Source organism: Bacillus rossius, chromosome 1, assembly GCF_032445375.1.
Source record: "Bacillus rossius redtenbacheri isolate Brsri chromosome 1, Brsri_v3, whole genome shotgun sequence".
NCBI classification, from domain to species: domain Eukaryota; kingdom Metazoa; phylum Arthropoda; class Insecta; order Phasmatodea; family Bacillidae; genus Bacillus; species Bacillus rossius.
In genome coordinates, this window is record NC_086330.1 from 248,491,314 (window position 1) to 248,563,402 (window position 72,089).

A 72,089-nucleotide genomic window follows, 5' to 3' on the forward strand; every position below is an offset into this window, starting at 1 on the left:
AATAACTAGCGCATTTAATGTCCGGGACTATGTAGTAGCTACATTCCTGGACGTACAAAAAGCCTTCGATCGAGTTTTTCACGCAGGCCTAATCTATAAAATGTATGAAACAGGCTTCCCTGACTGTTACATCAAGTTAATTACGTCATACTTGGCCAACAGGACATTTAGAGTCACCACAGAGGGCTCTAAATCAGACATCAAACCTATTAATGCAGGCGTACCACAAGGCAGCATTTTAGGCCCTGTTTTATTCAATATATACGTGAGCGACATGCCAAAACCAGCACACCGCCTCGTAAAACTAGGCTGCTATGCAGACGACACAGTCATATACAGCCGATCACATAACCTACAATTAGCCACAAATAGGCTACAAACCGCACTCAGCTCCATGCAAGATTGGTGCACAAAATGGCGCATAAAAATAAACACTACAAAGTCAGAAACTGTAATTTTCACGCGTAAAAATCTACCACCACACGATCGCAGGCCTGAATTAAACCTGTTCGGCGACCAAATTCCCCATAAAGACGTTGCTAAATACTTAGGTGTTCAAATGGACCGCAAACTACTATACAGGATTCACATAGATTCGAAGAAGGGACAGGCACATGGCAGAATGTGTGCATTGTACCCAGTAATGAGTAGGCGCCTCGGAGGCACAGTTAAAAACGGACTGCTGCTCTATAACGCCCTCATCCGCCCAATAATTACATATGCAGCCCCTGTGTGGGCTATAGCAGCTAAATCACACCTTGCAAAACTACAGCGAATACAGAACAGATGCATTCGCATCGCCACAGATGCTCCCCGATACTGCCCAGTCGAGGCTCTCCATCGGGAAACGAACACAGAGACATTACATGATTTTTACGTCCGAACCACACAGACATTTTATGACAAATGTGCAACACACGAAAATCCACTTGTTTCATCACTGGGTCAATATGATCCAGATGAAATAATTAAATTTAAGCGACCGAAAATGGTACTTGCGCACCGACCACCGTAGAGCGCTGTGATTGGCCGGACCCTCCGGCCAATCACAGCGCGCGCGCGCCCAGAGTCCGGACCCCGACCAAATGGTTGCGGACTGTTCAGAGAATTCCGTCCAGCGCCGAGTGTGGCTATACTGTAATGGGTGGCCATGCCGCTGGGCACAATACACGAGCCTGCTGGCAGCTCAAACACTTACATCAAGCTCTCACACAGCCCGTACAACACCGTTAGAAATAAAGCGAAGGAGTTGTTGTTAGGGACCCGCGATGAAGGAGTGGGCAATTTCTCTAACCGACCGACTGCCTTTTGCTGGCGACAGGCGATCTGAAGCTATGTCCTCTCCAGAGTGTGTCGCGACACATCAACTTGCGGGTAACACATACAAATTAATTATTCGTAACTTCATAGCGTAGATGTTGCGGCTAGGGTCTTGCAATGACGGATCAGGCAATTTCTCTAACTGCCGATTGCCATCTTGGCGACAGGCGACCTGAAGCTATGTCTGTTCCGGAGTACGACCCAGTGCCAATACTCGCGGTTAATTAATGCAATGAACAACATAGTGCGTACACAACATATTACACTTCTTCCTTATTTTAGGTACGCGAGCTGACTGGCAGCTTGGTGGGAACAACATGTTGCCCCTAAAGACCAGTGCCCACCAAAACAAATGCGGACAAAAGGTCCAAGCTCCCAAATTGCTTAGTAGAATTTTTCTATCTGCCCAACTCTTCTTCCAGGACCATCCTTCTTTTCCTGTACTCAACCTGCCTGCTAATAATGCATGATATTTTTTTGCATCCCGCATGAAAGTGCCCAGGGTTTTCCCTCTGTCTATGGAGGTTTTACTTGGGCCCAACTTATCTAGTAATTAGTCTAGAATTAAGATAGGGGAGTTAGTCATGGCGCCAATTGCTGCCATGGCTGGCCAATCCCCGAACAAAGCACACGATGCATGCCTCCCTTTCTGCATGGCTTAAACCCAGCATGATTAGGCGTAAGGGCTTCGGCCTGGGACGCACCTAGAGTCTTCCCTAACCCAGACCCCTCCCAAACAAAATACACTTAGTTTTAGTTAGGTTAGGAAAACCAAAAAAAATTGTAAGTAGTGGTTGGCTTACATGTTACTTTAGAGTATCAGTGAAATCGGTTCCAGTGAAATTTAGGTTCCTGTGAAATTAAACGGTGAACGGTGAAATCTCTCTCTAGTAATGCTTGTAATCGTAACTGCTTCCTCGCACCGAAAAATGGTGAAATAAAGGGGATAAGTGAAATCACTGCCTCTCGGTGAATGATGAAATTAATTAAATGTTTTTCACAGAAGCCTTTCATTTTGTTTTGAGTTTATTTCGAGTTAAAATTGACAAAACACTACATATTAATTATTTGTTAAATATTTTTAATAATATTGATTCCATAATTATATCCCTGTTCTTTCAGTTCAATAATATAACGAATAGGCTACATCTTAATTGTAAAACATTTATTAGAACTTGAATAAGACCAAAGATTTTAATGGTTTATCTTACAAAATTGATTTAAATTAAAGTAAAATAGCATTGTTAATACAAAGTATTTATAGTTCAAATTGTACAAAAAACAGTACTTTATATATTCATACATTAGCCCATACAAATGGTATTAGACTAACGATTTTTTAACACATTACACATATATTCACAAAGTTTTTATGTTTTCGGTTTCAACTTATGACTGTCGAACTTGTTGACTTTGATGGCTATGATAAAATATTTGCAATTATTTCATTCACTTTTTCTTCTTCGTGGTTGGGTTGATTCTTTTCCTGAGTACTCCACATTTTAGATGATCTTGATATATTTTCATTCTGATTTAAAAACATTAGCATTGCAGCCTTGTTCCCTTTTAATTGATTTCTTCTCTCTGTAATAATTTGACTTGCTTTTGAAAAAACTCGCTCGCAGGGTACTGAGGTAGCCAAGCAGCAAAGATATTTCTGAGCTAACTGTTTCGGATACAGAAATTGCTGTCCTTCAGTTTTCCACCATTCAACTGGATTGCCTTTTCTTTCTAACAGGTTGTCTTCTAGATATCTATCCACTTCTACTATGGCCCTGGAAGTGCTGGTGCCCCTTTTCTTTTTTTTCGACAGAAGTTCATCCAAATTTGAAAACACTGAGAATTCGTCACTGTTTTTCTTTTCAGGCAAACTTTTATCTTGGTCGCTGGATTGTTCGTCTGGCTTTATTTTTGTCATTAGGTACCATACTCACTACTATACTTTTTGTCCTTTCGCCTACGTTTGGATTTCTGAAGCAGAGTGTTTTAAAACGAGGATCAAGGAAGGTAAGTAAAGGTAGAGTCTGACTGTTCTCGAAATTCCCAAAACGTTGCATCACACCCTTTAATAGTGAATCTGCAACAGCACCAACACTTTTTGAAAAGTTTTTCGAAACAAGTTTTTGGCAAACCGATATCAAACCTGTGCTTAATGGTATGACGAGTGAGCCAGTGGAATATTTTTCTCCACTAATATTGTGTGTAACAGTGTAGAATGGTTTCACACACTGATATAGTTCACAGGCCATTTTCCACTCTACCGGCGACAGCATAGGCAGCTCATGATCCAATAATGCAATAGTGGCTTTCAGTGGCTCTTGCAAGAGAATGAACCTAGAGAGCATGATGAAGGTAGAGTTCCACCGCGTTACAACATCTATTGTCAACTTTTTGGAAGTGTCATTGGCATTGTTTTTTCGTTGATAATCTAAAAGTTTTACAGTGGCATTCACACTTCTTTTGAAATGTGCCACTATTTTGCGAACTTTTTCTAGCATCTTGGTAACATCAGCATCAACTGCTAGTGCATCCTTAACAATTAGGTTCAATGCATGTGCATAGCAGCCTAAATGCTTCATTTTCAAACAATCCTTCACTGCCTTACAAATGTTACTAGCGTGATCTGATACAATTATTTCTACTTTTTGTTCTATGTTCCACTTTTTAAATGTCTCAGACAAAATCCTAGCCAAGTTTTCAGCTGTGTGACTAACAGGCATAGCCTCACACGTCAATAGAATGGATTTAAGTTCAATCCTATAATCTATAAAATGAGCTGTCACAGCTACGTAGCTCTCAGTGTTTATTGACGTCCAGCTGTCAGTAGTTATACAGACACTTTGCGCCTGTTCTATTTTATGTCGTGTTTCATTTAAACACGATTCAAACTTTGCTGGAATTATAGATTGTGAAATTGTTTTCCGCATTGGCAAAACATAATTGGGATTTAGGGCTTTAGTGTAAGCTATGAATCCTGCGTCTTCAACAATTGAAAAGGGTTGAAAGTCACTTGTGAACATAGAAGTTAAGGCATCTTCAATAACTTTCTTTTGGCTATTGGGTATCTTTTTGGGCACTCGAATAAATTCAGAAATTTTCTTTTGTGAGGCCTGACCTGATAACTTAGTAAGAGTTATCAAACCTGATGAGGATGCAACATTCGTTGAACATTCTGGCTGTTGAACACTGACATCACTCGGTGTGCTCCTCGGCTTGGATACGGGCAGTGGCTGGGTTGAAGCAATTTTGACAATTTTCTTTGGTGGCTCCACATACTCTTCGTTTTCAGACTCCAACAATGGCTGTAACACAACACAACCATTTTTTAAGCAAAAGTGAAGTATAACTAATGAGTTGTATTGCTAGTAAATTTAAAAAATAAAAATACTTTATACAAAAATTAAAATATTTGATACATAAGAAAAATTACCATATTTATAAGTAAAAAAAAATTAAAAATGCCTTACCTCATTTAGATGCAATACTTTTGAAGGTCTATGTTTATTGTTGGATGCTTGTGTCTCATATGTTTTCTCAAATTTGAAGTGGTTGTTTTAAATGACAACTTGTGTTTACAGATACTGCAAACCGCAACATTTTCTTGGTTAGAATCTTTTGAAAAAAAATCCCAAATAGGGCTTCTTTTCTTACTCATCGTACTCTACAGTCATCCAAATTAAAACACATCAATTACATACTACTACATAATTCACCGAATATTAATTCAATTCGCCACAACAAAGTACTTTTGCTCAGCAGGCAGCACTGTTTCCCGTGCTTCAGAGCTCAAAATTCGCGTGATGTAGGACCTATAAAAGTCGCCGGAATTACCGGTAGCCTGGTAGCAACAAAAGGAACTACATGAACATGGTTCAGCTTCTTCCCACTAGATCGTAGGGGCTGTCCTTACCAGTGAATTCAATATCTTCCGTGATATTCTGCTAGGCTTTCATTCGGTGAACGGTGATCTTTTTTACTGTAATTATTACAAGTATGCAATTCTTATACTCCACATACCTTTTTACTTCAAAATATATACATAAAAAAATGATTGTACTAAGACTGAAAACATCAGAAACTCAATTCAACGATTATGTGGACACTAAAAGCTAGTGGTCGTATTACTGTAGGTAATCAATTTCACCGAATTTCACTTATACTTGTAGAAACTGGTCGCAGGCATACCCGTGAAATTTTGATATCGGTGAAAAAGTAACAGGTATGGATTTCACTGCCCACCACTAGTTGTAAGACAGTGTTTTCTGGTAGAATGTTTGTCAGCTGATTGTTTGTATATTAGGAATGTTTACAATTGCAGTAAAGAAATATGTCGCGAACTTTATCTTGCAACAGTTATAATTAAATTAACCAAAAATTACTTCGACGTCAAACATGCTTTGTAATAGATGTGGGTTGTTACAGCAATTTTCTGTATCTGTTCCAACCTGATACTGATACAGTAATGTACCTAGTTACAAGTATCTGATACTTTTGTATCAGAGCAGTAGTGGTCTCAGGAAGCGACAAAGTACACATCCTCCTTGCCGTCATCACCAGCGTAAAAAGGTATCGGTGTTTGATACATTATTCATCACGCCCGGTAATTCTCTGCCTCTGTTACTCTCATACCCGCCTGATACAACCAGTATCAATCAGTTCAACATTCACTGCAGTTCGTCCTGGCTGTGTATTAATTACCACCATGTACATTGTTGCGGGCTGTCATGCTTTGTAGTAAGTATCTTTATAGTGAAATAAGGAATGGATAAGTGCAGGAAAAAGACTTCATTTGTGTGGAACTTTTATACGGAAAATAATGAGTTTTCTAATTGTAATTTGTGTAAACAAAAACTGAGTTATAAATCATCATCGACTAATCTGAAGAAACATTTCAAACGTAAACATTGATATAGTATGCTCACTAATGTACGTATCTGTTTTTTTATTTTTATTTTTGATAAAATCGTAATCTTTCAATGTATGAAAACACTAGTTACTAATTGTTTTCGAAAAAAAAGTCCATATGTTGATTACATCTGTTATTAGTGTCAACTGAGAATTTATTTGCATTTTCATAGCTGTTATATATTATAAATATTATATCTCATATTAATGTACTTTTTAATATTAAAATTTCATTAGTTTTATTATTGAACGAGACTGTGCACGCACTGCGCACTGAGCGTACTTTGATGTGGGACATTAACCAAACGACTCGTAACAATTTCGCTTTGCGCCTCTCCTTCAACGCCTTCCCCTGCGCTTCCTCCCCTAGATTATTTCCCTTCTTTATCCCTTATTCATCGTTCCTGCTCCCTCCCCTTTCACAAGCTCCGCCCAAGTGACCATCATCTGCGATCGGGTTCTGCGCACATTGGCCGTGGTGTTGTTCCAGGCTAATTCTGAACTGATACTAAAGCACTTGATACTTTTCAAGTGTACTCGTTTGCCGTTCCTGATACAGGCGCGTATCAGTGCCAAAGTATAAGGTTGATACTTTTCGACCCACCTCTAATTGAAACTCATTATTTTGTTAGGTTATATATTAAGCCAAAACTAACGAAGTAATTCTATACAAACAAATAAATACGGATGACATTTTTGTTAGAGAACACTTATTTCTTTCATAAATTTCTTTCATAATCAAATAATATAGACCCTGTTTCGGGAAAATACTTGTCGATTTTCATTTCACTGGTGTAGGTTTCATTTTTGTACGAATTGTTTCGTATCACGTATCCAAATTAATCCGATCCTGATGAAATTAGTTTGTGGTACAGGATGCTTGCTGTTTTAATTTAGTTGTCGAGAGATCCTAGAAATATTAACTGGTGAAATTATTATGATTGTAAAATGTATACGAAAGAAATACATTTTTACAAGACCTGACATAATTTGTTTGTATCGTGATATGTTAGGTATTTTGTGTTATGTACAGGATTTTTCAACATTCTAAATTAAAACAGCAAGTATAATGTAAAACAAGACCAAAATATAAAGGGTCATGCCGATAGGATCAAGGGATAAACTTGGATACGGGAAACAGAATAATTCCAGTGCTGTTTTCGTTTTGCACTTGCGTGGCAGGTAGATAATAAATAGGTAGGTACTGCATTGGGTAAGATTGATTAAAAAAAATTTTTTATCGACATAAACCATAGTTGTATGACTGTATGTCTTAAGAAACCTGAAAATAACTGAGAAAAATTAAAATAAATTCATGTGCAAACACACAGAAAACAAATTAAAAGCAGGTAGGTACTACCTAAAGATTTGTAAGATAGGGAAGGGATAATTGGGTAACATTTATTATCACATTCAATTGTATTTATTGAATTAGAACCACATCTGAAGTCGTATGAATTGCATTTCATTCCCGACATAAGTCCACTGTATTACGAATAAAAATTCACACATACAACTTCCACGAAAACACGCATTTTATAGGTAATAATAACCCTCGTTTTGCAATTTTAAAATTCACTTATTTACACATATTCTTAAGCAGGAACATTTAAGTTTATATACATTGCATACGTTTATGCACTTCTTGATCAATTAAAGTCAAATAATAATACACGACTCGACGAGAATAGAAAAACGTGACTACACTTTCATGCCATGTAATTTTTAATAAAACTTTGACGAATACGACGAAGCATTTTATATTTAGTAATAAATTATTCCATCGCATCCTGCAAATATTCAATAGAATTCCTCAAATAGTCATCATGACTATCAACAACTAACCTCGCCTGATACATCGCCATTTTATTTTCTGTTGCTTAGCCTCCGGTTAAGCAGCTAGCGGCAGGTTCATCCACCCGCTAGGTTAGCCTGAACTTTAACTGGAAGGTAGACGTTAACAGGGAGTCATAAAACCGAAATAAGAGCTAGCCTGCGGTTAAATTTTAGCCAGAAATTTAGCCCGAGGTCATAAAACCGGCCCTCAGTGCTATCACAGCCGACAGCAGACGATCTTGAAAGGTGCCTGTGTGCCTAGCGCGCACAGGCGGTTACAGGTATAGCTGCACAGGTAAAGGTATTGACGACCGACGAACTCAGCGACACCCGAGGTGTTAGAACTAGAGGTGGGTTGTTACAGCAATTTTCGGTATCTGTTCCAACCTGGTACTGATACAGTAATGTACTAGTTACAAGTATCTGATACTTCTGTATCAGTTTTAGCATTGGCGGTCCCAGGACCGTGCGACCGGAAGGAGAATCTGATACATTATTTATCACGCCCGGTAATTCTCTACCTCTGTTACTCTCATGCCCGCCTGATACAGCCAGTATCAATCAGTTCAACATTCACTGCAGTTCGTCCTGGCGGTGTATTATTACCATGTACATTGTTGCGGGCTGTCATGCTGTGTAGTTAGTATCTTTATAGTGAAATAAGGAATGGATAAGTGCAAGAAAAAGACTTCATTTGTGTGGAATTTTTTCACGGAAAATAATGAGTTTGCTAAGTGTAATTTGTGTAAACAAAAACTGAGTTATAATGCAATACTATTTGTTAAATAGTGACTGAACTTGCAAAGTGTTTGTTTTTTTATCGATATTGGCACTGCTATCTGCCTGATGTATCTAACTCAAATGTCTATTGATATAGTATGCTCACTAATGTACCTATCTGTTTATTTTATTTTTAATTTTTGATAAAATCGTAATCTTTTAATGTATGAAAACACTAGTTACTAATTGTTTTCGAAAAAAGAAAGTCCATATGTTGATTACATATGTTATTAGTGTCAACTGAGAATTTATTTGCATTTTCATACCTGTTGGGTGCACAAATATAAATATTATATCTTGTATTAATGTACTTTTTAATATTGAAATTTCATTAGTTTTATTATTCAACGAGATGGTGCACGCACTGCACACTGAGCATACTTTGATGTGGGACAATAAACAAAACGACTCGTAACAATTTCGCTCTGCGCCTCTCCTTCAACGCTTTCCGCTGCGCTTCCTCCCCTACATTCTTTCTCTTTATCCCTTATTCGTCGTGCCGCTCCCTCCCCTTTCACAAGCTCCGCCCAAGTGACTGTCATCTGCGATCAGGTTCTGCGCACACGCACATTGGCCGTGGTGTTGTTCCAGGCGAATTCAAAAACTGATACTAAAGTACTTGATACTTTTCAAGTGTACTCGTTTGCAGTACCTGATACAGGCATGTATCAGTTACAAAATATTAGGTTGATACTTTTCGACCACCTCTAGTTAGAACCCCTGCAGCCTAGCCACGAACCCGGCTAACTAGCTCCGGGGGAGTGGTCAGTGGGTGCAACTGAGCGTTAGGACTGAGTGACCATTGACATCAGCGACATGAACGAAGGCCCTTCAGGCAGTGGAGAGCAGCCAGGCTGGACCACAGTGTCCAACAAGAGGGCAAAGCGTGCCCACAGCGACAGATGTGCGGACAGCAGCGACGAGGAGGGCCCCGTCCCTACTCCCGCCCCCCAAGCGCCTTCAGCGCCAGAGACCAAGGTTCCGAAAGTGAAGCCATTGTTTGTGTTCCTGGATGCAGGGCATCAATATCCGAGGGTCTATCACGCCCTGAAATCAGCTCTGGCAGAGAAGTTTGTCTGCCAGAACCGCGGCCGCGATGAGCTCATGGTCCATACGGCCAATATCACCGAGTACCACCGCGCCATTAAGGCCCTTCAGGCCATCGGCGCTCAACACTCCGTCCTGCTCTAGCGGGAGGAGACGCCCCAGAAGTTCGTGTTGCGTGGCGTGCACCGCCACACGCCCAACGACTTCTTACAGCAGGAATTCGCTGCAGCCAACCTGCCGGTACAAAACTACTGGTTTCTTGAAAACCGGCAGAAACGCGAAAAATGCGACGCGCTCGTCATAGAGGTGCCGCAGACGTACGACACCGAGAAAATCCGCGCCCTGACAGAATTTTCTGGCATGCAGATCCGCGTCGACGACTACCGCCGCCCCTCAGGCCCGAGTCAATTCAGTGTTTGCCAGCGATTCAACCACGTCGGCAAGGGCTGTAGAGCCGCCCCAGTCTGCAGGTGGTGCAGTGGCCCACACCGCGCCCCTGACTGCCCTCTGGCCGGGCAACAGGAACACAAAAAATGTGCTCACTGCCAGGAACAGCACTGCGCCAACTACAAGGGCTGCAGTGCCTACAAAAAGGAAAGCCGCAGGCACCTTCCCCCCCAGGTCCGCAAAGCACACGAACAGAAGTCTCGCCGCGACATCCGCGAGAACAGACGAGCCGCGACACAGCCTGCGCCCCAGCATCAACCCCCACCGGGCTTCTTCGGTCCCCCAGGCCCCCAACCATGGGGTCCCCCGAGGCACCACCCACCCCCGGGCTTCACGCAGTTCACAAAAAACAGGTTCGAGGCACTGACACACCACGGTGTACCCAGCTACAACGAGCTGGACTTCCCTGTCGTCGCCAACAATCCCTGGCAGCGCAGGCCGCGACAAAAGCAGCCAAAGAAAAACTGGACAGGCCACAAGAATGGCAATGGCAAACAACAGCAACAACAACTGACTCCAGCTGCCCCAGCTGCCCCGGCCAAGGAAAAACCCGCCGTGGCCCTGCGATGAGTGACGCCACCAGCAGCTGCCCAGACCATGGTTGTTGACACAGCCCCTGTGTCACCAACTTCCCCACCCACACCCACCACCGACATGCAGGTGCCACTCCTGGAGGATGTCCAATCCTTCCTCCTGAACAATAAGGCCATAAGTGCCAACACACAATTGCGCGGTGCCATCGGCCCACTTTGCCATCTGATGGCAATCTGGCTCGACCCAGAGAAATCCATGGCCGATAAAATCCGTGCAACCATGGATTGCATGTGTGTGCTCGCCGACACCATCCATGGCAGAGATGAATAATGTGGCCCCGGTTCACAACACAAACCTGACCAGTAGTTTTAAGTTAAATTCCCTCCTATTCTGGAATGCATGTGGCATTAAAAATAAATTAACGGAATTAATAAACCACCTGGATAAATATAAAATAAAAATAGCAGCGGTAAGTGAAACGCACTTAAAACCGACTGATAGGCTAACCATTTTAAATTATGTCATCTACAGGCGCGACCGCGATGCAAGAGGCGGCGGAGTCATCCTGGCAGTACACAACAGCATCAGGCACTCTGCCTGCCAGCTCCCCGATTTTCAAAATTTAGAAGCAATAGGTATTAATTTGACTACTAACCGCCAACAAATTAAACTCATTTCAATGTATACGATCCCTGGTAGGTCCCTTAGCATGGCGGATCTGGACGCTCTGTATAGGGCGGCCCCGAGCTTCCTCGCTGTAGGCGACATAAATGCAAAACACATAGAGTGGAACTGCAGGCGCGCTACAGCGAACGGCAGATTACTCTACACTCACCAGCTTAATAAAAACTATCACGTACATGCTCCCTCAGAGCCAACACATGACTGGCAGACTAAATAGCATACCCGATATATTAGATATCGCCCTAAATAAGCGTGTCAACATGGGATTCGAACTCGAGGTTGTACACGACATGTCGTCAGATCATTTCCCTGTTCACTTAATCTTCGATGACGCAACTGTAGATAAAAATCCACCGCGCAAAGTTAGGGATTACAAGAACGCAGATTGGCAACGATTTAAACATTACTTAATGATTAATCTCCCTGACGCGGCCGAAATTAATATTGAAAATTGTGAAAATCTAGATTCTGCGATAACTGAATTAACTGTAAAAATCCAGAAGGGTATCAGCCAGTGCATCCCTGAAAAGGAGGCTAGGTTAGCGTATGACGAACTGCCAGAGTACATTCGCAGCTTGATCGCACAAAAGAATCGACTGCGGCGCGAATACACGCGGCGCCGTATACAACAGACGAAACGCCGAATCAATGAACTCAAAACAGACATATCCGACGAAATTTCACTCTGGCACAGCAGCCAGTGGGAAACAAAAATATCAAAACTCAAGACCCAGGACGGCAGTGCCTGGGCCCTGACTAAACGAATTCTAAACAAAACGGATAAAATACCGCCCCTCCAAACAAACAATGGCGTAGTTTTTCAGCCCCAACACAAGGCACAGGCCTTTGCCGACACACTGGAAACAGCTTTCCAGCCTAATATGCAGCCCTGCGACAGGCAATTCACCGCACAAATTTACCGCGAACTTCGTATTAAATTGCGACAGCCCACAGTCTCCGAGCCCTTGCGAACACAAGCACAGGAAATAAAGCGAGCAATCAGAAAAATGAAGCTGCGCAAAGCTCCCGGAAACGATGGCATACAAGCTGTTGTTCTTAAACAACTCCCAAACGAAACACTTGAATACTTAGCGGAATGCATAAATGCAATGTTTCGATTAAATATTTTCCCCTCTCAGTGGAAAGAAGCACAAGTTATAGTCTTCCACAAGCCGGGTAAAGACAAAAATCTACCACAAAACTACAGACCAATCAGCCTATTAAGCACTGTGTCGAAAGTCGCAGAATGCATTATACTAAATAGTCTCAACAGATACATTTGCGATAACAACATACTGCCTAACGAACAGTTCGGCTTCCGCAGTACTCACTCAACAGTACACCAATTAGTGCGTCTCACAGAAGGGAAAACAAGTGCATTTAACGCACACGATTATGTAGTCGCAACGTTTATAGATGTAGAAAAAGCCTTCGACAGAGTTTTTCATGCGGGGCTGATTTATAAACTCTATCAAACAGGATTCCCAGACTGCTACATCAAGCTAGTCGCGTCCTACCTAGCAGAGAGAACATTCAGAGTATTCACAGAAGGAGCTCTATCAGACATCAAACAAATACGAGCAGGAGTACCACAAGGTAGCATTCTAGGCCCTGTCTTATTTAACATATACGTAAGCGATATGCCACGCCCCACACACCGCCTCGTCAAACTAGGCTGCTACGCAGACGACACGGTGCTGTATAGCAGGTCTCACAACCTCCAGTTAGCCACAGACAGACTACAAGTCGCACTCACCGAGTTCCAACACTGGTGCATGACCTGGCGAATCAAAGTAAATACTGACGTCGTACCGACCATGGCATTTAAGCCCATGCTCCGCACCGCCAGTACCGTATCCCGTTTTCGGAGCGCGCCTCTTGCCCAGCCGGATTGAGTCAGGCGAGCGCCTCGGGCGTGACCCCAATAGACAACAAACCTCATTAACAGTCACCGTGGCCACTGGCCTTAATTAAAATGCCCGTGACTATGATCAAGTCGGAATAAGAGAAGTCCCTCTAAAACAATTCACAGTGGGACAACATGTTAGTAAATTTACAGTCGCCAACTTGATGTCACAATTTAAATAATTAAATACATTAAAACTATTATTAAGCCTTAAGCACCCAATTACCAGGTGCTACATTTTAATTGGGCACCTGGAACATGTTTTAACTGGTAATATAGTAAATTAAATTAATATAAGTTTTTTGACGCCGACTCACAAAGAAGAGAAAGTTTCTCTTCCTTGCGAGGCGGCCATGTCAGTCAGTCTCGAACCACTCCGCGCCGGGAACAGACGTGTGTCCATGGGCAGCACCCAAGTTTTCTTTCTGTGATTATTTTATTCTGTACTAAATATTTAAATTTAAACCTCTTATTAATTCATAGCTGCCCACGTCGACTCGGCGCGTATTTTACGGAACCGGGCCTATCCCGACCGTCTTCTTGTGATACCGCGCTGCAGATTGTATCACTCACGTAAGTGTTTCGCCGAATTTAGGAGCCCGCTCATAGAGCCCCCCCTGCACCCGTTAATGTTCGGCGCTGGCCGTCTCCAGCGAGCATCGACCCGCGTCCCGCGAGACTGCCGCGGTAACCATTAGTGTCGCGTAGTGTTATGTTTTTTCTGTGTTAATTGTGTAACGGCTAGACGTCGTCAAGTGTTGGTGAGAGTGTTTTGTAGCGGGACTAGATTAAAGGTAATTCTCACCAATTGTGTACACTAATTTTCCGGAGTCTCCCGTCCTCCACACGGCCGAGCGGCCTTCACAGTCAAGGGAGAACCATTCAGGGTAGATTCAAGCCGTGTACCTGGCGGGGCACGCGGGGGCAGAGTACCCACGACCCAACACCAATGGCCTAGCAGCCTGCTAGCCTGGCGCCCCTCCGGACAACAAGAGCATCGCGACGCCCGTAGCGCCCGTCAGGTACCCCCCGGGCCTTTCACATAGGTCGGGTAACGACAAATGGCGCCCTTGTGTTGGGCATAACTACAGCCGAAAATCAGACAAAGGGGACAGAAGACGGCCATTTTGGACGCGCGCAGTGGAATTTGGCGCACAGAGGAGCAGCGACAAAGGGACCACCCGGAAGCGCGCGTCACCGCCCGCGCCGACCCTCGCCAAATTTCACTTTCACCCCCACCCCTCCCCTTTGGGCCTTCAGCGAACATCCTCGCCCGCACCCCCCCCCCCCTCATCTACCTTCACAACCTCCCGCTCCCCGCTTTGTGCGGCTGTCCGGGCGCTCTCGGCCGCCGCTACACACGGCTATCCGCATCCACCCTTCGCAGTGGCCAGTCTCGGCTCTCCCTTTTGTGCGGCTGTCCGGGCGCCTCTCGGCCAGTGGCCCGAACCAGCACGCGCGCCAACCCCCCTCATCACTCTTTATTCATCGGGAGTCTGTTTGTAAACAGAGCCACGTGCGCGCACGAAGCGACTGTCAACACCGACGCGCCGCGCGACACAATGGCAGACAGACTCAAGATGAACACCTGTCGAGTCTGCTACTGGCCAAAGGGCAGGGACCTGGTAACGGGGAAAGCGAACCCTCTACAGACATGTAAATGCGCACCGGATTACAACTTGCCGGCAATCAAGGTCGAAGCGCTCATAGAACCGTGGCACAACAGCACGGAGACGGAATTACAGGCGCAAACACCACCGGTGGACCACACACCCCTACCGAGCCGTACCACCCCGGCCATCACCGCCCCCCCCAACCACCCACGCCAGCGACTGGAGCTCGCACCCTGGCCACGCGATGCACGCGCTGGACATCACCGAGGCCAAGTGCGTGTGGCCCGGCCTGGAAGACCTGGCACGAGCTCTGCCGCCCCGCAGAGCGACTCTGCCAGAGTTCGCCGGAGCCCCGCACGAGGACCCAGGGGAATTCCTGACGCAGTGCGAGGTGCCCCTGACCGGGTGCCGGACGCACCAATCGGAGTGGGCAGAGCGGGTCAGCGAGCAGCTGCGAGGGACCGCTCGGAGCTGGTGGAGCATGTGGGGCCTGTTTGCCATGCCATGGGGCGAGTTCACGGACACGTTCCGACACCGGTTCGACACAGGATCGCCCCTCGTCGAGTGTTCCGCCTCATTCTATGGGGCTCGGCAGAAGGACAGCGAGGCAGTGGAGGCGTTCATCGCCACTAAACTCCAATTGTTTCGCCACATCTCGCCCGGCACCCCCCTGTCCGGGGCACTGCCCATCATCACGGGCTTAGTGAGGGACGAGCTGCAGCCCTTCCTGCGTCGCTGCCACACTGGCGGTGTAGCGGAGTACGTGCAGGAAGCATGCGAGACGGAACGCAACTTCCAGAGAGCCTGCAAGCGCGGCCCGACCACGAGCACCCGAGTGGGTGACAGCCAACCAGAAGCCCGGCGGAACGCCGCAGTACAGGACTCACCCTCACACCAACACCGAGGACTACGAGCCATCGAGGGGCCGCCAACTTGGCGAGCGGAGCGACCGCGGGACGCCGGAGCACGGGAGCAAGTCCCCCTGTGTTGCTTGGGATGCCCACGTGGCGAACGTCACTGGCACAGCGAGTGCCCGCGGGGACTCCGGGCGGCGCGACCCGCCACACCGCCGCGCCAGGAGACGCACGTGGTACCACCTCCGCCACAGCGCACCAGCCTGGCCCAGTCGGGAAACGACCCCCGGGGGGACCGGGATTAGAGCCCCCTCCCCCCGCACAGACCATCAACCCCGCACCTGGCGGGGTGCGCGCCCTCCCGACCTTGGGACAGCTGGGCCGCTCGCGGGACAACCTGTTCCGCATCCCGGTGGAGGTGAACGGCCGGCCAGCTGCCGCGCTCGTCGACACCGGAACGAGCGACGTGTTCGTACGCCCCGCGTTCGTGCCCGTAGGTGCGTTGCGTCCGGGCAGCGGCGAGCTGCGCCTGGCTACCACCACACACACCGGGCGGATGCTGTGGCATGCTGAGATCGTGGTGAGTACGCAGGAATTAAACAGTAGTGTGTCCGCAGTAGTCGTGCAAGATTTGTGTGAGGAGGTGGTGCTAGGACTCCCCTGGTTGGTCCAGCAAGATGCGGTCTTGGAGCTAGGGACCCCCCACCACAACCTGGGAAGAGCCGAGAGGTACGTGGTGTACGCGCTAGGACAGACGCCCCCCCGACAAGACGCGGTGCTGACCCTGGCGGACGTGCGCCACGACATCCCCCCCTCCTTCCAGGCTGAGGTAAACAAGGTCCTCGCCGCCCGACCCGAAGTGTTTGCCGTGGACGGAACCTTGAGGCGGACCACCGTCACCGAACACTGCATCCCCACCCTGACTGATGACCCAGTGTTCGACCCGCCCCGCGGCTACGGGTTTCGCGAGCAGCGAATCATCCGGAAGCAGGTGGACGAGATGCTGCATGACGGAGTCATCGTGCCGTCCCACAGCCGGTACAATGCGTGCATTGTGCTGGCCAACAAGAAAGACGGGACAAGCCGATTCTGTGTGGACTTCCGGCCGTTAAATGCCGTGACCGTCAGCGCCCCGCCCCCCCAGATTAGCGTCGAGGCCGCCGTAGCCGGCTTAGGAAGGGCTCAGGTCTTCAGCACCTTGGACCTGAAGTCCGGGTACTGGCAAGTGCCCATACGACGCGGGGACCGGGAGAAGACGGCGTTCACGGTGCCAGACGGACGGAGGTTCCAGTTCAGAGCCATGCCGTTCGGCCTAAAGTGCGCCCCGTCCACCTTCCAGTGCATGATGACCAGTGTGCTGGAGGGCTACATCGGGCAGTTCGCCCTAGCATACCTGGACGACGTCATAGTGTACTCAGACACCTGGGAGGACCACTGCCGCCATCTGGCCTTGGTGATGGAGCGGTTGGCCACAAACCACCTGACAGCCAACCCAGCCAAATGCCATCTCGGAGCCGCCGAGGTCGACTTCCTGGGCCACGTGGTCAACGGGGAGGGGAACCGCCCCCAACTAGGTCACCTCCAGCAGATCGCGACGGCAGAAGACCCACGCACCTGTAAGCAACTGCAGCACTTCATCGGGCTGCTGAACTGGCTCCAGAACTATATTCCGAATTATTCACAAGTCATCATGCCTCTGACGGACCTGTTGTCGCCCCAAGTCCGCTACCACTGGGGCTCGCCCGCCTAGACGGCATTCGAGGCCGTCAAGAGCGCGTTCACCCGGTGCCACACACTGGCCCGCATCGACCCAAAGCGCCCACTCGTCCTCCAGACGGACGCAAGCACTCTGGGAACCGGAGCCGTGCTGTACCAGGTGAACGACCACGGAGAACGGCAGGTGGTGGACTACGCCAGCACGAAGTTCGGCGCGGCGTAGAGGCGATACCACAGCAACGAACAGGAGTGCTTGGTGGTGGTGTGGGCCGTGAAGAAATACCGTCCACACCTGGAGGGCAGGCATTTCACCCTCCGCACCGACAACCGCTGCCACACCTGGCTCCACACCATGCAGGGGAGGAAGGGGAAGCTGATTAGCTGGGCGCTGCTCCTACAGTCGTTCGACTTTACGGTCGAGCACGTGCCAGGCGCGGAAAATCAGCTCCCCGACCTGCTCTCGCGCGTGCCAGATGGCAGACGGGAGGTGCTGGACGAGGAGGAGTGGGACGAAATCCTGCCTCCATCCCACACCAGCACGACTGCCGACGGATACCCTACCTGCACCCGCCTCACGCTCGGCGTAGAAGAGACCGAAGACCCTCCCAGTACCGAGGCCGACCTGGAGCAGCGCGTCCTCACGGCCCAGCGCCGCTCGCCGGATGCCGAACGGCGCCGCGAGAAAGCGCGCGGAGGAGACCACCCCGCCTGGCAGCTCCGGGACGATCGGGTCATGAACAGACCGCCGGGGGAAGAGGACGAGTGGAAGACCTACGTCCCACCCGAAGCGCGCGAGGCAACACTGCGATTCTACCACGATCATGACCTCGCCGGACACCCGGGCTCGGACCAGACCCGGAGAGCCGTCTGCCGGTACTACCACTGGCCGGGGGTGAACCGGGATGTCCGGGTCTACGTCCGGGAGTGTGAGACCTGCCAGCGCCGCAAGGCCCGCCGAGGAGACGGTACACATCAGCAGCCTCGCCAGCCATCAACACCGTTCCAGACGCTCGTGCTGGACGTGATGGGGCCGTACCCCCGCTCGCCGCGGGGTAAGCGCTTCCTGGTGATCGTGACCGACATGTTCACCCGCTGGACAGAAGCCTACCCCTGCGGCAACGCATGGGCGGCCACCATCATCGAAGTCCTGACGCGCGAGTTCCTCACTCGGTTCGGCTACCCGAAGTCCGTCTTGACGGACAACGGCAGCCAGTTCCTGGGGGCCTGGTGGAGAGGGTGGTGCCAAGAGGCACGCATCATCCACCACACCACACCCTCATACCACCCCAGGGCCAATCAACCGAGCGCAGGAATCAGGATCTGAAAACTCAACTACGGCTGCGCCTAGGGGAGGACCACACCCAGTGGGACCGCCACGTAGCCGACGCACTGTTCTGCGTTCGGTGGCGCGTGAACGCGGCCAATGATGGGATGACCCCCGCCGAGATGATCCAGGGGCGTAACCTGCCGCTGCCCGGCGAGCTGGCAACACACGGCGTACCGCACCCAGGAGAGCAACCGGAGGAGCGCGACGATCGACGAGTCCAGGAGCACGACGCAACACGCGCAAGACAAGCCCGCTACAGTCAGGGAATCACGCCCCAGACAGCGCGACCCCCGGCACAACTGCGGGCCGGCGATCGGGTGTACGCCCGAGCGTACCCCCTGTCGGCAGCGCCGCGCAATAACTGCGCCGGACTCGCTCCCCGCTGGGAGGGGCCCTACACCGTGACGCGGCGCCTGGGGGCGACATCCTACATGGTGGACTTGGGCGGCCGCCGCGTGCAGAAGATCCACCGGGACCACCTGCGAGTGGCGGCGACCCCCGGGGAACAACTCCCGGCCGAACCCGAACATGGGGACACGGCAGACGGACGAGACATCCCCCTTGATGCACTCCCTCCTGGAGGACTGGAGCAACAGCGAGAGGAAGCCGAGGACACCGCTCCAGACGAGCCCGAGCACCTCACCGACGGGGAACTGGATGGGGACGCACCCCACGACCCCGGCGAGGCACCCTGTCCCACAGAAACCGCGCCACGAGGGGAGTCCCCCGAGAGCGAGCCGCCCCCGCGGCATGAGGAACCTACGGAGACTCACAAAACGCCGCGCCGGCGGAGAAGGGGCCGGCCCCGCCACGCCAGGTGCCAGGTAACAGAAGTCGCGTGGGACGACTCCGACGACCCCGCCAGAGCGACCCCTGACCCCGAACCCATCATATCCGACCCAGACGAGGACAAAGCAGAATCGCCCCCGAGCCCGACCAGAGGTGGTTGGGGGCACGCGGCCTCCCTTGCCGACGCAACTTTCCGCGTCACCGTCACACAACCGCGCGAGGAGGGAGCTGGACGCCCCCGTCGGACACGACGCAGTCAAGCGAGGCTGCAGGAGTTCGTCCTGAACACCACCCCAGGGCGGAGCTCACCCAGCCCAGCGCTGATACCCGAGCGGGAACGCCAGCCCTACGGACGGCAAGGCCCGACGAGACCCGAGGGGAGTAGCCCGCGAGAGCGCCCCCGACGGAAGCGCCGACCCCCGGCCCACCTGGCCGAGTACTACCTGGGCAGTCTCGTCACGCCGCCCCACACATCACACGCCCCGGCGCCGCCTCCCGGCCCAGCTGCCCACGCAGCCACCTAGGCGGCGTCCGCCTGCGCCAGCAACTCATGCGCCGCGGTGCCGCCTCCCGGCCCAGCTGCCCACGCAGCGACCGGGGCGGCATTTCCTGCGCCAGCACCTCATGCGCCGCGGTGCCGCCTCCCGGCCCAGCTGCCCACGCAGCGACCGAGGCGGCGTCCGCCTGCGCCGACACTCCATGCACCGCGGCGCCGCCTCCCGGCCCAGCTCCCCACGCAGCGACCGAGGTGGCGTCCGCCTGCGCCAGCACCTCATGCGCCGCGGCGCCGCCTCCCGGCCCAGCTGCCCACGCAGCGACCGAGGCGGCGTCCGCCTGCGCCGTCACTCCATGCGCCGCGGAGCCGCCTCCCGGCCCAGCTGCCCACTGAGCGACCGAGGCGGCGTCCGCCTGCGCCAGCACCTCAATCGCCGCGGCGCCGCCTCCCGGCCCAGCTGCCCACACAGCGACCGAGGCGGCGTTTGCCTGCGCCGACACTCCATGCGCCGCGGCGCCGCCTCCCGGCCCAGCTGCCCACGCAGCGACCGGGGCGGCGTCCGCCTGCGCCAGCACCTCAGGCGCCACGGCGCCGCCTCCTGCCCAGCTGCCCACGCAGTGACCGAGGCGGCGTCCGCCTGCGCCAGCACCTCACGCGCCGCGGCGCCGCCTCGCGGCCCAGCTGCCCACGCAGCGACCGAGGCGGCGTCCGCCTGCGCCAGCACCTCACGCGCCGCCGGCCAATCACAGCTGCCTGCGGTGGCCGAGGCCGGACCCTAACTACGTGGTTGCGGACTGGTGGGAAAATATCGCACATACACTTGTATTGCTGGCAGTTCGCCATAGATAGATTTAGTTACTAGCTTTTAACACACTAAAAATTTCGCTTTATACATGCGAAACTCCTCCCCTACCCCCTGAACAACACACACAATCTAGATTATAGGTGTCAAAATAAATAAATAAAAAAAATAAAATAAAAAAAATAAACAAAAAAAATAGTCGTTAGGCATTTAGCTTTAAGTACACAACATTTTGCGTTAATCATGCGAAATCAACACACCACAACACCACCAGCGATAAGGACACACAGTGCCAATTCAAAATAGTGCGAAGCACACAGGTGTATGAACGGCCCCTTCGGGTTCACTGCCTGTTGTGTTAGTACTGACCATCATGTCTGATGGCATCGCTCGCCTGGCGGGCCTCACCTGCAGTGCCGGTTGTGTTCTGAAAGGCATGAGATTTAGAATTGCAAGCTAAAATTTAAATTAAATTAATTACTACAATAGTTACGCATAAATAACACCACTATGCTAATTCAGAATAGTGCGAAGCACACAGGTGTATGTACGGCCCCCTCGGGTTCACTGCCTGTCGTGTTAGTACTGAACCTCATGTCTGATGGCATCGCTCGCCTGGCAGGCCTCACCTCCAATGCTGGTTGTGTTCTGAAAGGCATGAGATTTTGCATTGCAAGCTAAAATTTAAATTAAATTAATTACTAAAATAGTTACGCATAAATAACACCACTATGCTAATTAAAAATAGTGCGAAGCACACAGGTGTATGTACGGCCCCCTCGGGTTCACTGCCTGTCGTGTTAGTACTGACCCTCATGTCTGATGGCATCGCTCGCCTGGCAGGCTTCACCTCCAGTGCCGGTTGTGTTCTGAAAGGCATGAGATTTTGAATTGCAGCTTAAATAAATTAACTAAAAATTTCCTTCTTCGTAATTTTAAGTGGGCTGGCTGGCAGCCTGGCGTGAAACGACTAAGGTCGCCTCCGAAACAACCAGTGCCACCCAAAACAATGCGGACAGCAATGTCCAAGCCCCCAACCCCCCGCATGGTAGACTCTTTTCTACTCTGTCCAACTCTTCTTCCAGATCCATCCTTCTGTTTTCCCGTAAGCCTCCTGCTTGGTATTAATGCACGAAATTTTGCATCCCGCATGTCAGAGCCCAGGGTTTTCCCTGTGTCTATGCAGGTTTTACCTGGGCCCAACTTATCTAGTTTTAGTCTAGTATAGTCAGTGAGGGGAGTTAGTCATGGTGCCAATCGCTGCCATGGCTGGCCAATCCCCTCCTAGCACACGATGCATGCTACCCCTCCTGCATGGCTAATACCCTGCATGATTAGAGCGTATGGGCTTCGGCCTGAGACACACTTAGTCTCCCTCCCTAACCCGGAACCCTCCTCAACACACTTAGATTTAATTTAGGTTAGGAAAAAAAAATCGTCCGGACAGCTCTTCTTTCTCCCAACCAATCTCGGAGACTAAATTTAACACAGTAAACAGTGGTATTATTGGCATACCTCAGTCTCTCTCTCTCTCTCTCTCTCTCTCCCTCTCTCACCCTCTCCTCTACTAGCGACTCTCTGTGAGACTGTGCTTCCCTTCTCTAGTACCCATCTGCTAGCGACTCTTCGTGAGACCGTGGGCATCCCTCTCTCCTTATCCCAAACTTTCTGCTAGCGACTCCTTCCTTGTCAGCACGTCCTCGGTCAGCTCCACTGGGCCGAACGGTCCACTCCCGCCTCAGAGTGTGAGGCTGCTCTACCCGAGAGTTGGCGCCGGGCAAACAACACGACAACCGAATGACCGAGCGATGTCCACCCCGTCTCCTAATCTTCATCAGAGACGAGGCCGCGACAAACATATTTGAATTAATGAGTGCAAATAAAAATAAATATATCAATTAAATTGTAGATTTCTTTTCACTCCTTCTTTGTATCCATTCAAAATAGTGATAATTCAATAAAAATGATTCAATTTTATTCATAAAAGTATGCGATAATTTCATCAATGTTTTTTATGACATTGTCATGTTAAACTATCGTCCGTAAACCGACTTTGCAGACAACCAATTTTTTGGCGTGTATAGTTTGAATTTTAATATTATGTATGTGTGTAAATTCTTAAACATAGAGTTATTTTTTAAATAATTAGGTGAATTTTTTTTAATATTATTCTTATTTTATATGGCAGTTGTGCAAAATTTCTCTAGGAATTCCATCACCCGGCCTCTGTAGAAGTCCCGGGAAGAACCTGACGGGCGCTAAAGGCTTCGCGGTTCTGCTGTTGTCCAGGGGGGGGGGGCAGGCTAGTGGGACACTAGGCCATTGGTGATAGGTCGCGGGTACACTGCCCCCGCGTGCACCGCCAGGTACGCGGCTGGGAATATATCCTGAAACTCCCTACTTGGCTGTGAGGCCTCTCGGCCATGTGGAGGACGGAATAATAATAGACCACACAGTTTAAAATAAATTGGCTTTTAATCCACGGACTTCTTCGGTGGTACGCATGGGTACACTGTACTTCCTACACATACACTAGACGGTGTCAGATCCGCTACAAAAGCTAGGATAGTGCGCTTTGTGGCATCTGAGCCATTGTACTATCACACTAACACACGCTGATTACAAAACAAAACACGACACTAACATAACACTGTGAATTTGCCGCAGCAGTCTCGCGGGGACGTGGCAACTAGTTCACTGGAGACGGCCAGCGCCGAAAGTTAATTGTCTTAGGAGGGCTCAATGAGCGTGGTGCTAAATTCGATTCTACTCTTACGTGAGGTTGTAGCCGGCAGGCGTATGCTCGACGATCTTAACGAAGACGAGTTGGGTGGAGTCGGCCAGTGCCGTAAATTGCGTGGTCCGCGATGTGGTGCGGACTCACTAAGGAAACGGTCGATATAAGCCCGGGTCAGCGAAATACATGCCGAGTCTACGTGAGCAGCAATGAATTAAAACGGTTTGTTTATTAAATCAAGTGCAGAGTGAACGATCTGTTGAACAAAATTGAAGGCTGCTCACGACACACGTCTTGACCCGGCACAGAGTGGTTGGAGACTGCCGAACATGGCTGCCTCGCAAGGGAGGGAAACTTTCACCTCCTTTGTGAGTCGGCGCCAATAACTTATATCAACTTAATTTGCTCTATTATAAGCTAAAAACACGTACCAGGTTCTCAATTAAATGGTAGCACCTGGTAATTGTGTGCTTAAGGCTTAAAAACTGTTTTATAGTAGTTAATTATTTGAATTGTGGCATCAAGTTGCGACTGTAAATTTATCAACATATTGTCTCACTGTGAACTGTTTTAGTTGGATTTCTCCTAGTCTGTCTTAATCATTGTCACGGGCACTTTAATTAAGGCCAGTGGCCGCGGTGACTGGTAATGAGGTTCGTTGTCTACTCCATGCGTGCGGTGCTCGCACGGAATAACTACGACACACTTGTTTAACGCCTGTGAACTAATAATAATTGTTTCCTAATATCTTGTTCCTTATTGTTTTATGGGGTAGAGCCCCCGGGGTTTCATGCCGTGAAGTTTATTTGAGTCTAGTGTGGTCACGCCCGAAGTGCTCGCCTGACTCATTCCCGCTGGGCTAGGGAGGGGTGTGCTCCGAAAACGGGAACTGGTACTAGTGGTGTGGAGCACGGGCTTAGAGGCCTTGGGTGGGACAATGTCAATATAACCTAAAAGTAGAATTAAGTATCATACTTTAACAAGTGCATAAACAGCAAAACAGGCTTCAAACAATACATATAACAGTAACTAATAATAAAATATTCTTTAAATACCCGTGAAAAGTGATTTTACTAATACTTTCTTTCTCCAATTGAAAATTAGACTTTCGTCCAGTTCGATTACTACAGCCGAATGCTACACAAGTCATTTTTATTTATCTCACATCTAGTAACATAAAATACTAATGGTAGCAAAACATGTACACTTTTTTTATATCAATATATTCACGAAATGTTAGTTTTAAGCCACTAAATACACATTTACACCAATTTTGAAGGTCAACACTACCACCTGCCAAATGCAATCTTATGAGTGTGACGTCCCTCTGCTTTAGGTCCCTGATTTCCTGTTTGCGAAATTGTCCTGTTTTGCCCGTGTAGCTCTCGTCGGTGAGGAGTGAGTTCAGGCCAACGTGGCCGGGACCAGAAATACGGGACCTGGAGGGAATTTTAGGTGGAAAGGAGGAACGGTAGGCAGCTCCAAGGATAACTCGGTGATGTCCGTTTCCACGAGCCCCTTTTATTATCGCATAGAGAACCTGCCGCAGCCTGGCTGGCACGTCGCGGAATGAGCGCCCTCCCCGCCGCAACCTGGACTCCCGGAAATAAGTCTCGTCTTTAGAATTCATCCCGACACGAACAGGGGAGGTAATCCCGTAGCTATGGTTCCGGTTGCGATTGTTCTGTAATGATGCACAGCGCGTGCGCGGTCCGTCATGTGAGAGGAATAAGGTCCTATGAGTATTCGTACCGACTGAGAGGTTCGGTGGTCTGGAGATGCGCTTACACGGCCTATGACGTTTGGCTGGTGAAGTCCCGGAAAAACTCGTAAGACTGAATACGTCCAGCGATACAACGAATGCAGCTCAGCTGCAGAGACGACCCGTGATGTTTCACTTTCTGCGAACTGTGAGATGAGAAAACGCGCCTCATGAGCAGCGCGGAGCGGAGCGCACGTCTGCTCCCTCTCGCGTCCTGAACACCACTGCTGTCCCCCGCCCGCTAGCGGACCGAGACCCGCGGGCCACAAAGGAGGGGAGGGAAAATCGGCCGGCGTGGGAGAGGCCCGCCCCGTGATGCGCCAGGTTGCGATTACATTACTAACATGGCATAAGTACTTGAGCAAATCACAGAATTATTAACACAACATAACGAGTAATTAATTAAAAAGCGAATTTACACATGAATTAATTAGTTACGAATAAATGACAAGCGAAGTATTTACACAGTGTTTCAGATGTGAGAGTTTTGTTACGTTACAAAATATACACAATTGTTGAGGCTCGTGACCATTTAAAAAGACATAATAAGCATAACTATTTACAACACAAAAAGAAGCCCACTGGGATGCTAGGGCGCACGCGGGTGCGTCCCTGCTCGCCGCACTTCACAGTCGGTGCACTAGTATTGCAAGGGAGGACGTTGACGGGGCATAACGGCCTGAAGGAGCCGAGGAGACACTTGGGTCGATGCCAAGTGTTTTTCGGAAAGTGGAATCTACCAATATGGCGGCCGGACAGTTCCAGCTGATTCTCTCCCCCCCTCTAGGCGTCATACCACTCGTACATCGCACGACCTTGTGCTACCCTTGTGTACAAAATTACTTCGACTGCATAAAACTGGAAAAAACGTTCATTCAATTTAATCGAAATACCCTTAATTCAATGGGTTATCATTGTAGTATCAGGCACTATCACTAGAATACGCTGCATAACGTATCTTCCGTTTTTTTAATAACTTTCCTATATTATCCTACTACAATATTGGTATAGTCTTTGGTCAAATATGCCATGTTGTTGTTTTGAATACTAAATGTAAATTTTGTGAAGGTAAGTGTTTATGTAAATTCCTTATTATCTCTATTATGAAATCATTTGTTAAGAAATGGGTAAAAAAATTAGTATTTAAGTTGTTTAAAGTACGTTCCACAATGAAGCAGGAACGTAAAAACAGCACTTGATCACGTATCTTAATTGTTTTTTCCATTCACAATCCCAATGCCGCTTAGGCCGGGTTTATAGAAAACGCAAGAACGCAGAAACGCAAGAAACGCAACTACGGTAAAAGTCCAACCTTAACTCTTATACCAGCACGTTTATAAAAAACGCAAGACACGCAATAACGCAAGATTGCAACGCAGAAGTTGTTCAACTTTCTACTTCTTGCGTTTTCTCCTTGCGTTTCGGGCTTCTATACTGGTTGCTTTAGTATGTGTAAACTGTAACTGTCATGTAATGCATATAGAAGGCTCTGCGATTGTAATTTATCGTTACGCTTGTGTTTATTTATGTTTTGGGCTGGCATTCTTCTAGTGAATACAGCACAATGGAGGAAGCTGATGAATTTCTTGTTCAGCTTATCCAAAATTTTCCCTGCCTGTACGATAAGTACAACAAAGATTTTAAAAAGAATCATGACTTATTCCTGAAATTTTATTTTTTGACGTTGGCGATGGCCGGCTTCCTTGCGTTTTTTTATAAACGACTGTGAATTTCTTGCGGTTGTCGCGTCCTGCGTTCTTGCGTTTCTGCGTTCTTGTGTTTTCCATAAACCCGGCCTTACACATACCACGTAACCCTAATTAATGCCAAGCAATATTTTAAATTCATAGTTTCATTAAAAACACAATAACTCCAAGAATATGTTATCAAAAATTTGGTAAATATTGATCACAGGGGCGCATCGAAACAAAACCATTAAAAATTTGTAACTGATTTTTTAATACATTTTTTCTTACGATGTACCACGGCGGTAATTATCCGACATTGCTATTTTTTAGATTAGTGAAGAAAAATCGGAAAACGTAGTTTTCACACACTACACATAACCCTAAATTGTAATATTGTCATATAATAATAAATTATTATCATATGTCAAAAAAATAATTTTTTTTTGCAACGTACAATAATAATTCTTTCTTATTTCACAATTTATTTCATATGCTGTATCTTCAGATGTACTGAACTAAAACAGCAAGCATCATATACCGTTCGATCAAGCCAACAGGGTGCCATCAGGATGCCGTCAGGATCAAGACTTCAGAATCCAGGGAGAAACTGGTATACATGAATCACTAGCCATATCAAACACAGAATATACATTGGCTGTAATCAAAGAATTCCTGAAAAAGACAGCAAAAGTCAACGTGTCAGTTACTTTAGCTTACAGCACATATTCTTCACAGAAAATGAACACGTTAACAATTCTATTCAGATTTTTGCCTCCCATTAGACTCATCCCCTACAACATGACTTAAAATAGTAAGTACCTACTTTAAATGAATTGTAAGAAAACAAACATTTCATAATACAATTACTTAGTTATTCTAATAATACAACAAACATGAACTATAAGCATTAAAAATTCCGTACAATTGCAATACAGTCGTTATATAAACAATTTTCATTATTATAACACCACCTATATTGACTAAAGTTCTCCAAAAAAATAAAAAAAAAAAAAAAACACACGGGTTAACGATAGAAAGTAAACAATGAATGTCGGTGACTGCTTGAATTTGTAGGTATTTTAATAGAAGCTGTAAACTGTTTTTTTTTCTATCACAAACCAGTAGGATTCAAGAAACCTTCTTTTCATGGTTTAGGAACGTGTGTAGTGTGTTAAACCATATTTTTCAATTTTATTTTCTTTCTGATCTAAAAACTTGTGATGTGTGATAATTACCCCATTTACGGTTGATGTAGTTCTATTAAAACATTTTCTGTAATGTAAATATGGTGTTGCCAATTTGCATTGTGCTTAATAGCGTAGCAGAGACTGTTATTTAAATAAGCATGATAAAAATTTGGAATTTGATTGATACTATCAACAGGTGTAATAGAAGTACAGACAGACAACTGAACAGTTCAAAATGTAGTTGAAGTGGAATTTGTGTTTTGTCGCTGCTTTACCTGAAATTAATAATAAAATTCAGAAAATACTTTTTTTTTTTTTTTTTTTTTTTTCAAAAACTAGAAACATTCTTATTTACTTTGAAAATAGTTTCTCTATGTTTAACTGGTTTCTGAGAAATCACAGTCTATAGCTTACAATACCTATGCATTGATGCAGCCATCGGAATTTTTTTAAATGTTTTTATACGTGGAGATCACAGATTCTGCAAACCTAATATTTACAACAGTACATTCTATGGCCACATTTATGCATGTTCTGTAGAAATATTACAAAATTGTTGCATCGTGAGAATGGTTGTTTAGATTAGGTTAGTACCATTAAAAATTCTTTAATATATTGTGGATGGTTAGTTAGGTTAATATAGTATAGAGGTATTTGAGAAGCCCTCAATAGAAATGAATTTTATGTTTATTATTTTACTTCTTACCTCTATGACTTTGTCTTAGTCCTGTTATGAATTATATTTACCAGTATTGTATCTCTATGGTCAGGTCAATTTGGTTTTACTCTTTAAGTATTTTCATGTTTTATCTAAGTAATAATTTTATGAAATGTCTTTGCAAACATTTGTTAAACGGCGACGAATAGGAAATGAGCTTACACTTTTTAATATTGTTTTTGGGTCATTACTGAGGAAAGAGTATATGTGATTGGACGCTCGACTGCGCATATATTTTATTTAAAGAATTTAGTATTTCCAGTGTGATTTCGGAGAGTGTTCAATAGAGAAAGCTTTGACTGTTTGAAACAAATTGGAACTTGAGTTTCTGTTCTACTATCATGGGAGAAGGATTAGAGAGAAAGAGCTCCGTGATTTAGTCATAAATGAATGTAAGAATATCACGTAAAACATTGGTACGACGACTGAATAGCTAGAATCTACGTGAAATTGATGATTTTATAATAAATACCGGAACTACACAATGAAGAAGAGGTAGTTACCGATGTTCGAAGCTCTACTAAAGAATCGACGACGACGATAAGTTTTGACTAACAGCATAAATAGAACTGGATCAACGACGAATTAAGAAGAAAAGAAGAAAAGGACTATCAATCTTCGAGATGGAAGGAGTTCGATAGCGGTAGACGGCATCGTAGACGGTGTACCGGAGGACATCATCCTTCTAGACGACTCCAGGTGACCGACGCCAGTCCTGCTGGAGTACCAGCAGCACGAGAGGAGGTGCATCGAGACGGAGACCCAACCAGCGACATCGGAGGAGAGTGAGATCTAACCAGCAACATCGGAGGAGAGACAGGGGTTCGGAGAGGTTTTCCACAGCCTCTTGGTATTGTAACGACGCGACGAGGTTTGTTTGCCCCATACCCGAATTAACAAGAACAGCGAGAAGTTACCTGTCCTATTTTAATGGCAAGATATCTTAAACTATGATGTTTACGATCAAGACCTAATTTGAAACTCGCAAAAACAACTTAATACTACTTAACTACGTAAAGACTTGTAGCTTGTACATACTGGACCTGGTTAACTGACATTGATCAGTAATATGTACGATATCAAAGTTAAAATCTGTTAAAGTCATTAATTGTCTTGAATGTTTAAAGAATAGCCCCAGGTCCAGAAGTCTTGAGACAGTTTGATCTACCGAAAGAGACTGAGCTAGTAAAAACAAAGAAAAGACTAATTTGCCAGTTAAAATGTGTTTCAATAATATTTAAAATATTGACTGATAACCAAACTATTATTCAGTGATACAATTACGTAAAACGTAATTAGTTCTGAAAGACATTTAAGTATAACGGATATTGAAATTTTGTTTAATGAAAAACCTATTTAAACATGAATAATTGTCTCAAAGGTATTTGTATGTGGCTTGCTAATCATTGACTCTGTCACTTTTCATGTTACAGTTGGATATGTTGCAAAAGAGTATTGTCACCCATACAACCATGATTTTGACCCTAGTAAAAAGTTAAATTTTCATTATATTTTATTTTTCCGATTGATAACCATACTTACATATCATGTGTATGTTAAACCAGATAGACAGAAATATTTAGCTTGGATTGTCTTGAAAGAATAATTAGTTTTTATTACACTGAGATCAGCAGTCATAGAGAAGTTAATGCTTTTAAACACACTACTTATATTTGTTGATTTTAAGGTCAGAATACTTACACCAAAGAGAAGGAGACATACTGCTAAGGAATTATACGACATTTTATTGTTTGGTATTCACACTGAGTCAAACTACACCAGTACATACAACTTGAGAATAATTTATTTTCACTATCAACATAACAAGACATATTTTAGTTAATATTCTGTAGAGGTTAGTAGTTGTGCTACATACACAATCACAGCACTAGTACTTTATAGAGTTTTCACGGCGCCCAACTAGACCACATTTTACATTATAGATATTGGCATTTTAGTAAATATACTCCATAGAGTAATTCTGAAAATACTTATAGAATTTTTGATCACCCAACGGTAGCACACCCTTTTGAAATTTTGGTCGCTCATCCTTGGAGCTGTCTGAAAAATAACAGAAGAAAAGGGAAAATTCTGAAAACACTTCAGAATTTTTGGCGCACAACGTGTAAGCCAACGTTAGGGACTATTTTATGATCTTTTTTTGAACAACTCAAGACACTTTGAAAAATACAGACAGTAATTTTATTTTGTCAAGATGACAGACACAGGTAGGAAGTCATATTTTTTGAGAGGTAGCAATGACACTTCTGACTCTAGTCCTGAACGAGAACCTAGAGAAGTAGTACCAGAACAGCACATCGAGACTACTGGTATGGAGTCACAGCAGGAAATGGAGTTGGGTCATTCGCCGCCGACACCAACTGTTACCCTAGATGCACTGTTCCAGTTCATGAATAAGGAGAAATTAGAACGGGAGCGTAAAGAACAGGAGGAGAAACTAGAACGGGAGCGTAAAGAACAGGAGGAGAAACTAGAACGGGAACGGGAGAAACAAGAACGGGAGCGTAAAGAACAGGAGGAGAAACTAGAACGGGAACGGGAGAAACAAGAACGGGAGCGTAAAGAACAGGAGGAGAAGTTAGAAAGGGAACAAAAGGAGCGAGAAAACGCCGAAAGACTAGACAATTTAGTGCAAGTCTTAAATAACACTTTAGGCAGGATTGCAGATGAAACAGCAGAAATCAGGCATGACTTAACTGAAACACAGCACGAGATGCAACAGAAGTTTTCCAGTGTACACACTCGTATTGAAGGTGTAGAAATATTCAGTAAACGCACTGACGATAAAGTAGTACACTTAAGCGAGCGTCTAACAGGAAGGTTAGATATGGTAGAGGCGAAAATAGGGGAAATAGAAAGAGAATCCAGACACATCGCAACATTCTCGCCCCAACTAACGACTCACCACACTAGCGAATGTAATACCGACAAGGAAGACACGCCGGTAAACAAATCGATAACGATAGAAGCCGAGCGAAATCCCGCGAATATTAGTACTGCAATTATGTCAGCAGATCCGGTACTTACACTACACCACCCTTCTAAGAAATGGTTGGATGACGTTCCAACATATTCAGGGAAAAGTAATGAAAACCCTCGAAGATTCTTAAATCAGTTTGGAGAATATTGCCACACATTTAAGTTAACAGACGCAGAAAAATTGAAATGCGTTAGCCACTGCTTGAAAAACACGGCATATTATTGGTGGGAGTTGGCGAAAGATTCGGTACACGCATACGAATCGTTTCAGAAAGCTTTCATATCCCAATTTTGGAATACTCGTATCCAAAGCAATTTGCGAATACAGTTGCATTCTGAAAAATTCGAAAATCGTAAATTTCAAAATTTAGAGGCGCATATCAGCGATATGTACGAGAGAACTCGTTATCTTGATTGCCGTATGGAAGACGAAGAGTTTATTGCCATGATAATTTCGCAATTACCACTCAATTATCAATTACAACTTAGTGGACGGCAATACAGTAATATTGTAGATTTCAAGGAACAACTGTTAACGTATGAACGACTCGTTAAGCTCGATAAAACGGTAACGCACAAAGAAACTAACGAGCGCAAGAACACGAACCAACAGACACCGTTATACAATAACTGGCGTAACCGAAATGAAGGGCAGAACAGCGGACACAAACAATCTCAAATTCACACACTGAACGTTGAAAACTGCGGAAGTAATTGGTATCACAATGGATATCGAGGTCAGCGATATGGTAACGGATTTTATAAACCACAGTACTATCGTCGTAGAAACGAGAAGCGACAAGACAGACGCGAAAATGAATCACAGTGGGAGAATAAACGTCAGGAGGGGACAGTTAATTTCAGAGAGAATTCAGGCGAAAATCGAACAACGAAAGAACGATCGGCAAATTACAATAATCATTCCGGAGGTCAGTACAGCATAAATGCACAAACGTTTGTACCGTCTGAAAAAGGGAACAGCTTTAGCACCACCATTCACGACGCGCGACAAGGAGAAAGAAATTCATATTCTATAGCGCCAAGTCACGAGCAAAGCAACACGGAATGGCCGCGCATGCAATCTAGCGGAAACCCAGACACAAACCAAGGAGGTAATAACACATTTTTGATTTCACCGAATGCAAATAATGGATTTGCTAATTTGTCACAAGAGCAAATTAGAGGATTTAAGGACAGTGCGGTAAACTAATTAGGGATGGCGAAAACCCGCTCCGCACGTCAGTCCCTAATTGTAAGTTAGACGGGGCTAGTATAAAATTGGATCCCGACGCAAATGACAAGAATAATTGTCGAAGCATACACACCATTATGTTCAAAGAAAACGAGCGTGAATTTTTACTCAGCGAGCCCACAGAAACCGAAGTTCAAGCGAAACAAGCACTATGTCCGGAGATATCGTTAACTTTAAACGGAGTTAAAGTGCCTGTACTATTAGACAGCGGCGCAGAGATATCCTGCATCAGCGAAGACTGCGTAGCCATGATAGAGAGCACCGGAATATCATTACCGAGAATGCCAGTACCGAGTTTAAAGATTCTAGGGGTTACATCAAGGGCTAGTCCCATCATTAATCGTCAGACCTTATTGGAAGTAGAAGGTTTAGGTAGCACCAAGTACATTAATGTATTAATCGTAAAAGGATTGGCTAAACCAGTAATTTTCGGTGTAGACTTTCTAACTAGCCATAAAATAATTTTGAATTTTGCAAGTTGGATGGTAACTGCTATGGATGACACAGAAAATACGAAAACTACTGAAAATTGGGAAGTTTCGGAAAAATGCATTTTGAATAATACTGTACACAGTTCTACCAGTGTTACTCCATATGAAGCGTTAACAGGAAAAAGATCATTGATAATACCGTCATCGTTACTACCGAGACATCACGATGAAGCTCTGGCCGCAGAAGATAAAGAATTAGTCGAGATACAGAAGGAAACTGAAGAGTTGGTCGCAGCCAAGTTGACATCCACGGCGGATCTTCGGAGAAAATACCAGAAAGATTCCAGCAAGATGAGTTTTAATTGTGGAGATTTAGTACTCAAGAGAACGAATCCAGTAAGCCAATTTTGGAAGTACGTTACTAAGAAGCTATTTCTACTCTTCGATGGACCATATATGATCACGAAGATTATTAGAAGTAACTGTTACGAACTGTCTGACATTAAAACGAAACAAGTAATAGGACACTATAATATAACGCAGTTGAGGAAATATTACACTCCTGTAGAATAGTATACACTGTTACACATATGTCCGTTTGAAGACATATATCGGTGACAATACTCTATGTTTGCAAGTAAGTATGTAAATAAGGTCAATAATATGAAATGTAAATTTTCTGCAAATAATTAGAATATAGATGAGATGTTTGTATGATGAGAAATGGTCCTAAGACCTATATCAGAGTATAGTTCGTTAGTCACATTTCTGAAGGGGACTATTCTATAGAGGTATTTGAGAAGCCCTCAATAGAAATGAATTTTATGTTTATTATTTTACTTCTTACCTCTATGACTTTGTCTTAGTCCTGTTATGAATTATATTTACCAGTATTGTATCTCTATGGTCAGGTCAATTTGGTTTTACTCTTTAAGTATTTTCATGTTTTATCTAAGTAATAATTTTATGAAATGTCTTTGCAAACATTTGTTAAACGGCGACGAATAGGAAATGAGCTTACACTTTTTAATATTGTTTTTGGGTCATTACTGAGGAAAGAGTATATGTGATTGGACGCTCGACTGCGCATATATTTTATTTAAAGAATTTAGTATTTCCAGTGTGATTTCGGAGAGTGTTCAATAGAGAAAGCTTTGACTGTTTGAAACAAATTGGAACTTGAGTTTCTGTTCTACTATCATGGGAGAAGGATTAGAGAGAAAGAGCTCCGTGATTTAGTCATAAATGAATGTAAGAATATCACGTAAAACATTGGTACGACGACTGAATAGCTAGAATCTACGTGAAATTGATGATTTTATAATAAATACCGGAACTACACAATGAAGAAGAGGTAGTTACCGATGTTCGAAGCTCTACTAAAGAATCGACGACGACGATAAGTTTTGACTAACAGCATAAATAGAACTGGATCAACGACGAATTAAGAAGAAAAGAAGAAAAGGACTATCAATCTTCGAGATGGAAGGAGTTCGACAGCGGTAGACGGCATCGTAGACGGTGTACCGGAGGACATCATCCTTCTAGACGACTCCAGGTGACCGACGCCAGTCCTGCTGGAGTACCAGCAGCACGAGAGGAGGTGCATCGAGACGGAGACCCAACCAGCGACATCGGAGGAGAGTGAGATCTAACCAGCAACATCGGAGGAGAGACAGGGGTTCGGAGAGGTTTTCCACAGCCTCTTGGTATTGTAACGACGCGACGAGGTTTGTTTGCCCCATACCCGAATTAACAAGAACAGCGAGAAGTTACCTGTCCTATTTTAATGGCAAGATATCTTAAACTATGATGTTTACGATCAAGACCTAATTTGAAACTCGCAAAAACAACTTAATACTACTTAACTACGTAAAGACTTGTAGCTTGTACATACTGGACCTGGTTAACTGACATTGATCAGTAATATGTACGATATCAAAGTTAAAATCTGTTAAAGTCATTAATTGTCTTGAATGTTTAAAGAATAGCCCCAGGTCCAGAAGTCTTGAGACAGTTTGATCTACCGAAAGAGACTGAGCTAGTAAAAACAAAGAAAAGACTAATTTGCCAGTTAAAATGTGTTTCAATAATATTTAAAATATTGACTGATAACCAAACTATTATTCAGTGATACAATTACGTAAAACGTAATTAGTTCTGAAAGACATTTAAGTATAACGGATATTGAAATTTTGTTTAATGAAAAACCTATTTAAACATGAATAATTGTCTCAAAGGTATTTGTATGTGGCTTGCTAATCATTGACTCTGTCACTTTTCATGTTACAGTTGGATATGTTGCAAAAGAGTATTGTCACCCATACAACCATGATTTTGACCCTAGTAAAAAGTTAAATTTTCATTATATTTTATTTTTCCGATTGATAACCATACTTACATATCATGTGTATGTTAAACCAGATAGACAGAAATATTTAGCTTGGATTGTCTTGAAAGAATAATTAGTTTTTATTACACTGAGATCAGCAGTCATAGAGAAGTTAATGCTTTTAAACACACTACTTATATTTGTTGATTTTAAGGTCAGAATACTTACACCAAAGAGAAGGAGACATACTGCTAAGGAATTATACGACATTTTATTGTTTGGTATTCACACTGAGTCAAACTACACCAGTACATACAACTTGAGAATAATTTATTTTCACTATCAACATAACAAGACATATTTTAGTTAATATTCTGTAGAGGTTAGTAGTTGTGCTACATACACAATCACAGCACTAGTACTTTATAGAGTTTTCACGGCGCCCAACTAGACTACATTTTACATTATAGATATTGGCATTTTAGTAAATATACTCCATAGAGTAATTCTGAAAATACTTATAGAATTTTTGATCACCCAACGGTAGCACACCCTTTTGAAATTTTGGTCGCTCATCCTTGGAGCTGTCTGAAAAATAACAGAAGAAAAGGGAAAATTCTGAAAACACTTCAATAGCTACATTAAAAATACATACTATAAATATTTTTAACGGTTGCTCAAGAATTACAGTGTTATGTAGCAACTAGTTAGCACAAGTCCATTCCGAGGCCCGAATAGTCCGAAGTTCTCTGAAGGTTTCCGAACTCATTAGTACATATTATAGGATAAATATGTGCATGAAAGATGTCCATGTCATCTTTCATCTTTCATAGACTTATGTGAAAGAGAAATAAGAGAATATTCAAGCTACATTAAAAATACTTAGAAAAGTGTGGACGGTTGATTAGGTTAATATAGCTACAGTAAAAATACTGTGAAATCATGTGAACAGTTGGTTAGGTCAGGATAGATACATAATAAATTGGTAATTCCTAAGTAAATATTTTACATTTATTTTTAATGTAGCTACCTAACCTAATCGACCATTCTCAATATTTGACTTAAGTTCTCCAAAACGTAAACACACATGACCGTGTCAATGCACAAGTAATGTAACCTATGTATGGTGATTGCTCAGAAATCGGTAGGAATTAGAAACTCTGTTTTCATGGCAAATAGAAGAACATCTTTAGTGTTCTAAAAAAGTATTTTCAGGATTTTATTATTTTATTTACGGAAAAGACGCGACACAAGAATTTTACAGTTGAGTGATATTTTTGTTTGGAAAACATTCCTCTATCCAAGTTTATGACATGATCCTGCAATCATTGATCTTGTGGTACATTATGCTTGCTTTTTAAGTTTAGTAAATGACAAAAACTTGTGAAATACAATATTTTATGATCGTAAGTGGAATACAAAAGTAAATATTTCCACAAGACCTGATATGAATGGTTATTTTAAAAAAAAGTGTACAATTGGGACCAATTTGAGCTTAAACCATTCCAGAGTGATAGGTATTTCTATAAGTCTGAAACATGTAAAATTAATCTTTTCTCCATAGAGTGGGTGTTACTCACAGGAAGAATATTCTCCATAGAGTGGGTTTTCTCCACAGGAGAAGGATTCTGCATAGAGTATTTTTTTCCTATAGAAAGGGTATTTACACTATTCTGGGATTTCCCACAGAATAGGAATTTTTTTGTATTTAATAAATTTATTTGTTTTGTCATTTTTTACTCTCTGTCTACATTTCACTAATTAATATAATTTTAGTGAAGTAAGATTTAGCTTGATATAATTTATAACTTATTCAGATAATTGAAATAATATCGTGGTTAGTATATATATATTTTTTTGTAAATCACAAGGAAAATTAATGAGCTAACTTTTGTTGCTATGAGGGTGGAATCAGAGTTTTCATTAAAAATAAAATTTGATATTGTATTTAAAAAAAACATTATTTATAAAATTATTTGTTTTTATAAAAACCACTTGGTTTAAACTATGGTTTAAACTGTGGTTCAAACCATTGTGGTTTAAACCAGCCAACCCTCCTAATAATACCATTGTTCAAGGTAAAAGTCTGTAAATTGTATAGCTTTATTAAAAAGAACCACACCTATCCCTCACTTAGCACGACTAATTCGTTCCTAAGAATGCTCGAAATTGCGTATTCTGAAGCATTAGTTTCCAAAAATAGCAAGGCTAATTTAATTAATGAGTTCCAAAATTGTCTATGAAAATATACTTTACGTAATATAAATGCGTAGAATAACACTCAACTATAAATATGTCACACCATTTATCTTTATATGCCTCCTATCACAGTATGTATGACAAATACGACACTGCGTAATGGTAGATATGTATGTACTTTATCGTCATTCGGCTGGCTGACTTGCCCGTTGCGTATCTTTCCAAACCATCCTTTACTGACATTAAAACAGATATTAATGTCCGGATAATTACATTTAAAATTTTCAAAAATTAAAGTGCTTGCAGTGTCATATCGCATAATCTTCACACAATTTATAATTAGATCAAGTTTCAAAAGTAGGGGTGCGATTTTTATGCAAAAAAAAATTTGTTGTTAGGTAAAGTTATTCATAAAAAATTGGTTGTCTGTAAAGTCGGTTTATGGACGATAGTTTAACGTGACAACGTCATAACAAAACATTGATGAAATGATTGATCCAGAAGAAAAGGAAATATCATATTCGGCCTGAGACTGAGCCGTAATAGGTTTTTGCAACCAAACTATTTAGGCATTAAAAATATTATATTCTTTGAGGAAGATTTTTTTTTTAATTTTTCTATCTTTTGCATGATAAAATCTACCTCTGCATACTTTTATGAATAAAATTGAATCATTTTTATTGAATTATCACTTTTTTGTAGGGATACAAAGGAGTGAAATGAAATGTGCAATTGAATGAATAAATTTACTTTTATTTGCATTCATTAATTCAAATATATCTATTACTTTTGAAATGATGCGTGCGCCATATTTATTTTTACAAGTACAAAAAAAAAGTTTTGCAGCTGCCGGGTTTTGAACCGACAACCTTTAGTTTAAGATTTGGGTACGCTAACCACACGCCCACGAGGCCATACTAAAGTTATGTAGTTTCAGATGTTATATATAGATTTATAAAAATTTTGTTCATGGTAGGGGAATAATATGAACACGATTTTATAACAAATACGCATTCCAAATACACCAAACTTATTTATAATGTGTTACAATATTTTTTAAAACATTGTGCAAAAGATCCCTGGTGTAATTTGAATTATGTGTAACTGTAAAACACCATTGTTGGTTCAAAACGTATTTGAATTTTCAACATTACTTTTAAATAACCGTACCGATTGTGCTGAAAATTGGTGGACGATCGTTAAATTACATAATATTAATAATTCAAACGACGAAAATATGATTGAAAAGTCAAATTGATGGTTGTTCCATTCGAGTGGAAGAGAGATTCCACGCATGCGTACAATGAGCATGAAGAGAGATGCCACGCATGCGTACAATGAGCAAAAAGGACACATCCGTAGTGGGACATCTGTAGTGGGACACTTTTTCGTGCGTGCAGCCGGCGTTCATCGATTTATTAGACGTTGTCACGTCAAAACATTACACATTCATGGAAAGTACGTTTATCTAAAAAGTAGAGTATAAAAAAGAACCTCAAACAATTTAAATTAATAAGTCATGCTACAAAAACCTTTCTTCAACTTTAAATAGAAAAACAAAATCTGTGACCAAAATGCGAGCCTGAACTAATGCATAACTATCGTCATAGTACACCACAAAAGAGTGCGGGCTATCAAATGTAGTAAACTCTGCACAAGACAGAAAGCGCGCGTTGCATGCAATCGACGAGATATCAATATCGATATTCGACTACGTGTGCGCGCTCTCTACGGGAAGCAACATAGCCAAACATGAATGATGCCAACTAGCGCTGGCTACATTTTTATAAACGGTACATCGCGGCGACGCAGGCGAACATATAAAGGTTATAACATTTAAAAATGTCTTTAAAAGAAAATTGTGCGCGCAGTTGACTTGCTTAAAACTAAAGTGCGACCAACATAAGCGTGGCCTTCATGACAATCTGCGCGCCGTTATACTTCTAGTTTTGTCTGAATTACTTGAACACGATGCATTATGAGTAAATTTAATATAGACATGTTTCTGTTTAAATCATGAGACAGAGACAATATTACACCTGATGGATATTACCTGCATCATCATCTTCAACTTGCATAACTGATATTTCACATTTAAATAGGTGATTTTTCATTCTGACAACTTGACCCTCAAGTTCAGTGCCACATTTTTTACATTTGGCCCTCACACCTTCTCTTGATTCCTTCTTAACTTCTTCAAATGAAAGCCATACAATATCCCGCTTTCTGCCACTCATGTTTGTTCTCCTCTCGCACCGAGCCCTCTTGGGTGAGAGCCAGGTATCCTGTAGAGAAGGTCGAGCTGTTCTTGCGGCAGGATTCACATCCGGCTGGTATGCAGGTGAATAGCTAGTGGGGTGAGGGATGGGGCTAAACTATTCATTGAAAATGTCGGTATTTTTTTACACTGATAATTATGGTTGGGCATTCTTCTTAGAGGGGCGGCGCAGGGGTTGCGGACGCGTCCGTCTCCGGGCTGGAACGGTATTGGAGAGGGCTGTTGGAAGATCCCTGGATGTCCTGGTCTGCTTCATTCCTGGATGTTGTGGAGAGCCGGCGATGGGTGACAGGGGAGCCGGGAAGTGCCGATAGAGACGCAGGATACTTCGTATGCGTCTCTGGCTGGGTTCCTGGTCTCTCGAAGGAGGTTCGAGGGGGCTGGTGGTCTGTTCAGGAGCATGGGTCCTCGGAGGGCTGGGTATGGGTGAGAGTGGAGGTGGAATGAGGTGATAGGGGCGTAAGAGGTGATGGAGCTGATGCTGGTTGAGCTCTTCCTCTTCTTTCCTCTTGATGTTGGTTGTGCTGATACTTAGAAGGGCGGTCTGCAAGAGTTCGCAGAGTCCCCTCGGCAGAGGGAAGCCGTAGCGCAGATCCGGGCAGTTCTCCTGGCGTCGGACGAGCTCCTCCAGGGTTGGTGGTGGTCCGGGTATCCGCACCAGGGGTGGAAATAACCCCGGCGGAGGCTTCACAGAGGTGACCTGAAGCTTCCTCTGCTGTGCGGCCTGCTGGCGTAGATGAATAGCTAGAGGGGTGAGGGATGGGGCTAGGCTATTCATTGAAAAGTTTCGGTATCTTTACAAGGAAAATTTTAATTGACCTGAATGTCAAACAGTTCAATTGGTCGCCTGCGTCGGCTTTCACTACATACACAGGATTTATACACAGTACACCCTATCGTCAAGAAAGGGGGGGGGGGGGGGACAAATTCCCTAGGCCGAGATAGGTCCTCGGATGGCCTGACTCGCGAAGGAGGGGTGCGAGCTGCAGAAAACGGATAGCCAGTTGTTCTGCTGCTCCCCCTATGATCGTCCTATGGTCAGTGGGCGGATTCCAGCCTCACTGGCCGTCAGGCCGATCAACTGACTTCAGGTGGATGACCTCGCCTTTATATAGGGAGGAATGCGCGGGAACGAAGAAAAGGAAGGGAGGGGCGAACTAACTCCTCTTTGGAAGGGATGAGATGCACGCGCATGAATCTCGCCGAAATTTCCCTGCCCTGGTGGTGGAAGTATAGACTAGATATTAATAATTAAAAAGAAAAGATAAACTTGACATAAATAATTATATGTACATACATATATATTCAATCCTATGTATTAAAAAGTATTTAAACTTGCTTTCACAACTTAATTATATACTTTTATAAAATATAAATATAGTTGGTAGATCGCCGTTCACAAGATGGCGTCCCAATGTACATGTTTAGCTGTGGCAAGAGAAAAATATACATTTGTGTACATAACTCGTCCATATTTACAATTATATTCTGAAGCACATTGATATGTGTGGTTATAACAACGTAAAAAATAATGGACGAAGATGGTTGGTTGCTTTAATGAATTATTCTATTGTTCGTCGCTTTGTTTATAACCTACGACGTCGCACAGATTCGTTGCCGCATATTACGTGAGTAGGCCTACTGCCGAAATACCTTTTTCCCTGAATTGCTTCTGAGCTTATTAAAACTCGTTTTGGGTTTAATTATAACGTAAAGTAACGTGATATTTAATATAGAGAGGGCGGGCAAGCGTCATGTTGAACCAGTGAAGTTATAGCATCAAAGAATTGAAGTCCAGCAACTCTGCACATCTGAATGGGACTTAACCACAGAAAGGGTATTTCCCTACAGGAGGAGGATTCTACATAGAGTGGGTGTTCCCTACAGAAAGGGTATTTCCCCACAGGAGTAGGATTCTACATAGAAAGGGTCTTCCGCACATAATAAGTGTTATAATGCTATAAAGTACAGTAAGAGATTTCCCACAGAATAGAAATTAACTATTTAATGTTTTTAATTTTTAAGGAGTGTTTAGTAGAGTATGATTTAGGTATAAAAAATTAATAAAGATAATTTTAATTAAAGGTTCTTGATTAAGATATATTTTTTCCCCTGTAAATCACAAAAACTATTCATGACAAAATATTTTTGTTATTAAAGAGAAATTAGACATTTCATTAAAAAAAGTTAAGTCATTCTTTAAAAAAATTATTTAAAAAGATTGATTTTTTTTTTGCATAAACCACTTCGTTTAAACCATGATTTAAACCATTGTAGTTTAAATCAGCCATTCAGATGTGCAGTGTGTCTGGACTTCAATTCTTTGATGCTACAACTTCAATGGTTCAACATGAGTGGCAGAAAGCGGGATATTGTATGGCTTTTATTTGAAGAAGTTAAGGGTGTGAGGGCCAAATGTAAAAAACATGGCAACGAACTTGAGGGTCAAGTTATCAGAATGAAAAATCACCTCTAGAGAAAGCATCCAAATTTGTATTTCTGTTTAAAGCATTCAACAAAAACAATCTACAGTTATGTGATATGACCTGCAATACAAACAGGAAAGAACAAGCTTAATTTTTTTTAACTGATAAACCACAAGACCAAAGGGAAAAGAGTGTGTGTTTTCTTTAAGCATTTATTAATAACATCTAGGTTTGGCGAGTTTATTCTGTTATACACACTGTAGTACTGTCAGTTTTTCTTTTCTTTTAGTACTTTAACAATATACTTGTGCAAACTCTTTGGTAGGTATTAGAATCACCAGTGGATAAATGGATTTATAAAACACACACGCACACACATAAATAGTTTGAGTGTGGTGAGAGCCAAAATAATTAACACAATAGAAAAACCTGGTTTAAACCAAAAAAAACCTGGTTAGGTTTTTTAAAATAAACCAGGTTTTTTTTCCAACCCTGGCCTGTGGAGATTTCGTGCTAACTGAAATTTACAGACGTGCTATTCAAGACTGGGGCAGTAAAATTAACATAGCCCTAAATGAATCTGTGCAATCTGAAGACGTGCTAAGTGAGAGATAGGTGTATAGTGAATCACTATTTACAATATTTATAACTTATATACATATGCAGTTTTTAAAATATTTGTCTATTCCGGCATCATGCAAAAAACTTTTGGGCAGTTTTCAGTGTAATTTTTTTTTATTATTGAATCTGATCACAAAGCATAAATATTTATATAAATGTTTTATAAGTCGGGAGGGTAAGGGCCTGTGCTACTACAAAGTAAAGTGTAAGCGTTTGTCAACCACAGTTACGAAAACCTTTTTTTGAATTGTGAACACATTAATGGCACCGTATGCCCGAGCACACACACATGGTGTGCAGAGCTTCAGGAAAAACAAAGCAATTTCAAAACTATTCAATATATCAGGGTGGGATCTGTTTACAAAAAGAACTCGCTGAGTGCCGAAAAGTACTTTTGATTTTGGCTTAAATTTTCAAACTATATTTTTAGAAGAGTTAAAATGGCTAAGAGGCATGTTTTCAGAGTAATTTTTAGGCATAAAACAACCGGTATAGATTCTTAAAGGCACTTAAGAGCCTTTCATTACACCTTTACCTTAATTTCTTGCCATATAATGTTATGGTCAGTGCTCAAATTTCATGGTTATCTTATGGGCGACAAGAAGACTGCGTGCCAGTTCATAGTCTTTACTTATCATCCCACCTCACTAATTCACATACACCCAGACTAGATGGGCCCTCTAATTAATCATTTTTAAATGCCTGGATATATTCAGTTTGGTTTGTTATGAAAGTAAAAAAAAACATATAAAAAAGTAAACTTGTTGAATCCCTCATAAAACTTTATTTTTTATTTAGATAAAATCAAAAATTTATATATTTGCATAGTACAACAATTTTTGATGTAATGCATGGATTGGGAGTTATTGCTGGATTTGATATTTTAAGGACAAATTAAATCAAGAGTTACCAAATGTACTAAAGTTAAATCTAGAGGCTGTAAACACACATAGATATGAAATTTAATCAAAATAGGTTTACTATAAGTTTTAAAATTCGGTAATTTATTAAATACTCAATAAATGTTGAATGTTATGTGGATATGAACTTTAGCTCAGAAACTTTTCTGGCTTATAAATATTTTTTTATGCGATACACATGTTGCAAGTTATTGTGGAATTTGCTAACCAATTTTGACAGAACACAAAAAGTAATATGTATAAAATGAAAAACCCCTAGACATGAATTATTATTTATGTCAGATAAATTGATAATTTAAAAATTATTTTAATTGAAAAATTTGGTAAATTAGGTAATTTCAAACATCTAAAACAAAGTTTTTCATTGTCAAATTTTTGAAAAAATTTCCTAAACGCTACCAATTTTTGTTCAAAAATAACTCGATGAGAAATGTTTTATTCTTTTAGTTTTGAAACAAATTCTATTCATGGGTGACCTTCATCAGTTAGCTAGCTACTACTAACTCAATTTTTCAAGTTAGGTACTAATCTCATTTAGGTGTCAAATGAAAGCTAACTTTTAGCTCTTATAACTAAATAAAAACAGCCATGAAAATCAATTATTTGTAATAACATTTTTTGAGTTTTTTTTAAACTGTGGTTTTGCTCATAAGTTATTAATATCACTTCTTTGCGATCGGTAGGTGAAATGAGACTGTAATGTATGTATGTATCAGGGCAGAAGGGGATTTGGTATTTCTCCGCCAAGAATATTCAAGAACTTTTTTGGTGAATATATGATCATTTTACCGAAATAAAGCTTATACAATTAGCATATTTTATTGGCAATAATTAGAAAATTTAAAAAAAAGGAAAGCTTACTTAATGTGTGCGTAGAACTAAAAAATTTCCAAAACCAATAAAACAGAAGACATATTTATTTGACAATCTAGACATCCATTCAGTTTTACTTAATGCATGAAAAGTAATCATGTCTAAAACAAGTGTTTGGAATATGTACATAAAAACTAAAAATTTTAACTTAAGTTTACAAAATATATATGATTCCGGCCAATGAAGCTTAAAACATTTATGTACCACATGTGGCATAGACATGGGCTGTAAATTAACCTTACGGTAAGATCACAGCACCTTTTCCGGTCTTGTATTTTACAAGTAAATACAGTCAGTATACTGTTGGAAAATATTTACTGCTACTGAAGACTCTAAATCTATCAAAAATGCTAATATTTTTAATCATTACATGTTTTCAGTTCTTACCTTCAGATTGTCCTTCCAAAAATGTGTCCAATATGATTAATTGATAATCACATAAAAATCACTCCTCACGCAATTGTAGGCTACAGTTAAATATAAACTGTGCTTATTAAAAAAATATATACAAGGAGTAAATGACTCAAATCCTCCTCTGATAAATTGGTTGTGAATTATAATTATGTCAGTTTTATTTTAAAATATATGTAGGTTGAGTCTGAATTTAACTGACAACTTCAGTGTCATGTTTATCACAGCATACCACAACTAATGATCTGACATGCTTCCTAAGGCTGATATACGACTTGGAACTGAACAACTGGTTGATTGCAAATAATAAATAAAAAGTATTTAAGCTGGATAATGTTTGGTTTAACTCAGTTCCACAACAACCGAAAAACTTGTCATAAAAAAAATTTCATTGAATTAATGGAGGGTAACATCCTTATTTCCCATAAAGTTTTTGTGAACCGGGATGAATAATGTGGTTTTTAAGGCAGATAATTAATCAAAATGTCAGAACTAACAAAAAAAGGTTGCCATGTGTTTTCAAGAACTAAAACTGCATGCAACATACACGACACCCAGTTTGCTAGAATGGCTGCAAATCAGGGGCATTGATTGTTTAGGTACATGCCTGTAAGGTATGTATAGTGAATAACATTTAATCTATATATATAAAAATTGATGTGTGTATGTATGATCCCTATGGACTCCAAAATGGCTGGACCAAATTTGATGAAATTTTCAGGCATTCTTCAGATTAGCCCAGTGGGTGATCCTGTGAAGTTTATTAGCGATTGACCAACCAATTAAAATTTTTTTTTGTTATTTTGTGTCATATTTTCAATACAAATTAATACAAAAATTAAGTTTTTTTCTATTATTTTTTAAATTTTTGAACATTCACAATTAAAAGCTATATTAGAGTCGCTAGTCAATAATAAAACATAAACAACTGCAGACAAAATTAATGCAAAAAAATGGGAATGCTGAAAAAAAAACCACACGTGTCATCAGTTACAAGAAAAGAAATAAGGTTGCACCTTAGAATGTTAATAAAAATGTCTTCTCCAAAAAATAATTGGTGATTCTGTGACATTACTTTCCATAAAATAATTTGCAATAAATGTTCCTGAAACTTTGAAAGAACATTGTATACAAAAAAAAGGGTGCCTTTTTATATGGTGATTAAAAAATTTTATTTCTGTGTATTTAGGGATAAACAAAACAGGTAACTTTTGAGCTCGCTTAATTAGTAGATTGTGATTGATGCCAATTAAGTTATCACAAGTTGCAAGGTCTAAATAAATAATCTTCATACATAGCATTAATTTATTTTACAAAAGTTGCCCTACAGTGTCTGGTACATAACTTAGTGCGGCACTCCTTACTGAACTCTTCTAAAACACTGTGCACGTCTGATATATCCAGCAGCTGTATGCAAGATCTTCTTGAGATTCCACAGGCAGGCTTTGCATGTACTCCCACAGGAACAACTAATCAATTGAGATCGGCATCCATGGCTGCCAGGCAATGGGACATCCTTGCCCTTGTCGTTGTCATAATACTGACGATCTTGTAAGGTGCGTGATCGGTATCCATTACCTGGTCTCCAGTGGAACGTCTAATGTTAACAGGTATGGTCCCACAAAAACATCGTTGATGATTTTCAGCCATACATTCACACAGAAACACTGTTGGTAACTGCTGACAAATGTACTCTGCAGATGGTCCGATGGCCACATGTGGTTATTACTGGTATTTATTGTAAAGTCATTGGTGAAGAAAGCTTCATCGGTAAACAGAATGTGTTTGTCTATCTCTTGATGTGATGTTGGTGTCCAAGATAAAATTCTGTGAACTACATCTGGCAGGTAAACCTGCAGAACACAATTTGCACACGCTGCAAATGGAATAGCTGCATTAAATACTCCTGCAAACTAGGACAACAGTGCTCTGAGAAGTGTTAATAGTGCATGATACGGCACACATATGGGTGCTTGGTACGTTCTCCACTCGATGTGACATGTCCTCTTCGAATTATAGTGTTTGCACATTCATCTGCAGCCAACTTTCAGTCTAGTAACCTCAAATTTCCACTCTCCCTCATTCGTCGGTCTACAGGAATAAACAGGTAGGGTAAGGTTTTCGTCTGTACAATCGCTGAGCAGCTCGTTTGATTTCCCTCCGCTGCTCCATGAACAAGTTGCATGTCTGCAAGTTCTGGCCGCGAGGAAGTTCCATAGTGTCGATTCACAACAGGCACCTACACCGACATAAGCGCTAATAACTTAGTGATTGTCACAGCTATCTATGATACTAGTCTGTAGAACCCTGTCCCCAACAGCTGTCTCTTGTGGTATAGTGTGCTCACACATGTGCTAAAAGTGCTGCCTGCCTTTCAGATTTCAAATCCTCAGATTTTACATGTTTCATTTTGTGAATTATACACAAATGTATAATACATATCTTTTAATTATCATTTTTTGTTTTAGGAGAAGACATTACCTCACAAATTAAGGTGTGACCTTATTTTTTTCTTGTAATGATTGATGACACATATTTGTTTTGTTTAATATTCACATTTTTGTGCATTTAATTATATCTACAGATTTGTTTTAGTTAAATCATTAGTTATATTTTTGTTTTATTAAATACTTTCATAGGTTTGAAACTCAGTTTAACAGTCAGTGATCCTTTGTTGAAGCTGTAGCATACTGGGTGTCTTGTGTATTTCACTCTTGCCAGGATTTGTAGTTTTTTTTTCTGTATTTGATAGTAGCATTTTTTTGAAAACGTTTGGGTTAAGGGTAAAAATACAAGGTGACCTGTTTTATTAGTTTAGACATACCAATTAATAATGGACCTTTAAAACGACAGTATTTTAAAAGTTGACAAGAATCTTAGGGAACTAAGGGTGTACCTTACCGTACCAGGGGCGCAACAACTAAATTTCCAAAAGGGGGGGGGGCAGTATATCTTTTTATAAAGAATCATCAATCCCCCCTACTGAAGCCTGGGGTCCGGGGGTCCTCCCCCGGGAAAAATTTGTATTTCAAGGTGGAAAATGGTGCTATTTAAGCAGTTTTATTATCTAAAAATTGATTACACAGCACTTTCTTTGCCCCCGTCTGCCCCCACTTCAAGGTTTCAGAGGGGGGGCAAAATACTCTTGCCCCCCCCCCCCCCCCCTCCCTGTTGTTGCGCCCCTGCAACTGCAACAAAGTCATTTTATCCCAGCAACAAGTTATGATTGGTGTAGAATTTGGTTCAATTTGACATTAACTAGATGCTTTGTGTCTCATCTATAGTACTTTTTACATTATTTGCAATACACCCATTGTTAAGTACAAAATTCAAAAATGTATACCAGCCTTGATAAGCACTTTAAAGAACAAGATGTTTTCAACTTGTTTTTATTATGATAAAACCAGAACTGAAGTTTGTCAGACTTATCCTGTATACTATATAATTAGAAAAAAATCAGGAAATTACTGTATTAAGTGATTTTTTTATCATTTCAAAATGTGTCATAAAAATTAAAATTGGTATTATTCTTGTGCAAGAACTTTGTAAATAATTGTAATGTGTGCAATTGTGCAAGTAGAACTATTGTCAATAGTATTTATAAATTAAGAAACTAATATCATTCTCTTGTCCTCAATTATTGTTTAGGTAGTAGTCAGCAAGCTATGCTTCTTTGTGTGAAAATATACAGCCACATAAATGTGTAACTACTAGAACCCTAGTTTATGTACTGCAGCAAGAGTTGTAAAGTGATTGCTGGCCTCTGTTATGTGTGTGTGTGTGTGTGTGTGTAGCAGAGCAGAAGCCATGGCTTCAGAAGCAAATCCACAAGATGCTGTCGTGGATGGCAGCAAGGAGCTGGTTCCGGCCAAGCCAACACAGGAGCGGGACGGGAATTGTTATTGCGGTAAGGAGCGTAACCTCAACATAGTGGAGCTGTTGTGCGCGAGCTGCCTGCGTTGGTTCCACGAGTCCTGTATCGGCTACCAGCTGGGCAAGCTGGTGCCTTTCATGACCAACTACATCTTCGTGTGCAAGAACTGCTCGCCCACGGGTCTGGAGAGCTTCAAGAAGTGCCAGGCCCAGTTCTCGCAGATGTGCGTCACCGCCATCGGCAACCTGACTCAGGCATCCGTCAAGGCCGGGGTGCCCCGGGCCATGTTCTCCAAGGACCGCGAGATCATCCCGTTCATCGACAGCCACTGGGAGGGCATGACGACGATGCCACGTAGGGTGACCCAGTCCTGGCACGCCACGGTGCATCGTGCGCTGGCCAAGGACGTGGGCACGCTGTTTGCCTGCGAGGACGGGGCCGTGCTGACGTGCGGTCTGCTCGCCGGTCTTACGCAGATCAAGCCCAACTACGAGGCCATGATCAGGGGTGGCCACCTCAAGGTCACCGAGCTGGGCATACAGCACGTGCAGATGGGAGGCGGAGCCCGGGGCCGCAGCACCAAGCGCAAGGTCTTGGGTGAAGGCAGTGTCACGACCGGGAAGAAAGGTCGTTCCGGGGATGTGGGTGCGACCAAGCTTTCCGCCCACGGCTACCCCACGGAGCACCCTTACAACAAGGACGGCTATCGCTACGTGCTGGCCGAACCCGATCCGCACGCTCCCTTCCGACAGGAGTTCGACGAGAGCAGTGACTGGGCAGGCAAGCCCATCCCAGGGTGGCTGTACCGTACGCTCAGTCCCGGGTCGGTGCTGCTCGCCTTACACGATCGAGCTCCACAGCTGAAGATCTCGGAGGACAGGCTGGCGGTGACCGGGGAAAAGGGCTACTCAGCAGTGCGTGCCACGCATGCGGTTGGGCGTGGCACATGGTACTGGGAGGCGACTATCGAGGAGTTGCCGGAGGGCTCTGCTACTCGACTTGGATGGGGCCAGGAATATGCCAATCTGCAGGCCCCTCTCGGGTACGACAAGTTTGGCTACTCGTGGAGGTCACGCAAAGGAACTCGCTTCCACGAGAGTCACGGCAAGCACTATTGCACGGGGGGTTATGGAGAGGGCGACACATTGGGGTTCTTGATAATGCTGCCAGAGTCACCTCATGTCGACCTGGTGCCTCGCACTTACAAGGACAGACCGTTGGTCAAGTTCAAGTGCCATTTGTATTATGAAGAGAAGGACAATGTTACAGAAGCATTGAAGACTCTTAGACCATTGTCCGGAAGCAAGGTCGTGTTCTTCAAAAATGGCCAGTGTCAGGGAGTTGCTTTCGAGAATGTGTATGGTGGTGCATACTACCCCACTTTGTCACTTTTTAAAAATGCTACAGTGTCTGTAAATTTTGGCCCTAACTTTAGGTACATGCCAACTGGCTTTACATTCCGTGGAATGTTTGAGAAAGCAGAGGATGCCATCTGTGAGCAGACCATGGCTGACCTGATGTTTCTAACTGAGAACGAAGGCAAGTTGCGCATAGACACATTCTGCTCCTAGTTCACATGAATGCCACCACTGTGACCTCTACCACAGGGTGGCACTAAGCGATAGTGCTGTGTACAATTGAGTTGCTGTGTACGATCGAGTTGGTGAGTCGCAGTTGTTGTGTCTGAACTGTTCCACTTGAGAATTATGAGGATTTTATGGTTTGTACTAACTTTAGCCACTGTAAAAAGTATTTGTGTCATGGCTTGTACTCAATTCTCATTAATTCTTTGTGTATTAATAATCATTGTGATACTGTTGTAATGCAGGCATAATTACCATTTATTTTTTATATTCTCTAAAAGAAAATGTGTACTTGAAAGTAAAAGATGCACTTAAATCTAAATAACATATTAATTTTTTTGATAGAGTGTAATATTGGTGAATTTTTTTATGTATTTAACTGTTATCTTATTGCTGTCCAACATGTTTTGTGCAAAGACTGTACTAGTCCTCCTTCAACCTGAAATAAGGGGTTGTTCTTTGAGATTATAAGTGCTCAGTGTCTTTTTGAATCAAATACAAGCTATTCTTATACAGTAATGCATCTGTAATCATCAGAATTTTATCGTAAGTGACAATTGAAGCCATATGCTGAATTACTGTTTTACTTAATAAACTGCTATTTTTATACTTATCACAAATATTGCTGTGTTTGCCTGCAAATGTAGGAAGTTATTTTAATTGTAAGCTGCACCCTATTTTCAAGACACTAAAAATAAAAAATTTAGTTGATCTTATAATTAAATAAATTTGGCAAATGTAAGATGCGATCAGTTGTTAGACACAACCCATTTTTGTAGCTTAATGAAATGAATATTACGTTTATTATCATCAAGTAAATTCAATATTTATTTTTTTTATTTATTTATTTATAAGCCTCCATTTCTCCAGGCAGCCTGAAGGGGAGTTGTCAATACAAAACACATAGGACACTCACATACAGAACTCAAATTCAGTACAGCGGATATTTTGTCATGGTGCTACCAGCAAATCATATACAGTAGCAATTATTATACAGTTTTGATACATTAAATTATATAACATATATTAAAAAATAAAAACAAAAGTGGGACTTATATACATATGTAGATAGATACAAGACAAGACAGATACAAGTCATAAATAGTCGATGTTTACAGAGCATTTAATATACAAAACAGATACAATAACTATATTTGCAAAGCATTTAATATAATCACTTTTCAAAAAATATGAATCACCCATCTAAAAACTCTTTAACAGAGTAGAACGCTTCTTTAGTTAAATACTCTTTTAATTCCTTTTTAAATTTCATATCATTTATAGTATTTATCATCTGTCTTGGAAGTTTGTTAATTAATTTTATGCCACAATAGTACGGGCCTTGTGCAAATATATTGGTTCTATGCCCTACTATCTGTAACTTATTTTGACCCCTGGTATTATATTCATGTATATCACTATTTTGTTTAAAATTTATATGTTGAGTTACAAACAATATGGTATGATATATGTACAAGGAGGGGAGTGTAAGAAAGTTTAGCTCCTTGAAGAGAGGTTTGCAATGGTACTTTTTATTTTTACCTTTTATTATTCTTAGTATTTTTTTTTGTAGGCGAAATAATTTAATTGCTTTACTTGAGTTTCCCCAAAAAATAATACCATACTCAAGGATAGATTGAACGTTTGAGAAATATAGAGCTCGGACAGCTTGAGTCGAACAAATATTTTTAATGGTTTGCATAGCATAACACATAGTGCTTAATTTTTTAGAAATAGTGTTTATGTGCACATTCCAGGATAGATTTTTATCAATTACTAAACCAAGAAATTTTATTTCATTTTTAATTTCCAATTTTCTGTTTCCAATAGGCTTAATTTCGTCTTCCAGAATTAAATGTTTTGACCGTGAAAATTTCATTATAGTGGATTTAGAAATGTTGAGGACAAGTTTATTTTTTTGGAACCAATTATTGAGTTCACTTATCACTGTATTTGTTATGTTTATAAAATCTGTTTTTTCAGTTCCTGATATTATTACACTTGTATCATCAGCAAACATAGTTGCTTCACCTTTAATTAATCTTACTGTTTGTGGAAGGTCATTGATAAATAGTATAAATAATATTGGCCCCAATATCGAGCCTTGAGGTACACCAATGGTTACTGGATTTTTTTGCGAAATGTATTCTATTGATCTTCCATTGTTATTTCTATGAGTAAGTGCTGTAACTTGATAACGGTTATGTAAATATGATTGAAATATTTTAAGTGGTACTCCTCTTACCCCATATGATTCTAATTTTGTAATTAACAACTTATGATCTACACAATCAAAAGCCTTAGAGAGATCAGCAAAAATACCTAAGACATGGTTTTGTTTATCGAAAGAGTCAACTACTTTGTTTATAAAGTGATATATTGCTTGTTCTGTTGATTTCCCTTTTAAAAAGCCAAACTGATTTGGTGATATTATTTTATATTTTTCTAAAAATGCTATTAACTGGTGGGCAATGATTTTTTCAAGAATTTTTGAGAAAGAAGAAAGTACTGCAATAGGCCTATAATTGGTCATACTAGTAGCTTCTCCCTTTTTGTGGATCGGGATTATTTTAGCCCACTTTAGCCTATCAGGAAACACTCCGTTTAGTAAAAAATGATTAAAAATTTATGTTAGTGGATACTTAATGGCATGACAGCATTTTTTTATTATGGTCATAGGTATTTCATCTAAGCCAGCTGAATTCTTTGCTTTTAGAATATTTACTATTTTAAGTATATCATTTTCAGTAATTGGATTGAAAATTATAGATTCTTGGTTTATGTTTATTGAACCTTTGTCTTTTTGAGGGATGGTAATATCAGCTATTTGTGGGTCAGCTTGCCTTACTAGTTCATGAGGTACTGTTGTAAAAAATTTATTAAACTCATTGACAATTATAATTGGATTTTCAACTAGGCAGTCCTTTATTTTTAGAGATAGATTTACATGGCAGTGACCTTGTTTAGTTTCTTGTTTTATTAAATTCCACATTTGTTTACACTTATTAGGTGCTTTATCTATTATATTATTATTATATAGCTTTTTAGCTGTATTAATTAACTCTTTATATATCTTTTCATAATTTTTAATGTATATTTTTTGACTTTCACTTATATTTCTCCTTTTTTCTTGGTAGAGTGATCTAAGTCTATTGTATGAAATGTGAAGTCCTCTAGTCATCCATTTGTTGGAAGTGTTGTTTTTATCCTTTACTGTTACTTTTGGGAAGGCTCGTTCAAATATCCGTGAGAATGTGTTGGAAAACACATTCCACGCCATATTAGAGTCATTCTGAGAGTATACCTCGTGCCAGTTCTCCTTCTGTAGCAGGTTATTGAAAAGAGTAATTTTATCATCATTAAATTTTCTTATATTGTAAGTTGTAAACAACTTTTTAATTTTGATATTACTATCTAAAATAGATTTTTCTAGTGCAATGATTTGGGCATCATGATCAGACAGGGCTGTTACATAGTTTAGAGATGTGTAGTGTATGTGATTTATGTTTGTTATGATGTTATCTAGGGTGCTTCTATTTGAGTAGGTTATTCTAGTGGGTTCAGAAATTGAGCATTTTAAGTTAAATTGTAAGAGGAGGTTCTTGAAAGTGTCTGTTTTATTATTACTTTCACTCATATTAATATTAAAGTCTCCACAGATTATTTGATATCTGCTCTGTTTCCTTGTCATAACTAAGATTTTTTCAATACTTGTGAAAAAATTTTTTAAGTTAGAGGTAATAGGTGATCTATAAACTACAATAATACAAGATTTTAGATGAGGTAGTATTACACAACCTGCCTCGATAACCTTATCCTGGCACCAGTTTTCCAGTTTTAAGACTTTGAAGGCTGTGTTGTTTTTTACATAGATGCAGACTCCACCCCCACTAACTTTATCTCTACAATAGCTTGTTGCAAGTACATATTTATCGAAATGACAACAGGAAATCTCTTCCTGTTTTAACCAATGCTCTGATAAACATAGAATGTCAGGTTGCAGCAAGTATAGAATATTTTCAAGTTCAATTTTTTTATTTCTCAAACTGCGCATGTTTTGGTGCATGATAGTAAATTTTTCAGATAAACTTGGCGTGGAAGCATTTGAGAGTTTAGAGTTTCGTATGGTGTGATTTTGAGGTTGGTTAACTTTAACTTTAAATGCAAGGGGTGTGCATTTATTTTCCTTTAAAAGATTTAATCTAAAAAAGGTGGCTTCATGTTTTTATTTTTATTTCCAAGTAGCCATTTATCAAGAAAAGTAGATTTTTTATTGTTGGGTTGTAGTTGGGGACTATGATTGACTGTTTTATTTTTAACAAGGTTTTTTCCACTTGCTAACCAGTGTTCTAAAAAAGTGGGTTTATCATGCTGATGTTGTTTAACCATTTTAAAAATACTGCAAATTTTGGATGCTACATAAGATTTCCCAGTTCTATTGAGATGTTGTCCATGAGTAGTGTGCATGTCTCGACTAACATCAGTTACATCAATAAAATTTACATTTGTGTAAAGCATGCAAACACCCTTGATTTTACTATTAGTTGTTTTGATTGCTTGGTTAACACAAGAGTTTGGGACCAAATCGTGCCTGTGAGGTAAACTTACGACCACTACTGTTTTCTCCTTTAGCGATTCCAGGCTTTCTTCAAGTAGATGCACCGCTCGGTCTCCTTGATCCCTTGCCACGTCGTTAGAACCTCCTATAATCACCACACTGTTATATGTTTGTAGGCATTTGGGGTCTTCTTTTAAACACCGAAGAACTTCTTGTTGTGGAGCTCCTGGTTTTGCAACTCCTACTGCATTTATGTCTTGATCTTGCGACTTGATTTCACTTGCTAATCCTTTAGCATGGCTGTCTCCCAGCACTAAGAGATTATTCTTTGTCTTAGTTTCTTGTTTTCTTGTTTTAACATTGTTAACACTGTTCCTTGAATCTTGTTCAGGTTTTTGAAGAGGCAAAATTTTAATATTTTTTGTCCTTTGTATTTTAGTTTCTCTAAACATAGTATTTTGGCATATTTGATCAGGTTGAAGAGGTATGAATCTGTTGTTTAGAGGAATAGTTCTATCTGGTGTTTTTTGAAGTCGTTGGCATGGTGTTTGCTTAGAAGCCACAGTGCACCATGTTTCTGAAGTTTTTTGTTGGTTATCATTGTTGTTTTTCAGGTATTGAATATCTTGATACAGAAGATTAATTATTTTTTCTAAACTACTTACTTTTCCTACCAGATCACTGATTTTCTTCTCATATTCTTCAATGATTCCTGTACCTGTTTCAAGTTCGGCAGATAATCTACGATCGGTCGTCTTTGCATTACAGTTCGTGCACAGCCATTCCGGTGGTTTTTCATCACTTTCACTCACATTACTACATTTTTCAAAGTGGAACCATATGTCACACGCGTCACATAATATTCCATTCCGTACGACTCTATTACATTTCCCGCATTTATCATAATATTTCATTTTTCCTACTGTATTCGCCAGAGTTACATCAGAGGTTCTACCAGCCGACGCCATGCTGTGCAAAGATATCCTTAAAAATATATATTGGTATACATACAATTTGGGCCATTGGTTATTACGATTGTTTCACTGTAGGGTCATTCCACGAGACATACTATACAAATGTGTGTTGCTGCATGAAATTTTATTCCCCCCAAACTTAGTTAGTGTTCACAACTACCTTTCCTAAGAAAAACCCCAAAAATTTTACATTTTTATTATTAATACTTTCTGAAATATAGCTAATTTTCTTTTAGAAGAATGGTGTAAAACCATCATTTATAGGTATTTTTTGATAGGCCATAACTTTTTTGCATTAAGAGCTATACACCTTGTACACATATCATTGGAAAGCTCATTGAATGTTCATTTTTTTGGCTTATTGACATAGGATATTTTTTTGCATTCTTCACTACTTTGTAAATTTATGAAACTAACAAAAAATCTTTGATTTTCATTATTTTAAAATATTAAAAAATTAATGTAGGACTTTGAGGAACAACTTGAATTTTTTTCCTGTGATTCATCCCTATGGTCACTTTGTGTGCCAGCAAAAACATCATGATGCTCACAGTCCTACACTGTAAAAAATATTCCTGAAAATCGAAAATTTTGGAAAAATGGGATTTTCAGGGCAAAAAAACCTTATGTGGGACCAATTTAAAAAATCTAAACTAATAAGATTTATAAAGCTCCTGAGATACTATTTCAAGGAAAAAATAGTTTGTTTTGATACCTACTTTGAGTACCAAAAAAGTTACAGAGCTTAGAATATGATGAAATATGAACAACTACTGAAACGTTTATTTTACAGTACAAATAAGTAGGATGTGAAACTAATAATTAAGTACCTGTTTAAAATAACAATTCAAATGTTCATTGCTCAGTAAAAAGAAATAACATTAAATGTAATGTTGAATACCGGTTTTAAAATATTTAAGGAGACTTGTTGGCGAAAAGTTGAGATAAGCAGAGACTCATTTCTGCGCTGATGTTGTGTGTTCTTCCTGTAGCAGTTGTAAGCTCCAGTGGGGAGAGTATTCTGAGAATGTGCTCCTTCCTCCACACAGTGTCACTTGATGAAAGTTTGTAAGAAGTTCCTGGGCCATAGGGGTGGAAGAATTGTATTTGTAGCTCTTGATCCATGTTAAACACAGCAATTTCTGTTACAAGTCCTAGCCACCAATTGTAATTGCAAAAACAACAAACATAATCATTTATCTTAGGTACAATGTGAGGAATTTCTTTGTTGATGGGCACTATTTTAAATTCGGTGGATATGGATGTCTTTTGAACTTTAAGACTGAATTTATCCACACGTACAAAACTGTGCAAGGTTCTTGTTTGTCCAACTGCGATAGCATTGTCAAAACGAGGCTGAAGAAATTTGTTGGCTTCTTTAAATTGTCTTCAGTGCAGTAAAAGAAAGTGATTACTTTGATTTGTGATATAGAAAAATTATACATTTCTATAGGAGTTGCAATGTGACTAGTTAGTGTACGCTGAAGACTTGCTTTAGTCACCAACCGCTTCACCGTACCCCCAACTCCATCACATGGACCTTTGCCGTGAGAAGTAGCAAAGAAATGCCATTCTGCTTTCAAACCAAAGTCTATTTCATGGTGACAAAGATTGATAAAGTTTTTCTTATTCTTATATTGTGCTGCAGAGCCATCTGAAAAGTAAAAGATTTTAACAATGCCAATGTGTGATGACTTTATGTGCTGCAGGATAATCCTCTGAAAACAATAAAAGGCAACAGTGCTATGTTCTAATGAATCACTAATTACACAATAACTTTCACTTTCCAGTTTACCTCCAGACTTGAAATACAGGACAAAAGGGTGAAGAGTAGCTTGAGAGTTAACCCAATGGTAACTTTGGATCTCGTCTTGCATTACAAATGTAAAGTTTTCTGAGAAGTCACCCATGATAATACACTCATTTTCTTGAAGGTTTTCTTTTAGGGATTTTAGATACTGAGATTGTTGTTTTGATATGTAATGATGTAGTTTTAAGTAGAGCTGTGCCAATCTACAAATTTTGCCGATACACCGATCTACCGATATGCCGATATTAATTTTTAATATCAGCCGATCCCGGACCGATACAATATAAAATAATTTTAATATTTATGTATACTTATTTTTACATTTTTGTGAATGTTTCAATAGCTAAAATTTTTATTAATATAAAAATGATATACGTACATACCTCCAACCTTCAATTTTTACTTACACCTGTATCAAAATTTAAAAAAAATGTAAAATATAACAGGATTTGCATTTTGTTGTGTGTTTAATATCTGAATATGTATTTTTTTTTTTTTTTTTTTTTTTTTTTTTTACAATATGCAAATGTTCACAGAATGCTTACAACTTAACATGCAGAAAATCAAGCCTATAACACAAAATAGTCTTCAAGCAGAACATATCTTAAACTAAGCTTTCTTCTTTATTGAGTATCATCAAGTTTTTAAATTTATCATGCATGTGATAACGATAAGTAATCATTATAACACTAACACTAGCAAAAAAGAATTTAAGAAACAAATGAAACTGCCCAGTTGGTCAATAAAGTGGATAAACAGCAAAATTATTATGATGATGAAACAGCAAAAATTATTAACTTTCTTTAAAGCTTCAAATTTTTGTTAAGAAACACTAGCATTCGTAATTTGTCAGGCTTCAGAGAGCATCTCCTATTACTTGCAAGTAAGCCACATGTACTAAATAACTGTTCAGCAACAGTAGCTGCTGAAACGCACAAATATTTAACTGCAAGTTTTTTCAAAATAAGAAATGGCACACTTTCCCAGTATTAAAATGGTGAACAATCATCAGGGGCCAGTGGTTCCTTCATGGTATTCTCACGAATATTTTTTTATTATTCAGCCATTAAAATGTACTGACTCAACATCACTCATACAGAAAAATAACAAGCACGTGTGTTAATTGCCAACTTTTAGCATAACCGAAACAAAAAAAAGTCTAGTAAAAAAATTCAAGGACGAATTCCTTTTTCACTAAAATTTTTTTTAATTGCAGTAATCTTTCTAATTTTTGATATTGAAATTGCATTATTATTACCAATAATACCTTAATTCAAAGAAACTTATACCGTGTTGTGAAGTTAATTATGAAACCTAATTTTAAATAAATACTACATACCTATTCGTGCAATAATTATGGTAAAGTTTATTACAAATCCTCGAAATAATTAAGTAAAACAATTCAACAATAACAATATCTGGGCAAAAACATATAGTATCAGCAATTTTTTTTCTGGTTTGGTGGATCCTGAATACGATCCAATACACCAAAATATCGGCAATATCGGTACCTGCTGATATGGATCGGCACAGCTCTAGTTTTAAGTCACTAAGACCTTCCAATAAATTATCACAAAATTCTTCAGGTGTAGTTACAAGTTCTAGAAGTTGACATCTATCGGTTGATAACCATTGTTTATAGTATTTGACTTCTTCACAGATTTAAAATGCTCCAATATCTTCCATGATGACTTCCCTAACTTTTTCATTGCCAGGACACATTTATTACTGTGAGGTAATACACTAAATGCATGTTATTCAAATCACAAACCATCAAGTTCTTTGTAATCAAGTTTAGTTTTTATAGCTGCAAGCATAAGCTTAACATTTTGGTGTATTTTACATACACACACAGAATGAGTACCAGCAGAACCTGTAAGCACACAATATTTTGGTCGTAACTCTGCAAATTTAGAGATTCCTATTTTAATATTGGGGCTATTATCTTTAAATGCAGAGTACAATTCTTTGAGATTACTTAGCACAAGTGTTTTTTGAATGTTAGTTTTGACACCATCTTTTCTTACAGAGACACAATCTTTCTTCCCTAGCATCAAACGACTATACTCGTCATTTTCGTAAAATGTTTGCACTTTCACGATGGTTAATTCGTCCAACGTTTTCCCCACTTTTTTACTCAAAATATCAGGCAAAACTCCATCCTCTTTTTTCAGGTTATGGGTCAATCAAACTAAGTACTGATTAGCATTAAATTTAGTCTGAATTTTTTTCATAGTCCAACTTTTAGGCAATAAGCTGAGAATTCCTACTTTCTCTTTTGTAGTTTCTGCAGTTCTGAACTTTTTTCTAAGTTCCTCGATAAGTGATTCATATTCACCACCTAAATTTTGTAAATAATTGCAGTTTGTGCCCTCTTCATCTTGTAATGATGTTTCTAATTTGAAAGATTTTTGTAGCTTATCAGATACAACTGCAGCAATCTTAGACACCTTTTTTAAAACAGGTGGTCTAGCATACGTTGAGAGTTTCTGTACTTTAACTGGAGATACACCAAGTGCTGAACATGCTGTATTAACTGACTCTACCAAAACACATTCTGGTTCAAACAAATCATGTGGTTGTTCAGTGTCATCACCTGAAATACGTGAAGAAGTTTGTACTTTTTGTAAGCACTTGGAGCACAAAGCTTTACCAGGAATCAAACTAACGTGAGTGCAGTTTGTAGCAGTTGTGAGGGTTATTTCTCGAAGAGATTGTTTAACAGTTTTCTTGTAAAGTTGGTAGGGATCACAACAACATTTTCCATGAATATGAAAATATTTGTCCAGATATTTTTTTTCATGATACGTACAAATGATTTTTTTATGTTTTCACAACCTGATCTCAAAACAAGAAGTTTTTTTTTCTCATCACTAACATCACTTAATGTTTTGAGTTCGGATGATCTACTATAGGCTAGATTATGACATACCTCTCTAACGAATATCCTAACAGAACACTCCATTCTTCTAACATGACATCACTCCATAAATTAATAACAGTTAATAACATAGAAACATCTCTGAGAAAAAATGTCAATATCACTGTCTAACTTGCAGGTCATATATACTGCATTAATAAAAAAAAAATTTGTATTGAACAAAAAGCACTGAGAAAAAAATGTTATTTCCACTCTCAGCACAACTGCTAGCTTGCTACTAAGGCTGTCTACTAGCAAGACTTCTAGGTATTTACTATCTAATGTTGTGACTCAGACTTGCTGCACATCAGCAGATAAGCATGCCTCAGCATGCAAGGCAAGCATAACTGATAGCCTACAGACAGACAGATACTGCTTGGAGTATCCTAGGTGCCTGGCAAACTTTAAAGTAATACATTCCAGGTTGTATAAATAACTTTCCCCTTTATTTTAAACAGGTACTTAATTATTAATTTCACATCATACTTATTTGTACTGAAAAATAAATGTTTCAGTAGTTCATATTTCATCATATTCTAAGCTATGTAACTTTTTTGGTACTCAAAGTAGGTATCAAAACAAACTATTTTTTCCTTGAAATAATATCTCAGGAGCTTTATAAATCTTATTAGTTTAGATTTTTTAAGTTGGTCCCACATAAGGTTTTTTTGCCCTGAAAATCCCATTTTTCCAAAATTTTCGATTTACAGGATTTGTTTTTACAGTGTAGGACTGTGAGTATCATGATGTTTTTGCTGGCACACTAAGTGACCATAGGGATGAATCACAGGAAAAAAATTCAAGTTGTTCCTCAAATTCATACATTAATTTTTTAATATTTTAAATTACTGAAAATCTAAGATTTTTTGGTTAATTTCTTAAATTTACAAAGTATTGAAGAGTGCAAAAAATATCCTATGTCAATAAGCCAAAAAAAAAAAAAATGTACAATCAATGAGCTTTCCGATGATATGTGTACGAGGTGTATAGCTCTTAACATACAAAAGTTATGGCCTATCAAAGAATACCCCAAAATGATAGTTTTACACCATACTTTTAAAAGAAAATTAGCTATATTTCAGAAAGTATTAATAAAAAAATTAAAAATTTGGGGTTTTTCCTAGGATAGGTAGTTGTGAACACTAACTAAGTTTCGGGGGAGTAAAAAATCACGCAGCAAAAAAAAAAATTTAATTTGTATATTTGTCATGGAATGACTCTGTATTATAAATTATTTACAACATTTATCTATAAAAAAGTCTGTACATTGGATGAAATGATGAAAAAACAATAGGAAATTACTATTTACATTATTGGGAACTTAAAAATATAATTTGTTTTTGTCTGCTTGTCTGTCTGTCTGTTTGTGCCAGCATTAATTGAAAACTTTATATAGTTTGATGAATTTTTTTATTAGAAAGTAAGCCCACTGATAAGCTTGATGACAAAAAAAAATTTTGGCCCTTGAATTTTAAAAACAGGGTGGCTAACAAGAAAGAAGACAAACATATTTTTCTGGGTCTTTATGTAACAACAAACAAAATGGCTATGTATTTATTGTTAAAAATAATGGATGCTACTTTTGGACTTAAATCACATTACAATACAATGCCTTATGCCTCAGTATCCCCTGTTTCCGTTTATGTTTATTTTTCTGGGTGGCTCCCACCTTAAGTCTTGTGTTGCGGGAACCTATCACGATGGTTCCGTTGTGGCCATTACTGCAGTCAATGTCGTCACTCAATGTCGTGGCATGACAATCTGCGCCTTCCTGCGGTCCCAGGTTTCACCCTCTCTCAGCGATATGTAACAAGCAACGAATGTTCGTAGACAGTCAGTCCAGCCGTTAAGGATGTGAAGCTGACGACTAAACCACTGTCCTTGGTTCACTGGAGGCGGACATTTCAGCCACACGTTCTCTGCTGGCATGAGACTGCTCTTGGTAGTCCCCAAGACTCTTCTTATCATATCAGCCCGCCTGAACTGTATACCGGTCCACCATGGCCCGCCGTACTCATAGGTGACCACACACCAGTCTCCACGTCTACTACCATGCCCCGACTACCGTGCCTGTTGGTGGTCACAGCAAGTCCTAGTCCCGCACACTACTACAGCACTCGGCTACTGTCTTGCGCCACACCTGACATCACTCTGCTGGCACTACTTTCAAACAACTGGAGTCTATTTTAAAAGTTCTTTGGCTAACTTAAAAATTAGGCTATACATAATTACAGAATTTCACCCCTAAGGGGGTTATAAAGGGTGTTAAATATCCTTTTAAGATTATAAATTATATCTTCGAATCTATTCAAACATAAGAAAATAATATTAGGTACCAATAATAAACAAACAATAACTACCAACTACAATTTTACCTCTTTGCGAAGTTCAACTTCTAAGGGGTGTAAAAGCGGTGAGTATGGTTTTAAGGTAAATAATTATATCTCAGAATCTAATCAAAGTTGGATACCAATATTAAACATATGAAAAATACCAACCAAAATTCTACCATTTTGTGAAGTTCAAGCCTTAAGGTCTGTAAAGGGGTACATACACATGTTTTTAAAATGAAAAAAAAAAAAACACTTACAATTCAATTAAAAAGAGAAGTAAGAAACTTAGATAAAATAATTTGCTTTTTTAGAGCTACATATTGAATTTCCCCCCCTTCATTTATTGAATTTCATCTTTAAAAAGGGTATACACTAGAACCTCGATAATCCGAGCTGGATGGGACCGGGGCCAACTCGGATTATCAGAATCTCGGATTATTGGAAATTAAAAAAAAAACACGCAAAATCGATTTCTAATACATATGTCGATGTTCTAATAAAAATAAAATACAAACATATTAAAAGGCAGAATAGAAATATATACATAATTATTATTTTTTAAAATAATCTATTATTGTTTTTTGTTTTTTTAATGCTCCTCACTTCTCAGCTGCTCGTGTGCTCCACTTCTTAAAAAAACATTACGTTATTTGGCGTTACGTCATCTTGCTGCTCCACGTATTCGAGTGCCTTTTCTAAGCGTAGAAACCCATCTGCATGGCTAATTTTTTTGTTGGTTTCTTCTTCCTCTTGTTCGTCTTTTTCGGTGTCCTCATCCAGGTTGTTGACCAATTCAATAATTTTCTCATCTGTCAATTCTTAAATTTCATCTCTGTCTAACCACTTCTTAACCTCTTCAGCACTGGATTCCATTTCGCAGCCAGGGATTGCCACCATTAAATTCAATAGTCATATTATCACAGTCAACTTCAACTGTTTCTTCTTCTTCACTTTGTGAAACTCTCGGTTTTATAAGTTTTGACCAGGACTTCTGTATAGTTTTCTGTTTAATTTCTGACCATGCATCAACTAACCAATAGATAACGTCTTTTATATTAACTGTTTTTAGCATATCTACTAATGAAATTTCTTCTTCTTGCAAAATAAATGTCCGAAGCATGCATCTGTACTTTTTTTTTATTGTCGCAATGACGCCTTGGTCCATAGGTTGAATGAGGCTAGTCACATTTGGGGGCAGGTAAACAGTTTTAATTTCATCACTGGACAGGTCTTCTACGTTTGGATGGGATGGAGCGTTGTCAATAACCAACAGTGCTTTTCTCGGTAATTGTCGTTCTTTTAAAAAAGTTTCTACTGAAGGAACAAATTCCTTGAAGAACCAATTTTTAAAAATGGTCGTATTCATCCACGAGTTCTTTTGATCTTTGGATGCAACAGGTAGTGCGTTCATATTTACATTTTTAAAAGCTCTAGGTTTTTTTGACTTTCCTATCACCAAGGGACGAAGATTATGTGTCCCAGAGGCATTGGAACATGACAGAACAATAATTCGTTCCTTGCTCTTTTTATGCCCAGGAGTGGAAATTTCGTCTTAGGATGCTAGACTCTTGTCAGGTAGCATTTTAAAATTCAACCCAGTCTCGTCACAGGTATATAATTGATCATGTGTGTAGCCCCCTTCTTCGATCATGCTTTGAAATTTTTGATCGTAGTTTTCAGCACCAGCAGCATCAGCTGAAAGCTTTTCTCCCGTGATATGCAATTGCCGCACACCGCATCTTTTTTTCCATTTATCCAGCCATCCTTTACTGGCATTAAAATTGCTTTCACCTTCTTGTTATTTATTACGAAAATACTGCACTTTTTCTTGTAATATAGGCCCAGAAAGAGGGACACCTTTTTGCCGCTGTGCTAAAAACCATGAAAACAAAGCTTCACTTGTTTTTTCGTACTCACTTTTTTTCATACGAGATCTGGATGTTGTAGCCTGAGAAAGATTTTTTTGAGTATGCCATAACTCCAATTTCTGTTTGTTGCGCCTCCATTCACCCACGGTAACAGCACTCACTCCTAACTCACGCGCAATTGTTTTTAGCGGCTCACCTTTATCAACCCGCGTCAGCGCTTCTAATTTATCACTTAATGATATTTCAGTATGTTTTCTTTTACTCATACTGGTTCGTAATAGAACTGGGACGTAACTACATAGATGTGCTCACGGCGAAGAACTTATTAGGAACTAAAAATTGCCCTCTGGAGGGAACGCAGGGAAGTGACGAGGGGGCGGAGGGTCTAGGCCGACGGAGGAAAGGGTTTCCCCCCAATGTTCTAAAAATAGATTCTTGCGACTTCTGACAGGGGTGGACCGCTACCTGCTATGTACAGTCACTTACCCAACTCACCCCATCGGGCCTTCCTCCTCAACGTAGCCCTGGCCGTCCCTATGTGTATGTGTGTTTGCAAAATTCGTATTTTTTTCTTTCTCATAACCCCCGAAACTGACTCGGATTATTGGGAACTCGGATTATCGGATCTCGGATTATCAAGACCCTACTGTATTTTGATTTATTTAAAAAAACAATCTTTAAACTAAGTGAAATGTAAATTATTTGGTAAAAAATAAACAACATAATATTATTTTACTATTTTGCAAGAGACTTCCCCTAAGGAGTGTAAAAAGAGTAAGCATGTTTTAAAGAACAAAATTCATATTTGCGAATCTACTAGATCTGAGGGTAGGAAATTAAGAATGAACAATCATTTAGAGTTACAATTAATTACAAAGGGTGCTTTTACCATTTTTCTATATTTGTAAATTCGTGTTTTTTCAGGGAAGACACCTATTTTGATAAACTTGAAAAGCAAAATGTTAACTAAATATAAGTTTTCATCCAAATCGTTATAGCTGTTTATGAGATATGAGAGATGTAGTTTTTTATATTTATCAAAAATATTTGTTATATGTGTATTCATTTATACAAGCAATTTAAAGTTTATTGTTTCATGCAGGGATCAGAATAGGTAGAGCTTACCTATTAGTTTACCTATAAATCTACCTATCTGAATCACTGGATATAAATTGAGATAATTAAATATATAGACAGTATACATTATATATACATGAATATTTTGCAGTCAATATAATTCATACCTACCTACCTACATAAGAATTGCAGTCAGTTAAATAAAAAAGTCACTAATGCTCATAGTTCGACAACTTATTTTAAATTATCAGGTATACTATGATTTTTATTCATTTTAACTTCACAGATATAATTAATTATAAATATAATTTTTGGAACTTAATCCAATACTTCCATCCATACTAAATATTATTGATAGAATTTGTGTGTGTAAATGTTTTAGGGTGTATTTTCAAGTGTATTTATATAAGTGAGGTAATGTTCTTGTATGTATAATGATATCAGGTTGCTTGTAAGCTTCCATTGTTGGTGGAAGAGAGTGTCTGTTGTGGTAGGCTTAGTAGTGTCTTGGCAGTTTTCATTTAAGTGTTTGTGATGTTATGTTCTGTAATAACAATAACATTGTATTTCTATTGGATGTGAGTGCCATCTGTTGTGAAGTATCTAATTTTAAAAAAAAAAAACTACAACTTGAGTTGAGTGGCTAATTTCAAAACTATCAACAGATGGTGCTAACAAGCTATAAATCAACATTTAGAAAAAAATTTTTTTTGTATAAAATAGCATTTTTGCCAGGGAAGAAAACTATGTAGATAAAATTGAAAAGCAAAATGTTATCAAACTACAAATTTTCATCAAAATTGTTAGAGCCGTTTCCGAGATGCCAATGGGTGTGTGTGTGTGTGTGTGTGTGTGTGTGTGTGTGTGTGTGTGTGTGTGTGTGTGTGTGTGTGTATACCTATATAAAATTGTGTAATAGTATTAACGATAGAAACACTTTGCTAACACGACATGTTTATTGCTTAACATATTAAGACAATAACACAATACAATTGTATTGCTATTAGATGGGAGTGCCATCTGCAGTTGGGTATCTAATTTAAAATTTATAATGTCATGTAGGTAGTGCCATCTGTTGAGTATATCCAATTTAAAAACCACAAGTTGAGTTAAGTTGCTAATTTAAAAGCTAACAACAGATGGTACTAACAAGCTTTAAAGCAGCATTTAGAAATATATATATGTATATATATATATATATATATATATATATATATATATATATATATATATATATATATATATATATATACATGTATATAGTGTAAAATTACAGTGTTCCATGGAAGACACATATATAGATAAACTTTAAAAGCAAAACTTTATCAAACTACAAATTTTCATCAAAATTATTAGAGCCATTTCCGAGATGCCAATGTACGTGTTCGTTTAATAATATTAGATTAGAACTGAAATATACCTCCTATATTAATAATATTATTAATTTGTAACTCAGAAATGTTGTTAGCGTGTACGTAGGAATGTTATACCCAAGCCCTATTATGTAAACATGTTGTACGTGAATTTTCAAAAAATTTAGGTTTTTTGATCTCAAAATGCTATTAAACATTTTTACAAATGTACTTCATTGTATTTAGACATACATTTTTACTGTAAATTAATTTTAATGGGAGCAGTGTCTTGATTAAAATGGTAGTCAGCAGGCACAGTTACCTGATTAGAAAAAAAATTATTTTGATTGACATACATTTTTGTGGAAAAAACGTATTTTATTATTGTTCTGTTTTCCTGGAATTAATTGGAGTGTTACTTTGAGGTGTGGGTGTACATTGTTATGATTTAACAGCATTTTTTTACTTTTATCATTTTTCTATATTGGATTGCAAAAAGGGTGAAAAGGCGGTCAGTTGTATTTCTATAAAAAACTATCTATCAAGCTAATCAAGCGGGATGTACGTTATGCAATATGATTTATAAACATCCAAAATATACCAACTCTGTTTTACTAAGTGAAGTTCTACTTCTTAAGGGGTGAAATATTGTAAATCTTTTTTAACATTATAGTTTTTTTAACATTAAAAAATAATATCTTATAATCAAATCAAACTTTATTTAAGATAATATAAATTATTAATAAACCTTAAGCTACCTTCTCTTATTCAACATTCTCCGAAAAATTACAACTTAAATTGTATCTAGAATTAATATTATTAAACAAAATACAAATTTATGGAATCCACTATCAGGATTGGCAAGATAAATTTAATTTCAATATAAATGTAAGTTTATTATAAATGTGTTTTAGTTTACATCTGTGGTAAAAAAAAGGGGTGGGATAAGTTTGGTTTTATTTGGTTAACAGAAATTACCATATTTACCTAGTTCTGAATTTTTAAATGATGGGAATAAAAGGAGGGGTAAAAATTATATATATTTTTTAAAGAATTTACTAATACATTAGATAATAAATTTTAGATCAGTACTCTACATTTAAAATAAAGATGTAATTTTATTAGATATCTTAGTTAAAATAACAGGGGTGTTTGTAATAAGGTGAAATAATTTAATAATTCTAAGAATAGCTTTACCATAATAAATGAAATTGTTATTGTTAATGATTGCATAAACTAAATTAAAATAAAAGGCACATGTTTAATAATTTTTAAATTTATCTACCTCATGAAATGAAAAGGAGGTAAGTTTGATTTCATCAAGGTAATACCTGTATATATCCTCGAACACACAAAGACGTAAGTAATACAATCAGATACCTGATATATAGTACAAATTAAAAAGGCCTATGCATAACTACTTTAAAAAAATATAATTTCTAAATATGAATTAAATTTTTTATCCACTTGACAATTTATTGGGTCTATTTCTTTAGACAAATTTTTTAAAATTATATTGAATTGTCCAAGCCTGTGCTGTTGCATGGCCACACTCCTGAGAGTAATACAGTGTCATGGTGGATAATTTACTGATTTGATCGGGATAATAAAGTAATGATAAATATGGGTGCCACCAAGAGTTTCGGGCACGTGGACCCGGAGACTCCCTCTCTGTGTCATGACGTGGCCCGTGTGGGTGCTAGGCCCAATTCCCCTATATTTGGTTGCAATCTATCCTGCTAGTTTGCTCTCAGTGGCAAGCACATTTCCACCGTACCGCTAGATGGTCGTCTGCCTTTCTAGGCGTCTCACATGCCTTGGGACTCGGTACAGTGGGGCAGGGCCGCAACTAGAGTCTCTGGCACCCGGGGCATGAAAGGATTCATGCACCCCCCACCCCCCTCTTTTTTGCACATACCACACCAATAAAGCGGGGGGTCCGGGGGCCCTCCCACAGAAAAATAATGCTATTTAAGAATTTTCCATACCTACATGTAACAGTTTCTGTGCTACTGTAACTTCCATGCATGAACCCACTATGTCCATAAAGTAGTCCGTATAATCACTAGACTTGTTCATTAAATATGTTGAGACGTTATATTGTAAATCAGATTAGACATTCCTGTCATGCAAGTTAAAAAACCTTTTACCAGTTACTAGTTGTAGTAGGAATTACAATGCAAGCGATTTCGGCGCCCCCACAGCTTTGCGCCCGGGGCATATGCCCCGCTTGACCCCCCCTTGTTGCGGCCCTGCAGTGGGGAGCACGTAGTCACACTATAGATCACTCATGGTTGCAGCTAGGATGGTTTTTATTCACAGATCTTGCTTCACATGGGACTTAGTGGACCTCTCAAAATACTAAAACTGTAAAAGTACCTACGACAACAAAATTGGTTAACGGCGGACCAGGGCACCATATGACCTGGCCTAGGAGTTAGTCTCGTTGGTAAATTTTAAATATCTGGCTGCATACTTAAATTATTAATAAAATCAGTTGACCACCTGGAGCAGGCCTCAAGGGTGTAAGAAAAAGATTTAGAAAGTGAATTATGACAACAGATGTTAACGGATCAGTTGCAGCAAAAAGTTGAACTTGAGGTATGGTGGCGCATCTTACTCTCAGTGGCAAACGGAAAACGGCTGTCGGGTTTTTAAAAAAATTTTTTTATGGCGTTTGGACTGTAGTTTGGCCGCCACACTAGTTGGGCGCCATTTGTCGACCTGCTGCCTTCTGCCGCTCAAATGATCATCGAGATGACGGTTACCGTACATGCCGACTAGCAGTTATCCTGTGTGCTAGTTTGCAGAGTGTTTGAGATTACCTTTTCAGGGTGTGATGTCACCACATGGCCGGCAGGCAGCAGGTGTTGGTCCAACAGAAAAATCTCCCGCTCTTGTAGTCACCAGGGACGCTATTCTAAATAGTGGTCTAATCTGTTATGAAAACAGATACTTATCATACTGGTAAGATTTTCTTTATTGAGCAGAGGCAATCTTACATTCACTGCTCAGTGCATGGCCTGGTCACTTCGAGAGCCGGAGCTCGACACAACAGGCTTGTTATGGTCATGTTAACATGACTACATGGAGTTACGTGTTAATCAGTGAATGTTTATTGATGGGCTCTCTAGCCTTTGTGTACTAATTGATAGGACAGGCGCACTCGGCGTCCTGCATTGACTTGAAACGTAAATGTCCACGCACATGGTACATCTCTGCAACACTACACATAACTAACGAGACAATTGCAAAATACACAATAAGTTTCACATAGCAGCCATCCACCGATGGTCACGCTACAACAATAATCCTGAACACTAATGACATACAAAATTACCACTTGACACATGGACTACTAGTATTACGTATTAAGCGGAAAGATTACCATGGCATTACATGGTAAGCTAAGAACTATGCCACATGGGCAGAATTAAATGTGGAGCCCGAAAGTCCTCGGAGCATGACCATATTACTTAATTGAAAAAGAGTCCATGCTGTGCTTCGCCAAACCAACGGCTCTGCGCAGATGAAACTGAGAATGTCTTGATAACTGAGTCCTAATCGTGGAAGTCTGGGTCGTGACGTGCACCCAGACAAAAATGCAAAAATTAGATAAAATATAAAACATCCCACATGAGGGCACACACTTATTTAAGTTGCACGGCCGGTGAGTTCCTGCCTGCGGGGCCAGATGCAGAAGAATTAGAAACTTATGCTATTGCAGTGGTGAATTCAGGGAACAAAGGTTGATGGGCCCAGTGGGCGATACGTGCATAGTCTGCTTCAAGGGTGATGGTCAACTGCCAAGGCTGTGTATTCCATGCGGCTACCCAGCTCCGTTCCCAC

The 72,089-nt window shown here is 40.4% G+C and overlaps 1 protein-coding gene across 3 annotated transcripts; it reads left to right on the plus strand.

Moving 5' to 3' along the window:
* The first annotated feature begins 26,551 nt into the window (after positions 1-26,551).
* Positions 26,552-52,087, plus strand: LOC134527449 (set1/Ash2 histone methyltransferase complex subunit ASH2). 3 transcript variants are annotated; one of them, XM_063360141.1, is made up of 2 exons: positions 26,552-26,623; positions 49,686-52,087. In XM_063360141.1, the coding sequence occupies exon 2, from the start codon at positions 49,699-49,701 to the stop codon at positions 51,334-51,336; it is 1,638 nt and encodes a 545-aa protein (XP_063216211.1). In that variant the 5' UTR covers positions 26,552-26,623; positions 49,686-49,698; the 3' UTR covers positions 51,337-52,087. The 3 variants fall into 3 exon arrangements, with proteins under 3 accessions (XP_063216211.1, XP_063216212.1, XP_063216209.1); XM_063360142.1 differs by having other exon boundaries at positions 26,582-26,623; positions 49,689-52,087; XM_063360139.1 differs by lacking the exon at positions 26,552-26,623 and adding an exon at positions 42,878-47,501 and having other exon boundaries at positions 49,689-52,087.
* Positions 52,088-72,089: the final 20,002 nt, after the last annotated feature.

Excerpts from the sequence above, each read along its gene's own strand:
- LOC134527449 (XM_063360139.1), top strand. The coding sequence starts at position 47,398 with ATGGGACATCCTTGCCCTTGTCGTTGTCATAATACTGACGATCTTGTA. Across the intron at positions 47,502-49,688 it reads GGAACGTCTAATGTTAACAG|AGCAGAAGCCATGGCTTCAG; the intron begins GTATGGTCCCAC and ends TGTGTGTAGCAG.